Genomic DNA, 62,846 nt, shown 5'->3' on the forward strand with positions numbered 1-62,846 from the left:
CTTCGTCTTCTTTTCTTCTTCTCTCCTTCCAAATATGTTTTAGCTCTAAAGTAAATACAAATCCCTTTTATAGTTCTACCGTCACTCAAGCATTCACTTCATTTTGTTGTTCTAACATAATTACTTTTGTCTAGTATTTGCTTCTCTAAAAGTAATATATCTATTTGTTCTTCTTGCATCTTCAATAAATTTACTTTTCCACTTGTTATGAAACCAAAACTTTTTTAAATGACTTTTTCAGTATTTACAAAGATTGAAACTTTACAATAGTTTTATAGTTGCTTAATGGTTGTGAGAAAATTTCTTATAAGTTCTGCTAAAACTTTTATAAAAGGTTGAGTTTTTACCATAGCTTAATGCTTGCTTGATGGTTGTGAGAAACGTCTTTATAATTTCATCCACAATTTTTACAAATGGTTGAAACTTTATAATAGCTTAATGGTTTGGTATCTGGTTGAAAACGAGGCGATGCAGCTTTAAAACGAGGTGATGCAGCTTTAAATTTATTAACCATAATTTTGACTTTAAGTAGGGTATATGGTTGAAATTACTTTTCGATTTCTTCAGCAAAAGTAAAGTTGAAATACAGCTTAATAATTGAACCTATGGTTGAAAATAGCTTTTTTAAAAAATTCTGTTTAAACTTTTCAATTATAAATTTAAACACAGCTTGACGGTTAAACATATGGTCAAAATAGGTTGAGCAAAAACTCGCATTTTACATCTACTAAAAAGCACAAACCTTTATGCCTTCATGTAAACAAAAACTGACTACTTCGAAATCAAGCTTTCTGTGTGCATCAAATGTTACATACATTATAATTCATGCCGATGATTGTGTAAATCTAAAACGGCTATTTTTCATTACCACACAAATCAGCTAAAAAAGCTTTTGCAAAGAACATTATGAGGGATTCTTTATTTATTATTCTATGAAAGTTCGTCTTTTCAATTACTTTTTTACTTTAATATTATCAAAGATTTATCAAAGATCAAATATTATTAGAGAATATCCAAAAATTCTGTTAAAAAATTAAAATTCACAAATAGGAGAATCGCACGTTTCGCAAGAGTAACACGTTTTATAGCTTGTTTATGTCTTGCAACTTTTTTGCAACTCGATTACTAAAAGGTTACATTTAAAGAATTTATAACAGCTGAATGTCTTTTCTTAATTGCCATCACACAATCATCAGAGCTGTCTTTTTATGCCTCTGTTACTAAAAGTTTTTTTACGTATCGAAAGAAAGAAAAAGTACACAAAATGTGTGTATATATATATATATATATATATATATATATATATATATATATATATATCATATCATAAAAATATTTCTCATTGGTTTTTGAATGGGATAAGTTTTTGCTTTGATAGGATAAATCGCTTCCTAAGCTTTTTTTCCAGTTATTTTGGCAGTTTGTTCTTTACTCAGGTGATAAAAAAGTCTTTTTGCATAGCTTTCTGAAATAAGTTTAATCAGTGCAATTAAATGGTTATCAGTTATAGCTGAGTCAAACAAACGAGAAGTTTGTTCATTAAATATTTTTGAGTAATCAACTGACCTCAAAACAGCACTAGTAATGGCATTTTGAATTCCTATTTCATTTGGAAGGTTGCCATTTATTGAGGCAAGCAACCTTTGGAAACATCTTTCAGTTTCTTCGCATATGATAACAACTTTTTTGGTTTATTTAATTAAACCTCCTCTGTCTTTGAATTTTAAAAAACTGGTTTGTTCGAAATAATAATAAAGTACGAATGCATTCCGACATTTAATGCAGATGGTTTTTTGTAAATTCATGTATCATAGATTTTTTGATAAAATACATAAAAATGATAATGTTTGATACAAAATATATGTTATAAAAAAATTCCCTTAATAAGTCGTTTTAAATAACAAGTCAAAAACAATCGACTCAATCATTGAGAGCTGGAATATTACAAAGAATAATATATAAGTAAAATAATATATATTAAAAAATAAAATTTTGCATTTAATATTTTTATTAAATACTATATCCATTAATTACATTTAAGTTATTTAATAATCCTAGAAGGAACTCCTGAGTTGTGTGTACTCACAGCACTCAGCTAATAGTTCATGCAGCATGTACATATCTGGTATCTTGCTACAAAAATTGAAAATAGAAAATTTGTCAAAGTTGTAAGTAGACACCACTGCCGCTTACCATACAGTTATGTTATGAACCTTCTAGCACACTTCATTGTGTTATTAAGAACTAAAAGGTACATAAGTTATGTATATTTAATCGTAAATTGCACTTAAAAGTATATCGAATATTTTGTACTTTGATATTTAAATAATTTCTTTGTCTGATTTTTTTAGAAATCATTTAATTACTTCAAAATTTTTAAAACTTTATTTCATAGTGTAGTTTTTCTCTGAAAACTCGGCTTAATTATTTTCTTTCATATTTCTGTTAAAAGCCTTATAAAATGTACATCGGTAGCGATTCCACGGCTCAACGAAAAACATTTGACGTTTGACAAAAAACACGAAATTTTCATGAACTTTACTCTCTTATATCTTTTTGTATGCTTAAGCAAACACCTTGAGATTTTTTGAATCAATTAGTGTTACTCAACCTCTTTCCAGCCAAATATAGAAAGTACTATGGATTATATGGCTTCATTTAAATTTTATCCATATCTTAAGACCACTTTGAAGAAAAAAGCTTGAAGCGGGAACGTTTTTTTAAAACGAAGCTTTTGGAGGTTAGGATTCCTTAGTACCAAAACACATCCAATTTTTATAAAACTTTCCGTATATATTAAAAAAGGGATGAGGAATCTAATGGAATGTGGACACTTTTTAACTTTTATACATAAATTTTTAGTTCTTTACGTTTCGAAACTTCAAGGTTAATTTTTTTAAAAAAAAAAAGTTTTTTTTAAAAGAGTCCAGGTGGAAATTGCAAGTTTAGTCTTTCCTCTTTTTATAACAAGTATTTATTTATGTTTTCTTGAAGAATAGATTCTAAGGATTTGTATATAGAAATTATGTATATATATATCTATATTCCTTCGCATATTTTATGACGTTTATTGTTTTGATTTTCGCGACGTAAGAATTATTATGTTCTATTTCCAAGTTTTAACGTTGGGAGAAAAATTTTGATTTTTTCTAAAAGTAAAAATTGTTGAAAGTTTTAGCTTTAATTTTTAAAAAAATAAAAACTTTTGCTTTAAATAATTTATGTTTAAGCAAATTATTTGAAAAAATATTTATAAAATAATGCGTGTTTTAAAAGTTATTATTACTAACTAAAATTAATAACTCATTTTCTCCCAACATTTAAAATGGAAGATGGAACAAAATAATTCTTACCTCGCGTTTTGCGTAAAATAGATGAACTTGGGCAATTTATTTTTTTATAGTTGGTAAATCAATATGGAAAATTTCAAGTCAAACGTAATAACGATTCAAGAGTTATTCAAGAGTCAATATGACACCAAAACTAAGTAAATAATTAAAAACCTTCAGTCTGTAAAATAGACGATTCTGGGCAATCCCAACAGCATTAAATTTTTTTTTTGTTGGTATTTTGTTGTTTTATAGTTGTTGAATCAATATGGAAAATATCAAGTCAAATGTAATAACGGTTCAAAAGTTATTCAAAAGTCAATATGATCCAAAAATACTCTCTTTTTCGGTGCCATAACATTGCAAATTTTCCATACTTAAGCCCTATACCTTTCGTCAAAAAATCATCAGTTTTTGCACTACAAAAAATTCAATAACTTTAGATCCGCTTAACTTCAAAGGCCGAATGACCCCTCATTTTTTAAGTCAAATCAAGCTCTATACAATGATATAAACTATATATGTTTATTTGAACTATAAAAAAATCGTCTGGAATGGCTAACATCGGTCACCGCTGAGAGCTCAGATCGCCGCCGTCTTACGAGGCCAATTTAGGCTTCAATTTTTTTTTGAAAAAGACAATTGAAAACGCTCTCCAGTTATATTTTGAGATCAGTGGCTTCATTATTTATCATGTTTCGAATATAAGTACTAATTTATGACTCATTCGACTGATTTAATAAAAAGTGTATTTAATCATCTGCATTTCAAGTAAAAAGTAACAGCCATATTGTATAAATTATAGCGAGATATATTACAAAAATTGTGATTTTTTAAACCACTATCAATATGAAGTCGTCGAAAGTAACTTATAGTGCGAATGAAGCTTCTAAAATAATGCTTGAATGGTTAAACGAAGATCATAGTGAATCAGAAAGTGAGTCTGAAAGCAGTTCTAGCTCAGAAGATTTAGAAGCTGGTGTATCTGCTAATTGTGACAATGTTGATTCATGGGTACTTCTTGGAGAAGATTCAACGATAGTCCAACACATTCATTTTGATTTTGTCCTTGTAATAGACCTGGAGTCAATACAAGTCTCAATGAAAACTCAACTATTTTAGACTGTTTTAAAGAATTTTTTAGTGACAAAATTTAAGATGAATTAGTTAGATTTATGAATTCTTTTACCTCTTACAAAATGCAGATAGATAGTCCATGTTTAAGTTCATCTATATTTTCTTCTTGGTAAGTAACCCAAATTAACAAATATGATGTTGTTAAGTTTATCAGTGTCATGGTTGCAATGGGATTAGATAAAAGACCCTCAATTAAAGACTTTTGGTCACTAACTGATATATATCGCAGTCCTTGGTATAAATTTATGTTTCCTAGAAATAGATTTGAAGTTGCTCCAACTCAAGTAAGCCATGCAAAAGAAAAAATTGAACCATTTATGAAAAATCTTATTGCAAATTACCAAAAGCATTTTATCCATATGAAGATGTTTCTGTTGATAAAATGGTCATTAAATCTAAGGGTAGATGGAAAAATAAACAATACAACCCCAGAAAACCAAGCAAATACCATGTTAAAACATTTGGATTGTGTGACAGTGCTACTGGTTATGCCTTTAACATCCTTACGTGTTTTGGAAGCCATACATCTTGTAACTCTGACACAAAAGGAATGGGACAATCACAAAAAATCTTTGAATATTTACTTAAACCTCTTGGAAAGGGTCACCACACTTTTGCTGATAGATATTACATAACACACTCTTTGATCTATCTAATATCAAAATCATTTCACTGCACTGGAACCTTAGAAACAAATCACAGGAATTTTCCAGATAATATCAAGTTCCAAAAAGGTTGTAGAAACATCTACAAACAAACTATTATTGCAGTGAATCTGGAATTCTACTATAAATAAAAAAAGCTAAAAAACCAGTTGTAGTTTTTCTACTAAGTTTGCAAAAAATGTTGCTGCACTATCTTCTCGTCACAATGTAGTCAGAGAAGTACCAGAAATTATTCACAGGTACAATCTATCAATGAATGGTTGTGATCGTTTACACCAATCTGTTTCATATTACAGTAATCTAGATAGAAAGACAGTTCAGTGGTGGAAAAATTTTTTTAATTGGCTGATAGAAGTAACTAAAACTAACTCTTACATATATCTGTTAATTCGTCCAAATAACTCGAAAAGAACTACTCTAAAAAAATATAAAGAGAATCTTATTGAAGAACTAGTTAATACTTGTATTACCATGCTGCCTGATAATTCTACACTTTTAAAAAGAGTTTGACAAGTTTCAAATCCAGTCTTAGAAAGATTCAACAATACAAGACATTTGATTAATTATGTTGAAAGCAATAGAAATTGTTCAGTCTGTAGTACTCCTGTCCATAGAAAGCGCACAAATTTTATATGTTCTGGCTGCAGCAATGAACCTCATTTGCATCCTAAAGATTGTCTTTTGATTTACCATTCCATATAATTTTTTTTTTTTTTTATCATTGGAGCTGCTTGAGTATTTTTTTTTTTTTTTTTAAAGCCTATGTTACAAAATATTTGATTTTTTTCTTTTTAAATTTTCAAAATTCAGTTCTAAATAAATCTGGGTTTAGCTTTTTTCTGTTCTCAAAAGAAAAGTAAAACAATTTTTTGTTACTTATGATTGCATTGCCAATGTAAGTTGTTATGTCTTTTAAAATATTTTATTCTTAAAATATATAAAAGAATTTTGTTTTTGATTTAATTTTTTTTTATTTCAGTAAAAAACGTTTTTGAATTCCTTGAATTTTTCAGTATAAAATGCTGTGTATTTAACTTTTATATATTTAAGATCTTTTCTTTAGCTTTCTTTAAATATGTATAGTTTGTTGTGTTTTCAAAGAGATTTATCACTTGAATTTCTATAAGTTTTGAACAATGTGATCTTAACTTATTTTTTTTTTATTTAGAGCAGTCACAGCGAAAAGTTTTTTAAAAAATTGTGGTAGTGAAAGAGTCAAAAAATGATTAATTTGCACTTGATGAGCATTGGCAGACCACATCTTTCATTGCGATTTTACCAAAGTAAATGCGATTGGTTTAATAGACACGCATTTTGTCAAAATTCTCTATGCTTTCATCATCCATGCTTCCAAAATGAATAACGTTTTTTCTATTTCAAAATAGTGATGTAATTTTCTTGAAGCTTCTTCAATATCGAAAGGAGCGCCTTGAGAATTTTTTACGCCTTATCCTAATGACAGAGATAATCCTAATAGATGACAGAGATAATCCTAATAGATGACAGAGCTAAGCCATAGAAAATTGTATTTTGTATCTTGTACTTTGTGTTTTATTTTTCTACATTTAATTAACAACGCAAAAGCATTTCCTTGAGTTGTTTTTAACGTTAGTTTTATAGTTCTGCAAGTAATCCTGTTTATCCTGTTAATCCTCAGAGACTCAGGAAACACGGTTTATAAGGCATGATATTTCGATTGCACCTTATTTCCTTTTGATGGAATTTTCTTTTATCAAATTTAATTCTATTTCTCAAGAGCTTTAATAAGCTTTCACTTTAAAAAAAATTCCTAGTTTTAGATTTTGTTTAATTGAAAATCTATTTTATATATTATTCAGGAAAATTAACCGTGTTATAACGAAGAAATATAACGACACAATTAACGTTAAATATTCCCACGTGGATAGCCGTTACATTTAATTTTAAACTTTCGAAGCAAAAATCAATTTTTCGAATATTTTATCGATGATCTCCTAGATTAAGTCGATTAAGGTCGAGCTCGAAGTTAATATTTTATTTGAGTAGAAAAGAAAGAATTTTTTAGAAAGAAAAGAAAAAAAGTTGAAGAAAAGAAGAAAAGTTTATTTGAGAAAGAAGAGAAGACTCTTACTAAGCTCATAAACCCTCCAAATTTTTTTCATAAACCAAATTTTTTCACTTACAAAACATTAATCCTCCTATCATATATTTTTAATATTGGTTTTCCATTACAAGTTGAAAGATCTAGAAGAGTTAAATCATCTAATCTAGAAGAGAAAAACCATCTAATGTCATCGAACTCCTTCTCTGCTGCAAATTGACCATTATAATCTAATGAATAACAAGGTCATAAAATGCGTTAACGCAGCCCTTGTTTTAAAAAAATTAGGCTTAGGGTAAACACGTTTTTATATGAAACGCTGTTGGAATGTTATTGGTTTCAGAAAAAGAACTTTAAATTTATTTACATATTAAATGTTTTTTTCAAACCATTTATTTAATCACTTAATGGATATTTTCAAGCCATTTATTTAATCGCTTAATGGATATTTAATCGCTTGATATTTTGGCATCCTTTAATATCTGGATTTCTTTCTATTAGTAGCTTGAACTTTCATTTCATGGTCATTTTTAAATCGTTTTTCTAAAACACAAGGAATAGAGTTAACTGACCAACATCTGGCCACATCGTCCTTATTGTTCAAAAATAAATTTCTGGCCGCTGAGACTTAATTCTAGCCGCTTCTTACCTAATTCTAGCCATCGGTTTGACTTAGGCATAATTTCTTTCATAAATTTCATATTTTTACACAGAAAAAAATTCAACTGAAAGTAGAAACATGACATAAGCAAGAAACTAAAACAACAATATTCAAGTTAAAATAAAAACAACAAAATAAAAACAAAAGAATAAAAAAATTGTTAACAGTTTTTTTTTTTTTTTTCAGTTCGTAAATTTTATGTTTTTTTCTTCCTGTTTTTCTCTTTTTAGAAAAACATTTTCATTTTTTCAAAATAAAAAATGCAGTTTTCGTTTTTTTATTGATTTTAGTGGGATATTTTAAAACATCAGAATCTGGATTTCCAGGAATTTTATATATCTTAATTTATTTCCTGGAATTTTATTTATCTTAAATGATTTTTAAATGGAAATTTTTGATAGACACTTAAACCTGTTATTTCTATTTCGTTCATGGCACCATTTCCAGTATTAATATTACCTGAAGCTACATTTTTTACTGGGGATGCATCAGGAATAGTATATGTATAGTCAAAACACAATATTAAAAAATGCTTTGTTGCTAAAGATGTTGAAATAGAAGCCACCGTTTTGCCTTCGCTTTACAAAATAGTTAACAATTATAAACATAGAGAATGAAATGCAACATTTTATTCATCGATTTTATTCATCTGTTTATAAACCAAATGATGATAAGCGAATAACTAAAATCCATAGAAACTAATTAAAATTACTTGCTGAAATACATCTTTTAAATTAAATATTTCATAACGTGAAATGTTAAAAAATTAGGCGTCAATATGGTATCTCAAGTTTCAGTCTCCAGAACGCTGTTAAGAACCTTGGTTTGTTTCACTTAGAACTCTTATAAGGCTATGAATGAAAGCGAATGCTGATCAAACGATGCTTGAAGTTTACGGAAAGTTGCAGAGGGGGGAAGGGGGGAAGGAGTAAGGCTGATGAAATTACCTTTACACTTGATGGAGTTTCCTTGATGGTTCGTATTTGGTTGAATTTGCATACAAGATAAAAATTTATTTACAGAATCTACGTGAAAAAATAATTACCCATCATCATTTTCAGTATTGTATCTCGATGTATAATGTCGCTATATGCCAGCATACGCCGCTAATCTGAAGACGAATCGTCACCATTCTAGCGCATCACTTGCCAGTATGTATTATTTTTCAATTTAAAGAGCGCTTTCAAAAAAAAGTATTAATAGTAAAAACATTTTGAAACAACGTAATAAAAAAGATAAACGTCTCGCTTATCCAAGTTTTAAAACATAAAAAAGAAAATTCTATAGAATGAGTTGTCTTAAGATAGAAGCAACTGAATTCATGTGAAACTTTACTTTTCAGAAATTTAACTGAAAGTAGAAACATGACATAAGCAAGAAACTAGAACACCAATATTCAAGTTAAAGTAAAAACAACAAAATAAAAACAAAAGAATAAAAAATTTTTTAATTTTTTTTTTTTTTTTTTTTTACAGTTTGGAAGTTTAATGTTTTTTTCCTGGTTATATAAGTTTTGCCGTTTTTTTAGCTTTCTGACGTCACTGTGCGTCGTTTGCCAGACAAAAAAACAACTAAAAAACAAAAAACAAAAAAATCAAACTAAATAATGTTGAGTTTTTTTTAACCGTTGAGAGAATATTTTATCATAAGCCATTTTTTTATATTTATTATATCTCAATTTACGTTTTTAATTACTTTTAGCTTGAAATGATTTAAACAATAAAAAATCTCAAATGAGACGGGTTGATCAAATTAAAACCTTTTTGATAGAAACTCAAAAAGAGGCTGTCTTTTCAACAGAATTTTTTTCAAAAGAATTTTTTTCTGTTCAAAAAGCAACCCCTCTTTCTGTGAAAAAGCAAATGATGAAGAGCAGACCTTGTTTTTTTTAATAAGAAAAAATGAAAGTAAAAATAATTATTAACGTTTGTTTTCTTCATATATTTTCTTGCCAAATCAAAAAATCAATGAACTAAAAAATGTAAAATATCTATTTGTTTAAAAACAAGTCGATTGATGGTTGTTAAAGACAAAGTTTCTGCTTCTGTGGTATATGATCAAAAAAGATCAATATACTTTTGCGAAGAAACGTTGTTTATATAGAAAATAGTTTGATCAATGGCGAACGGATGATACCCGAGCATTTCGCATATTTCTTTTAGTTTTTCCTTGTCATTTCTTTTAATATTTCTCTTTATATAAAAAAATCCATCTTGATGTAAAAAAAAGATTAGTTTGCACTTGAACATTTGTATTAGAGAAATAACAATCGAGTTACGGTTTTTCAAATTCGTATATTTTTTGTTCGACTTTGAAAGCCGTCAGTTTGGCGACGTTTCTTAATTTAAACAAAGTTGAAATCCGTTAAACTTTGAAAAAAAGTTAATTACACGATGTCGAAATCCGTTCAACTTCGAAAAAAAATTAATTATACGGTTATGAAAGCCGTGAAAAGTTGTAGCTTTAATTTTTAATCGACATTGAAAACCTCTAAAAGTTGTTAAAACTTAATTAATTAATGTTTGGAGCCGCTAAAAGTTGTAAATCAAATTTTAAGGTTATGAAAATTAAAATATAAATATAAATTTATTTATTTATATAAATTTGTTTACATTTTATTTAACAAATTTGAAAACCTTATAACTTTGTGTATGTTGATTTATTATGATTTAAATATCGTAAAACACTAAACAAATATGCCAAAGAGTCATCGCTCACTGGTTTGGCAGTAGTTCCTGAAGGAATACAGGGGAGATAAGGCATATGGTGTGTGCAATATCTGCGAAAAGGATCTAAAAATGAATTCTGGGTCATTTTGAGAAAACGATTCCGAGACGCAGACCCTTAGTTCTATGTTAAAAACCCAGGGTTGTTTTGAAAGAAAGTTTACTCGGATGCGAAATTAGAATTTCTTTCAACAGCAATTTAACCTTTTTTTTTTAACAAATTTAATGTTGTTCAAACTTATCGCATTTTTTCTTAAAAGAACTTTATAAGATCATTTTTTTAAAAATACTTCAAAAAAACAAAATTTTTTACCGCAAAATCAAGTTTCACACGGGAAAAAATAAATTTGTTAGATAACTTTGCTTTTTTACGCACGTTCCAGACATGCGAATTGAGGTATTGGCATTTGGATCTTAAGATTATTTGTGTACACCAATAACTCTCACAATTTTTTTCTATATAAAATCTTTTTTTAAAAAGACACTTTTTTCAGGGCTAAAAATTTCAAAAAGAAAAATAGAGAATGGAACAGAGCTTTAACAATTCGAAATATCTTACTCCTTAGAGAATACTAAAATGAACATTTCCAGAGAGTTTTAAGCGATTCGCACGATTGCTTCAATAGAAATCATATTTTTAATGACAATATGTTTAGCAAAATTCAAAAACATAGAAAGATACAAAATAAGATTAAATAGTAAAAAAGAAAAGATCTCTACAGTTTCAAAAACTAAAAAAGCTTAGCAGACATGTTTTCAGTTTTTCAGCTTCCTTATCATAAAACCCTTTTCATTGGTGGCGCAAATTCTATCGTCAAACTTATGCAGTTAGCGAAGACTTAATTGTGCATTTTCTAATTCTGCATTTATTGCAGTGAATTAATCCGGTGAGGGAAATGAAAAACTTTTTAAAACATCAATAATTCGATTTTACTTCATAATTTTTCCAACAAAAAAACTCGGAAATTTCTGACATGTTTCAAAAGTTACCAGTTGCAAAAAGTACAATAAAGTTCCCAGATCAAACAAAGTGCCATTCTTTTTGTTAGGGCAATTTTGTATGAAAATTATGGAGAAGCAACTATGACCGTTTATAACTTCCTGAATCATTAAACAAAAGTTTTTTATAAAACTGAAATCATCAATAACAACCTATGGAATTTATTTTTGCATTAATTTTTCTTACCTGTTTTTTTGTACAAGGATTCACTTCTTCTGCGATGTCACTGTGCTTTATTATTGTATTTTTCGTAATAATTCATGCCTTGATAGTTTTTTTTTCCTCCTTCTAACATTGGACCTACTAGCCATTTTAATGTTTATATTTTTAGAGAATCCAAGTCTTTTTAGTAAGAAAAAATAATTTTTTTCCACTCATACAGACTTTCAAGCTATTTAACAAATTAAACACCGTTTAACGACGTTTTTTTAACTTAAACTTGAGAATATGATAAAGTAAGACTTCATTGAAAACATGTTTTAGCTTGTAACTTATCAATTGAAGTCCGCATTAATCAAAGAATTATGTTTTGCGTTGCTAAGGTCTTTGCTATGAAACTTTTTCTTAAAAAGGTTATTTATTCCAAAATCAAAATCAGTTTTGAGAAACAACTATTTATTGTATTATTCTTTAATAAATTACCAATCAAATGATCATAATATCAAAAAATAATTTTTTTTTGCAGATTTTTAGAAAATAATTGGTGGTGTTCCGCTTTAACAACGGACATTCTTCTTAATTTAGTTCATATTCATTTTATTTTCTACATGGAAACCATGTCCACTTTCCTGCGTTTGATAACTTTTGTTTTATGTGGTTGTTACATGCAAAAAAATTTAAGTAACGTCACTTACACCGCGTTTCCTTAAAATAAAACTAAATGATCATACCAGAATCAATTCAAAATTTCCTAATTTATGAAATTACAGTTTTTTGCGAAGGTTTGACATGACAGTAGAAAAGTTAAAACTTTTTGCAACTGACGTCAGAGAATGGATTTTGATGTTCGAAACCTTTTTTGTCAAAAAATTCAAGGCGTTAAATTTTAGTAAAATTTTAGTATATTAGATAAGCATCGGCGTTTGGCTTTTATTTGTTAATAACGAATCAAAAGGATAAAGTAAATTATTAAGTAGGTCGAGAAGATATTTATGCATCATTTTTAAACCTTAATTTGTAATAAATTTAAATTGATGACCTAACTGATGTATATTCTTTTTAAACTAAATTAATTAAAAAAAAAAATCTTTTAACTTAAAATGTGATCACAAAAGAGAAAACGTATTTAAAACAGATTTTAGAAACACTTTCTTTTAATCAAATACCCGATTACAGAATCAGATACCCTATTACAGAATCAGACACCCGATTACAGAATCAGATACCCGATTACAGAATCAGATACCCGATTGTAGTTCATGATTATGATTTCCAACTTTTGAATCAAAAGATTTATAGATTGAGAAGCGACGTGACTTTAAGAGTTTGTTTTTCAAAATTCAAAAGGAATTTTGCGACAAGTGGTAAATTGTTTTGTACATTTGTAGTTTATGTATGAACAACATGACCATGCACTTTTTTCCATTTGAAGACAAAGAATTCACGACACATTGTTACTTTTATGAATACAGCAAATAAATTACGTCCGCACTTTTTTTTATGTAACAGTAATTAGAGGTTTCTCAAGAAAGCTGAGCAAATTTGAAAGGATTACGTAAAAGTTTCTTTCTAAATTAAACTTAATTACGTAAATAAAACATGAATCACTTTTAACATTAACTGCTCATCATTACAATATAAATGCTGTATGTTTGAATTTACGATAAATATGAACTAAAGATGTGATTGCCATACTTATCGTATGTCCAATGAATGATCCATTTATGGCATTTTACTGTGAAAACAAAAATATTGTATCTACAATGCACAGTGGGCCAGAATGCACTTTTACTGGACAAAGTTCGTAACTAATTTAATATTAGAGCTATATTCACTAAAATTAGTATGAGTACTTATATGATGTCTGCGCTTTTTAAGAAGGTAATATTTTTTATTTCGTTGCTATGGATACCTTTATTTTGCTTAGCAACAACCTACTTTTGTTATCTGCAGATATTTTATAAGTGCTATATTCACTAAATTTGGCATGAGTACCAATATGAGATCACACTTCTTACAAAAGTGATAATTTTTTTAATTTAGTTGTTATGGATACTTATATTGTTTAGTTACCGGATACTTTCCTTAGTTACAAAGTGGTAAATTGATATTTGAATATTTTATCGGATTTTTGACCCACCTATATTGAATAAAAATTGAGTATTTCGGTAAATAATGTTTTAGGAATAATAAAAGCAAAAAATAGTGCAAGAAAACATTGTCAATTTTAAATTACATCAAAAAATTATAAAACAATAATATCGTTTGAAGATTGTTTAAGTAATTGTAAAACATCTGAAGGAAATGCTTTATGATTTGTTTGGTGTAATGTTGATTTACGCAGTGATGAAATAACAGGATCACTGGAAACTAGGAGTCTATTGATAAGATCAGTATTTGTTGCTTTTCTGGATGTTTTTCAGCTGAAATTTTCGCGATAAGATTTAAAGTCTTTATTTCTAGCCTCTTGAGCTTCCTCTGACATAAGTCCAATGGGTAATGTAAGGATTTAATTATGTCATGTCCATGTATCAATACTTTGTGAACTGATTGAGCCATGTAATACCATGGATAAAGGGACACATAAAGTCTAAAAGTGTCAAAACAATAATCCTTGAACTTTAAGCAGTCTATTTCATATCCTGAAGAGAGCGTTACCAAGATAATGTAAAATCTGAATATGAAATAAATAAAATCTGGATAGGAAATAAACAAGGAAAATGTACGAAGAGCTTTAAATTCATGTATAACCGATCCTTCTATGAAAAATATCAAAAGTGATTTTAAAAAGACCGAAATTTTTCCATTCGATACCTATAGCGTTGACTACATAAAAACTGTTCAAAGATTCACTCTGCCAATAGCAATTGAACTCTCTAACTACTTATTTAGAGCAGAACTTTTCAAATTTGACTTTATCAGCTCCTTTTCACATAATCTTTAGTCGTGCATTAATTCAAGTATTTTAGAGCAGTTCAAAAGCAGTTGACGATCATTAAGGTTGAAAAAGTGATCTTGAATACCTGCAGCTATATCATTTTTGAAAAAGAGTTTTATCCAAGACAAGAAAAACCATAAATTTATCTGATATCGTACAACATAATAATGAAAATTGGTCACCAACCCATATTTTAGAAACTTACAACAGATCACCGTTAATCACCGAGCCGTAATCCAGCAAATGTGCAAATTATAGCCGATGTTGATTATAATATTACAGCGGTAACAGAAATCGTCAATCTCATTGAAAACGTTTTAAAATGGCCAAAACAACCAGTCCAAGCTCAAAATAGAACGTTTACCATTGGTGCGACATCTCAAACGTAGCAGCAAATTCAAAACAAATGTACAAATAAATTAATCTTTCAATTGGAACCACGAATACATTAAAAATCAGACACAAAAGCAGATTTTAAGACAAACGATAAGTGTCAACACTATGTTCGATAAGTGTGAAACACATACAATAAGACAAGAAAACCGCGTTTCAAAAATTTGATCAAAATAAGATGATTAAAGTTTCAGGGGGAGAACAATTTTAAACAAACCCTTAAAATATTATATTTGTGGTTGTAAAAATTCATTTCCAATGCTTTTGCACTTTTTTTAGTAATCTAACATAATATAACTTTCGCTAAACTCGTGGTGCGCAAACGAACCTACGGTTTAATTTTCCAAAAAATTTGGGGTATTTGACGTGAATTACCTAAGCGTTATTTTACAGTTAAATATCACTTCAAATACATTAAAAACTGTTACTTTAACAGAAAAATGAAGATAAAGCCCATGTTACATTTTGAAATACTATTTAAATGTATAACTTCAGCAAACTCCGATGAATAGATTGTGTAATTCCAGTTCTTGAAGAAAGTTTTCAAAACAAAACATTGACTATTTGCGTGAACTTTTCTTTCTTGATTTTATAAATTTTCTTCTGTTTAAATGCAAAAGCGAAAGAAATCCGATTGATGTTGATATAGGGAAATTATTTCAGTGGTTGTAGTTTCATTTCAGTGGTTGTAGTTTAAATCGGTTATTCGTTGAAGTGTTATATGTCAATTTTTGACACGGTTTTTACATTCGATCGTTCGATCGATTTTCGATTATTGCTACACATCACACAAAGGGTTGAATTCTCCGTCAACATTCTGTTGTCACATCACTCGTAATATGGCTTCTTTTTCGTTCCGTAAAAAACGAAAAACTAAGTTTTTGATAGGTTCGTTACTTCTGGAAACTTGACGCATGATTGCAGTTTTAAAATCGTTATGTGCTCCTTTATTTACACCACGTGTAATAGTGTGTCTAAAAAAAATAATATTATATCTAAAGTTTGATAACTTAAATATGAAAACATTAAGTGCAAAGTTAAGTATTAAAATAAAAAATTTATGAACGAATTTAACTTCGCTAAAAAAAATGGTAAGGGTAGAGTCGAAAAGGCGACTTTTTCTTGGGGACGTTTCTACCATGAAAACCCTGTGAGAAAAGACGCTTGAGTACCTGTTAAATAGTATTCAAAAGCAATTTTTTAAAACATACTTCATATTTTCTTCGGGAAAGGAAAGCTCCAAAGGAACAGTTTCTAACGAGTACAGATAAGCAAACTCTTCAAGAATATCAATTTCTACTCAAACGTCAAGCGAAATTTTTATAAAAATGAGATTTAACAGACAAACCAAAGAAAAAACAAAAACAAATTATCATGCGGTATATTTGATCTTATTTCAATGAATGGACCGAATTAATTGCAGTAGAAATTATTAATTTTTTAGCTTCTCTAGAGGATAAAAAGTTAATGAATAAAAGTGTTTTCAAGAAAGGTTTGGTCAGAGATAACGTCATCGTAAGGTTTCATTTTTATAAATTCCAACGCTAAAAGTAACGTTGCTTGTTAAAAGTTTTTTGTAAGATTTACACATGATTAAAAAAAGGCAAAACAATCTAGCTGAGTACGATGATCGAATCTTACGATTCAGTCAATTCTGAATCAATCAAATGTGAATTATCTAAGTTTAATTTACTTCAATTTTTTAATTCATTTAATTATATTTTTAATTTATCTATCTTTAAATTATGTAAAAATAAAAAAGAAATGAAAATAAGATGAAAAGATACGCGTGACGTAGGTAAAAAACAGAGGGTACTTAAAGCCCTTTTCGTTCGTTTGTATAAGCCTGAGCAGATATAAGAAACTATCTTCGTTCTTCGACCACATCAACTGCGATAGAACAATCAAGTGTCCAATTACCATATCGCGATGCTCATCATCACCGTATAATCGAGCCTATAAGATAATCGAGCCTATAAGAAATTTCATTATACCAACAGCAAGAGAAACTTGTTTAAACTTAAAATTTTCAGCATAAAATTACAGTAACATAAACATCAATTATTTATGTTAAGCAGTTACCTTGAGTGATGCCGATATAATCTGAACAGCATAAGTAAGAATGTCATTCGGGCTACTAGAAAGCAACAGCAAACTTCTACCTGAAACAAATAAGATTTCGATGATCTCGTTTAATCCTTTGACTGCAACGACAAAATACAGGTCGCTAAAATTTTCCAAAATTTTTGCTCAGGCAAAAACATTTAAGGAATTTTTTTTTTTTGTTCCCCAGCGTTGTATCCCCGATTTAAATTTTTTGAACGTTCGAATGCCGCTTTAAAAAGCGCCAAAATGTTATGTGTTTGGTTGTTAAGTTTTAGTTGTTTAATAAATTAACGTTAGTTCTAGATATGTTTTAAATAACTAATTAAATTATTTCAAAGCTTAGCTATTGATACAACGCTAAAACTTGTATGCTGAACCCAAGTAATAATTAATAATGATAATAATATATGAATATGAATATATATATATATATATATATATATATATATATATATATATATATATATATATATATATATATATATATATATATATATATATACACACACACATAGAGAGAGAGAGAGTTAATGTTTAAACTGCATGCAACATAACTTTAAAGTCTTAGGCTTAAATAGTTAAATGGTTTTTTAAAATACAACATGTGTAGTTTTAGTGTTATGAATACTCAAAGACCATAACAATTATTTGTTTAAAAATAATATTGCAATAAAATAATATTTGTAACATTTCAATAAAAAAATATTGAAAATATTGCAATACTTAATACTTAGATCAAACCTTCTGGGTTTGAGTATGCTTTGTCATCCAAATGCACATCTTCAAATGCTGAGAGATTCAGTTGATCAACAGTCTGAAGCACAGTTTCACATGCCATCTGAAAGAAGCAAAAGTTTGAAGCAATCAAACACTTTTTTAAATTCCATGATTTAAGATTTATACTCAGTAATTTGCAAATACCAGTAAGATGTTTGTATGGGAAGAGTTAGTTATGTCTCTTTTGTTGATAATTTGTTTACAATATTTGATGATGTGCTATTAGAAAGATTACGCTAACACATTAAGATTCTTGATACTTTTGCCTAATCTATTGCTCATCCTTTAAGATCAAATAGCAAATTTGCTTCAGAAGCTTTTTTTTGTCAAAATGAAACTGAAGATTTTATGACATATAGAATAACTTTGAAAAAATCGCAACTGCAAAGGCTAAAGTACTAAATGTTGGAGTGTCTACTGGATGTTCTACAAATTCATTGAATTTACCTTGAAATTACACTGTTATAAACACACACACAAATAAGAATAAAAGCATACAGCTTGTTTACCTTATGATAACCTGAAGAGAAAAGGGCAGATGAAAGCTGGAGAGTTTTTTTCAATGATAGCTGGAGAAAAGTTATAAAAATAAGATATAAAAAAAGTTATCAAAAGTTTGTAAAAATGAAAATATCCATAATTATAAGAATGCTATCACAGTGTAAGATTTAAACAACTATAATACCTGATGCTTTAATGCTTCAATAACCTTTGCATGCTTTCCCTACCAAACAAAAAAGCATTTTGAATGAAAAACTTTTATTACAAAATTTAATTAGAAAGAAAATTATTTTATTATTGTTATTTAAATTATCATCAACATTACACTGCATTACTTTAGTAGTATAACTGAGTTTTTATCATTGTTATTATTGTTGTTATTATTAGCAACCATTAAAATTATATAGTGGCGTGCAAAAGTTTAATGATTTTTTTGAGTTTTTAAAGCATAAATTTTCAAACTTTCTCAAATCAGCTGAAGTTTTTACCAAATGTTCTTTATATTAATTTAATTTATAGTACAAACCACAAATGTTAATTACAACGGTTAACTAAAATTAATTTTTTTTTTAAAAAAAGGCTTCTGCGCAAAAGTTTAGAAACAGTATCATCCTGCAACTAAATCAAGTTTTATTAAAGGCCAAATATTTGTGAAAGTTAATAATTCAATTTCTTCAAGAAATTTTAAAAGCAGTGTAGTAAAACTAATTGTCAATTTAGTATAGTATACTAATTGTCAGTGTAGTATAACAAATTGTCAAAATATTTGTCAATTTGTTAAATTCAACTACTTAGTGATACTTAGAGAAAAAAAAGAGAAAAGCAAAAGAAAGTTTCAAATGAAATAAAGAAATATTTGTAAAAGCTTTGGAAAAAAATGTCTTACAGAGAGATTTCTAAACTTTATGATGTTTCAAAACCAGGAATAAGCATTAACATCAAGAGATTTCAAGAAATTTTGTCATTATATTTTCATCAAGAGGTTTCATCAGTGCAAAACCATTGAAAACAAACCTTGCACTGGAAGTCCTATAGTTACAACTGAAAAAGATTCAACCCAAAATATTAGTTACCGACTGTTAAACATGGTGGAGGTTTTGTTGTCACAATATGGCCCATTTTCAAAATGACCCATTTATCGCATAGAAGGTTGGACCTGAAAGTTTATTTAGACATAATGAAGAATGTTGCCACATGCAAACGATAAAATTGAATTAGTATAAAGAACATTTGTTAAAAAATTTCAGCTGATTTGAGAAAGTTTGTAAGAAGTTATGATTTAAAACTGAAAAAAATTTGATGTTTCTAAACTTCTGCACGGTACTGCATATATACTTGTATATATACTGTATATATACTTGAAAGAGTAGTGCATCAATTTCAAATGTGTCAGTCCATCTCCAACTATTCATCTTCCAATCTAAAAAGATTTGCTCATACTCTAAAAAGAAAACAAACAAAAAAACCCCTTACAACAAAACCAAAAAAAAAGAAAATATAGTAATAATAAGAAAATATAGTAATAATAAGAATAGTAATACAGATCATAAAAATAAAACCTGCATTGAAAACTGCTTTGAGAAAATTTTGTGTATCAATAGCTACTTGCAGATACTCCCCAATGCTTTCATTTATGTGACCCATCAAGTCTAACACCATTTTAAAAAAAACAAACCACATTCATGTCAACTCATCATAATAATAATTAATATCATAATTAATATTAAGCAAATGTTAAAAAACAAAACAATGATTAGCATTTACAAAAGTAAGAAATAAAAAGTATGAAATAAAATTCAAATAAAGACCAGCACACCAAAATTATCATGAATAATCTTAATAACAAATAACAATAAATTATTATAAACTTGCAACTTTATTCTAAAGAAAAAGTTCGAAAATTAATGAAGTCACCATCTTTTATGTGATGGAGTGTCATAGCAATCAATTTAACAACATACCTGGATGAATGACAATAGTAACATCTTCACTTGAAGAATAATGATCTGAATAGCTCTGAAATATTTTTGAACTTTGAATGTAAAACCCCGATAAAGAAGCCGTGAAAATATTTATATAACAGGTTACAAAAAAAATCAAGACAAAAATAAATGTAAAACTTCATAACATATCAATAAAAAATTCATCGAGCTAAAAAAAGATATTTATCTAAAAAAAATAAGATTTATATAAACTTTGTTCTGTAAACACAGTCTACACTTGTGAAAGCAGCTGCACCTAACTTAGAAATGCAACTCATCTCTATTTTCTTTAATGAATCCTCTGTTCATTAAGTTTCTGAGGAAATGCTCTTATCACTAAGCTAAATTTGGTTGATCAATTTTTACAATGAAACAACTACAAGACAACAAGACACTTGAGCTGTTTCTCCACAATGAACTTATTATCTCCACAATGAACAATACTCAATACAATGAACAATACAATGAGATTTAAATACTGAAAACAAATTTTATGAACACGAATAAAGTGAACACTTGAAATTACATTTGAAGGCATAAATTTTACGGATTAAGCACTTAAAGTGCCTGTCTTTTTTTTTTACTTTCAAAACCCTTGGTAATACTAATTGAAAGATAAACTCTTTACCACCAAATAATATACTATAGAAAGAAATAATAAAAACTGAAGAACTGAAAATGAAAATGAAAGATATCAACGTCTCCTTAATTAAAGTCAACGATCCTATTTGCAGGCAAAACTTTGTTTGTTTGGATAAAAGCACAAATGATTGATTTTAAGTGATATATATTCAATATAATTGTTAGCAATATATTATCTATGTAATGTCTCTCACAATAAAGTAATTTTCTTCAGTTCCTCATATTGAGTAGATAAGTCAGATTAAAAGGAAATCTCAAAAACTTTGATTGAACTTTTGACTTTTTTTAAATTTCTTTTAAGCATGGCTTCCAGTCTAAAAAGCATGGCTTATTACTTTTTGAAAAAGTAAAATAAGCAATTTTGTGATTTTGAAATTTGTTTAAAAAAAAGAGAATTTTAACTTTAAAATAAAAATTTTAACTTAAAGATAAAAAAATAGATTTTTCTTTTTTCAAAAAGAAAATTAAAAACTCTTCAATACATAAAAAAAATAATATATAAATTTAATATAAAGACTAACAAGTAATTAAAGTTAGGAGAGAATTAACTTACAGCTGAATCTTCTGACTTTTTCTTTTTTTTCGGTGTCCTAAACACAAAATTTTGAAAACATTTCTGTCCTACAAACCTAGCCATAAGTTCTTAGGGTAAATATAAATGTTGAGCTGATTCAGGCCAGTTTTATACACAGAAAACTTGAAGTACGCATACCTTATGCCAGTTTTTTCTGTAGCTTCTTTACGAGTCATATGATCAATATTATCAACCAAAATACTTTCAACTGCACTTGGAGATAAAGCTATAACAAGAGAGAAAAGTGTTTCATGATAAGAAAGGATATCACTTGATTACAAGAGAGGATATTATTTGATAACAGGAGAGGATATCAGTGAATAACAAGAGAGGTATCAGTTGATAACAAGAGAGAATATCAGTTGATAGCAAGAGAGGATATCAATTGATGATAATAGTGATTACGTTAATGATGACTCTGGGGGATAATTAAATTCTTTTTTTTTAATAATTTAAATTTAGTTTAAAACTTGACTGTTTTAAAGAATATGAAAAATTTTAACAAAGAATATTTATCAATGACATTTTATTATGTTACCAATTATTAAAGTCATACATTTTTCATTAGACTTTAGAATAATGGAACAGTATTCAAGCATTGCAAAGATATGCAGTTGTAACACTGCATAGAACAATCCCAAAGGGTTTCTTGTTTCTCTAGCTTTACTTAATGTTTTCCAGCGACTTTTCAAAGGTCTAAAAAAAAAAAAAAAAAGCATGGTTTTATGAAATAAACAAAATTCTTATTTTATTGGTTGCACTCAAATGCCCCAAAATCTGTGTTTTTATTATAGAAATTACCAATAATAAAAAATAGTCAAATCAAATCTGTTTTAGTAAACTTAATTTTTTTAAATTATACAAAAAGTATAACTTTTTAAATAAAATGTTTAAAACTTAATTTAAAAATCAATTTTTATTTTGTTTTTAGTGTTAAGTTTTAAATTTTTATTTAAATGAGTAGTTTTAGATTATACGAAAAAATAAATTTCATTAATTTATGTTAATTTATATTAATTTCATTAATTTATGTTAACTTATATTAATATCATTAACACCAAGATTTAGCTGCAGTTTTATAAGGATTACAAAAGTATATTTGAGTTTAAAATGAAATGACACAATAATTTATCAAATTTATGAAAGCAGATTTCAAAACATGAACAAACTTTAGATTTTAATTTTTTTAAAGGTTGATCTCTCTTTACAAAAAGAAACACATATTCCAAATAAAATTTAAATGTAAAAAAAATTAAACTGTTGAGATGTTTCAACGTTTATATCAAAAGTGTAAATGTAGTGATATGCCTATTTTTGGAGGGATCAATTTTATCTTTGAACTTTAGCACATTGCTCCAACCAAGTTTTACAGCAAAACATACAAAACTTTCATGTAACAAGCTCCAACTAGATATAGATTCATCAATGTCAAAATCCTCTTTAAGAGTAGCATCAGTAGCGCAAGGAAGAAGAGAAGATTTCCTGATAGCATATGCAACAAAGAACTCCATTGTCATATTTAAATAATTGATCATTTGATCTTCGCTTACAAGAAGACTATCAGCCTAAACGCAGAAGACAAGAAAATAATTCACTGTCCTCACAGTAAAAAACTGTGCATTTTGTTTTAAATTTTTAAATTTGTATACATCTCATGAGGTACCATTTTATTTTAGGTGAAAAAAAAAAATTCTATCAAAGGTGAAAATGAAGAATCAAAACTGTTGAATCGATGAAACTAGATACCTGATATTTTATAGATTTACTTTGCAGAACTTGTGTGTTTGGGCTCTTTATTATTAAAGGCAGAACTTCACACACTGAAAAATACACACCAAAAAAACAACATGACTTACATAGCAATTGAGTAATTATTTTTGTTTAATCACATCATTTTATCAAATACTTTTACATACACATTACCAAGTATTATGATATTAATGTTGAAAACAGGTTATGATTCTTAACTATTGTACCCACCAATCATCTTTCTGTAAGTATTCAGTGGTGAATCAGCACATTCTTTGTCTTCAAAGTTTTTTAAAGTTGAAATAAGCTTTTCCTGTTTTTAGAAAAAAGACTTAATAAAATCAAATCATAAAATCTGTTACATAAAAATAACAAACCTGTTACACCAGCCATATAATATTTCCATTTACAGTTTTATTCACTTGCATCAACACCACTTTCAGATAATTCCAAGCAAACAAACTCACTAGAGCAACAAGCTATGTGTTGGCTTTCTTTTGGAATAATTTAAACATCATTTTAGCCAATTTCATGAGTTTTCAATGAGTTTTCAATGAGTTTTCACACATTAAAGTACAACTTAAATGCACTTGTAGATTTTATGTTATACTTTTTAAATTAGTGAAACTTGAAAAGGTTTTATAGCAATAAAATGTGACATTTGAACTTTTTTCTGTGTGGTTATTGCTGCATTTTGTTAAATCCATTTTTTTTTCCAGAAATAAAAATGACACTCAGCTCACTCAGAAAATGAAGAGATGTGTTGCTATGGTGATGCTTTAGAGGATATTCTAACGCCAAGAAAATTGTTTAATAACAAAGTTTTTTCTCTCCCGATGATGTGCTTAGTTTTTTTGGCCAAAGATCATTGCGAAGTATTATTCTCTTGTAAATCATTTTATATTCAAAATAATCGTATTTTCAGATAAACGTTAGAATGTTTTTTGTTTTTATAATTTCATTTTTGTGTAAACAAATAATAAAACAGTTTTTAATAAATAAAACTTTCAGCTAAAACCAGGCAAACAAAGTAAAAGGTAGAAAAAGAAAAATTCAAACAAAACATGAAAACCTGTCTCTATGGTGGTGTTATGAAAGAGTTATGAGAGTGTTATGACGGTGTTATGACGGTGTTATGACAGTGCTTTATGACAGTGTTATACTTCAAAACAAAACTTTTTTGGTCAAAAAATTAAAATTACTTTCAAAGACTTAAACTAACAAAAAGGTTTCAAAAAAGTTTTTGACCAGAAATGTTTTTGACCAGAAGTGTGAACTTTTATCATTTTAGTTATTATTTCTTTTGACTAAAATATAAACTAAAGATAAACATACAATAGACCATTTTAAAATATTTACAAAAAAAGATTCAAAACATCTTTAAATATAAACTAAAGATAAACATTCAATAGACCATTTTAAAATATTTACAAAAAAAGATTCAAAACATCTTTAAATAAAAATTAGGCAAAAAAATGAAATAAAATTATCAATATCATTATAAACAATGTAATTCTGATACAAGAATTGAATAATAACTAACAATGACTGGTAATTACTTATCATTTCAAATTCCGTAAGGAAATCTGTTTTACAACTTTAGCAATTACATAATTAAGTAGAATAACAAGAACAAAAAATCTCACTGCCTGATCCTTTATTGCTCCTTTGAAACGTTTTAAAACAAGGAGAGATATGCGACATTTATCAATTAAGTCTTCTTGGTGGTCTAAAAAATAAACTTACAATCAAAGCAATTTCCCAAGGATAAGAAATATTTAGATCGTTAAAAAAAAATTTAAACTTTTTTTGGAAAGTTAGTTTTAATTCAATAATGTAGACTTTTATTCAAAACAAAACATGTAGAAAAAAAAAAAAAAACATACTTGCGTACTTTAACAGCAGCTCTCTTTGATGCATTACAGAAAGTGAATCAAACATTTCTGAAAAGGATTCATACATACATACATACATACATACATACATACATACATACATACATACATACATACATACATACATACATATTCATACATACATAATGTAAATTATACCTTTTAGAAACTTATTTTCAGGCTGTGTCTTAGTAACATCTTGTGAATAAAAAATCCTTGACAACTCCTCCCACAACACAGGCTCTTTTGAAAAAGTTGTTAACCTAAGCAAATAAGAAAGTTACAACAATACAAATAATTTATGAACATATTAAGGGTGACAATAAAATTGTTTGATTTTCATAAGATCACAGCTGCTTTGAGAGCTTGCTGCTAATTAAAATACACTAAAGCTATTTGTTTCCTGGTTAAATGTTGTAATATGCAAGTGTTGTTTTTTTACTTCATGCTTATTAAGAAAGCTCATAAAAAGATTTAATTTTCACAACTCACAGCTTGTTCTATTTGAGTCAACTTCTGTTAAATTTAAAGGTTCTTAATTTTTATTAAGAGGTCACACGACGAGGAGGTCAAGTCATATTGATACTTCTACACTTTGAACAGTTTTTACAATTTTTTAAACAGTTCTTTAGAATTTGCATTCAATAAAATGCACAGGTATTTAATTTTAAATTAAAAAAAAACTCCAAGGATTAAAAAAAACTCCGAAAATCATAAAATAGGAATCAAACAGAAAATCTCAGTGTAAAAGTGGAAGAAATCGAGAATAACAAACTGTAGTAAAATATATGAAGAAACTTTTGCTCCATATGTTCTGACCATTCCACTGACTTTAAACTGAGCATTCCATTTATCTAGAGCTGTCAGGAAGGCTTGGTTTTACACCTGTTCAGCAACCAATTTGTTTACTTTTTGGTAGCATTTAATCACCAAATCAGCACATCACACAAAATCAGCAATTCAATCAGCAGTATTGATTAATATCTGGTAACATTTTAACAATCCAGTGTGATTTGATGATACATTTGTTGATATTTGCACCAAGTTCTGGTTAATAGTTTTTAAAGCAAGAATGTTAGATGGAGCTTTATGAAAAAGTCATGGTATTTCATCACTTAGTTACAACAGAATTTGTGGCACCTCTATAAAAGTTCTGCAAACTAAACTTTTTTCTCATCAAAATTTTTCTTTATAGTGAAATATTTAAAAAGCAGGAAACAGAAAAAAATTTAAAATTTTTAGTTTTATGAAAATGAATTTCATTGGAAATTCAGATTGTAAGAGATCTTTAGTAACTTCAGTTAATATTTTTACACAGCAACAATAAAAACATTACCTACAGTAAGGGCATAAAACAAATTATTTGAAAAAAACAACTGAGAAAGCTTAAGTTTTTACATACCATAGAATAATTTACACATCATAGAATAATTTTCATATTTACATACATATCATAGAATAATTTTCCACAAACTTGAACATTTCCAGCTTCTCTTTCCATCAGAAACTCTTCATACTAAAAAATTACACAATATCAATGTAAAAAATATTTAAACATACATTATTTAGATCAAAATATATTTTATATATTATATTTTATATAATATACTTTATATATTATATTTTATATATTATATTACATCAAATAGAGTATAAAATAAACATTCATTCTGTAATCTCTTATAATCTCATCTGCTAATTCTCTTATAAAAAACAAATTTTAAATACCCAAGCCAACTAAAATATATAATGTAACTATGTTTCCTGCAGCATCAAATATTTCACGCCTAAAAATCTGGTTTTAAAGATTTAAAAAATTTTTGTTGATGAGACAAATCTTAATAACCTTTAAAACCCAGGGTCATTTTGAAAGAAAAGAATGGAACCGAAATGAATTTGAAAGAACTCGGATGGAAGATCTTGTTTTTAAAGACATTTCAAAAATCCCATAACTTGGTGCAAAAAAAAAAAATTTTGAAAATCATATTTTATTTAAAATCATAAAATCCACTGACAAATGATTTAAAATCAAAAAAATTGTTGCAATATTAATCAAAGAGACATCAGCTCAGGACTATTGAAAAAAGAGTATCAGTAGCCAGTTATCATTTAATAGAAGGTATCTGCATCTGTATAGAATTGTTGACAGGTGAAACTACTGTTATGCCGCTGTAACCATAGTCATCTTAGCTGACAGCTGGTGTTTCTAGCCTGTCTTCTTGTTCAGATGCCATGTTCAATTATTTTTTAACATAGTTGCTGAAATAAACAACACCTGAGTTACCCTTTACAAGAAGTTGGCTCAACCCACTTCAATTTAAAACCTGGGTGTGACACTGCAGCCAGCACTACTTTAACTCTACTTTCAGTGATGTTCAAAATAAAAAACTGCCCTAGCCTTTTTCCAAACTGTCACATGCATTCTGTTTGCGTTTTTTGTGCTTATTACTTCAACTGAATACACTTAAGCAACAGCATACAAAAGTAACAATCTTTGTCACCTTGCAACTGATCTAGTGTCACAGCTAATGATTCCATTATGGTTTCGTATTCCATCAAAAAATCAATTTCATTTCTGGTTTTTTACTTGAAAATTGCAGTACATCTGCTAACAGGTTTATCAGGTTTATCTTATCTGAGCTCTGGGCCATCTTCATGTACGCAGAAAAAGCCTTAGGAAAGTTACATACATTGTCAGCAACTGTAATGAAAATTTTGCAAACATCAGCTGTTGTGCAGACAGCATCTGCTAGGTAAAGTTCCTCATGCATTTTAGGCATCAATTGATCTTCTGTCAGATAAGAATTTTCATGGCATTACTTTAGCTTTCAAGAGTTGGCCCCCTGTGCCACAAATGCATACATTTCAATTAATGGTACAGGGAATCAATAAAGTAGTCTACAATCCAAAAGCTGCCTCTCTGATTCAGCTGTGACTTCATGGATATGATAAACAGCTTAGTCTGAATTGCACTTTTACTTTTAAGGTCACTAAAATTGTATTTATTCTTTTGTTTGTTATTGTTGCCAGACTTCTCTTTTTTGTATGTCTCCAGTGGTCTGTGTTCTTTTTTTAATTATTTACTTAATCAAATTGAATATTAAAAAAATACTATTCTTTCTACCTTTACTTTTACTCTAAAACTCCAATATTATATTTAAGAGAAAGATAAATAATAATATTACTAGCCTTCAAATGCCACATAATATTGCTAATTCTGGCTCCTGATAACTCATTGTTGATGGAATTGACATATTTAGCAATAATGTTATTGTCTTTTACTTGAATTATTTTTTAAAATTTCCATAAAAAATAACTGGTAAACTTTTATTATCAGCCATCTTGCAATATAAATTAAATGCAAACAATACAAATAATAAAGATATAAGCAAAATATACTAGATAAATAATAGCTGTAGTAAAATTAATAGGAAGTTTCAAAGTTTAGTGAAAATAATATAAATATGACTTTAAGGCTTCAAAAACACTAAATCATCCAAACTATGATTTCAAATAAAAATCAAAAATCACAGTTCATGATTTAAATCACATGATTTTTAATCTTATCGAACACTGGCAACCACAAATGATAATTAAAAAATGTTTTTCATTTCAGTACATGGTTTGATTTTGTTTATAAAAGTAGCTTTCTTTGTTTCCTTTATAAAATTAATATTGAGCTTTAATTTTGTCTCAGAAAAAATATAAAGAAACTTATACAACAGAAAATTTTCACTAAAAAATGTCAATGATTCACTAAAAAATGTCATCGATTCACTAAAAAATAAGGAGTTATCTGCAAAACAAGCTGATGAAAAATTGAAGAGGATTGATTATGTAAATGACTTGGCTTTTGAAAATATTGACCTTCAATTATGAATGAAAGATGAAAATTAGGGATTTATGAGTTATGATTCCATTAATGATTCCATTATTGGATTATCACAAATTGGAAACATATCAAGCTAATTAAAAGTGAAATTACAAAATATTGGGAACTTTAAAATTAATACTAAAAAATCTACTAAAAAAATAATAGTAAACCACATATGGACACAAAGCAAAGCAAGCTTTTTATCAAATTCTAGAGTGTTTTAGCAAAAAAGTCAGCAACATAACATTATTATAGCCTCAGTAGTTTTTTCGTAGTTGGTGTACAAAAATTGAAAATTAGTATGACTACTTGAAACAATATCTTGTTATTCATTTTTATATTTTCATTTCTTTTCAATCCTTAATTTCTATTTACAACTTTATCTTTATTTTTTATTTACTTTATTATTATTTTGTTTACAAACCTGTATGGAAAAGTCAGCAGGAAACAATGTTTTAGCAGTGAGAAGCCAAGCTTTAGCAGCAAAAATGTCTTTGTCAATAACACATTGCTGAGCGGCATTCACAAGCCATGACGCAGAATGTGATTTTCCTTTGACCATTTTAGATTATAACATTTTTCTTTTTAGTACATTATTTATAATCGTATAATTTTCTGTACCTATACTATTAAAAAAAATGTAAAAATGTTAATGCTCATGTTTTATGTTACTTTTAATGAAAAAAAAAAAAACACAAACAATTATAGGTAAAAACATAAGTTTTAGAACCCCCTCAACTTGTATACCTATCTTTAACATTTATAAAATACATTTTATGTTTTATTTGGTTTAAACCTATATTTCCATATCAATAAATATGTACAATTTATAACAAAAATTAAACTTAATTTTATCTTCAGAGTAAAGTATTAGTTATAAGTTCAATGTTTACATTCAATAATTGTAAATGTTGTAAAACCTTAATGCCAACTGCATATACTATCAAAATGGACTGTGTGTGTACTTTTTCCATATGTATCTAATGCCTGTTCACCTTTTACATTCCACTTTGAACTCCAGAAAGACCAAGTTGCTTATCCACAGGTGGTCCTATTTCCATAAAAACAGACATAAGTCTGTGATTTACTGCAATCATTTTATCTGCACAATTATTTACACATGATTCTTCTTCTTGTGCAAGTGTCTTATGACTCATATCAACCACACATGATTCAAAACAGTTCTGAGCTATTCGATTATAAAGCCCTATAAACTCTCGATAGTTCTGCAAAGCCATTGCCTCCATTCTAGCCATCTAATTTAATTAAAAATTACAACATTACAACATTTTAACTTATCATATTTTTAAAAACAAGATCTTAAATAATGAGAAAGATAATATATGCAAGTTAAACTAACCAATGTTATTACATATTTATTTTTACCTCAACACCATCACAAAAACATTATTTTAATATATAAACAATATAAAACATTTATGTATATCAATAACAGAAAAAATAAACTCATCTGCTCATAATTGTTACCCTAAATATCTTAAGACAAGCATTTAGGATAGTAGGCTATAGGTACTTGCTATACTTATGCAGTTTTAAACTTTTAACCATTAAATCTATAATATTTTAAACTCTAAAAATTCACTTAATTATTTAAAATTTATACACTGGATTTTTTACGGAAATAGCTACTTAAGTTAATGACAAGTCTGATTTGAACCTAGCTAGACTAATTGATCTATTAAAATTTGATTCAGAGTTTGTTCAAGGGCACATACTTTTAAACTTTTTTTGGAATTACTTGCAGGGGACTTTTTAAATAGCCTTTTTAAATTGGCAAGTAAATATTGTGTGGATTCATGTCATGATAAAACAAGAAAACGTCGCAAAAAAAGTTATCTTAGAAACTTTAAAAGTTATTTTTACTTTGTGACCTCTTCAAAAGAACAGAAAATATTCAGTAAATGATTGCTAGTCATAATTTAATGATCAGACGCTCAGACAAAATGATATGGGTCACCATAAAAAAATTGCAACAAGCTGCGATAAAAATATTTTTCTATATTGATGAATGAAAAATAAATGAAATATATTAATTCAATTAAATGGAAAAAAAAAAAGAAAAAAACAACAACAATGGAAGCGGCATATCAAGTTCATTAACTTTAGTTTTTTTTGTTAGGTACGTATGGTCCACGTGCCCTTCTTTATTGAGGCAAGTCCAGATTTTAGTTAGCTATCACAATTCACTGTGAGTCAGAAAGGTAAAAAAACGGCAAAAAATTATACAACCATAAATATGTAATAAATCAATATTAGTATTCTTGGGTCAGAAAATTTAAATTTGTTATTAGAAAAAAACTTTACGCGTACCTCAGACGCATTAATGTACGCGTACGCGTTTTAGTGTTGTTTAAGCGTGCAAATAATGATTTAAATAAAAAATTAGGGTTACTTGATCCCAAATACCATACAATATCACGTATACAACATATATCACGTATTTTTTTAATTAATTATACGTGTATCTAAGTCATGTACCACACACGCGTATGCTTGATAGAGTCTTTTACTCGCTCAAAAATTAATATAAATAAAAAAATTTGGGTTCCTCAAACCAAAACGCGCGCATATACTAATTAAAATAAAAAGATTTTGATTTAAAAATCAAAATACCGTATTTTCTTATCTTTCTTTTTTATGACCAAAACAAAAAAAGAAAAAACTATTATTAGCAAAAACAATTTATTAGGTCATTAAAGAAGACGAAACATTAGGGCTAAGTGTTTTCCATTTTCAGATTGGTAGGTTTTGAAACTAATGCGGTTAATGAAACGAACATTTTCAGGGTTTGTCTTCTGCTACTTCTAACTTTACCTCAAACTCGACCAGACAATTTATTTCAGCTTTAAGATGTTCATCTTCATTTCTGATCAACTTTTTCGTTTCCTTTTGATACTAGAGATGTAGGGTCTACAATAATGTGTACTAAAGGACTACTTGTTCAACCATACTGTTTACTTCATGATGATTAATTTAAGAGGAACAATAGCTGTCTTAAAAAGAATTAGCTTGTTAACTTGGGCCTCGCCATTATTTGTATCAGTATATTTTTGTTTATACACCCTTTGGAGACACCATCAAACCCCCTATAAAATGATGTACGCTTTCAAACTTTCCCCCACTCTCATCAAATATTCTCATAGAGTTTTGTCATTCAGTAAAGTTAGTATCCTTGTCAAAGTATGGTTAAATATACTCTGTAGAGGAGTTGAAGCAGATATTTCTGTTAGAACCTTGAGGATAAAAGTTCTGTCTTTCATTCTTAATTTCATGAACTGAAGGATAAATATCTGCATTCTGTATTATGGATGAATTTCTGATAATTTGGTACTGTTCATCGGAAAGATCAAACATAATTTTTAAGCTCAAGCCATCTTCAACATTCATTTTAATTGAAAAAATAACCTCCATGCTTTTAACTTTTCCAGGATTTGAAGCATTTTTTTTATGGTAAAAACAAAATCTTTCTTGGTAGGATCTCCAGAGGCTTTTCTTATTGACACTAATACCAATACTTCAACAGGATGCTCAGCCAACTTGGTAACGTTAAAAAACATAATCTTTAATATTTAAGTGAGTAAACTACTTTTTGAATTGGTTTGAATACCATTGATTTATTACTAAGATCTTTTTCTTCTCTCACATAGATATTCCCCCTCCTTTTTCTTTCTACCTGGACCTGCTGCAATGTCTTTTTTGTTAACTATTATTTCTTCATCCAACCAAGTTCGCTCATGTTCCAGAAGTCTTGAGAAGGTCCTTGAATGTTCAGCTATTTAGATTTGAATTTACATTTAAATATTGATCGAATTTTTATGAGATTTATGATTTTAGGTTTATCATTATTTTCATGGTCTCGACCCCCCTAATCTACAAAACTCAAGTCCGTTATGTAAACTATCAAGTAAACGCCTCAAGTAAATTATGATAATTAATTCCTAACTCTTCTTTTCATGATAAAAATATATGCAATGAACTGTTATTCGTTTATTTTGTACGCAAGTTTTATTTTTTAAACGTTTAATTTAGGCTGTAAGCCGACAAATCATGCAATTTATGGTTTTTAAAAATTAACATAACTTGTTTGAGCATGAGTTTTTGAATGCTGCGTTTTGAGTGATAACAAATTAGCTCTGTAGTGCTAATGTAGTGTGAAAAATGTGAAAAATCTTTGGAATGGCAATCTAAAATCAAAATGCAATGTTAAAAAATATTGTTTATAGTTACCAAATATCTTAAGCATATACCTTCAAATTGCACTTTTTAACGCGATTGAAGTTCAAAAAAACTGGGGGTTCGCCAGTTTTTTTTGAACTTCAATCGCGATTCCTAATGGGTTGAAAACGAAATATGATTTACTTCCCCAGAATCCGATATTTATTGATTCCAGAGTTATTAATAAACTTCTAGATTACGATTTTCAAAGTATTTCACTATATTAGGGAGTTCGTTGACTCTTAAATGATTAAACTAAACGAGGGTTTTCTTAACTAACGTCCCCAAAGATTTTTAGCAAAAGCAAGTCTTTCCGCGCTATATTGGGGAGTATGATCCAATCAAAATTTTATACAAAATTAAACATTCAGTTCACGCTTGTTTATCTAATGATGAGTTCATCTTATGATGAGTTGGGCAGATTAAAAACGATTATGATCTAGTTTTACTTAAATTTTACAGTGGTAAGCTATGGTACTTTCATCAAGAGTGTGGTACTTTATTGGTATGGTATGGTTATGCTAATGTAGTACTTTTATCAAAAAAAACCTTTGGCGGAATTGAGCTGTTAACAAAAGTCGCCAACAAAGGCGGAGTTGTTTGCTACATGAGCGTCGATCGCTCATGTAACAAATAACTCCGCCTTCGTCGGCGACTTTTGTTAACAGTCAATCAGAAAAAATTTCAGAATCAGAAAATTTTTTTGCTAAATTCAGATAAAATTTTTATTAAAATCAGATGAAACTTTTGCGTATTTTTGTCTGGATTCACGTTTTCAATTAGAAAATATAAGGTTTCTCTTTTTCCCGCAGATATTTTATCTGAATCTTTATCACCTTAAAAATATTCAAAGATGTTTAAAAGTTTTTTTCAATCACATACAGCGCTGAACGTTGCAAAGTTCTTGAAAAGGCGCCATTACATTAACTGAAATGAAATGAAGTGATGGCTTTCGTTAAGAGGAGAATTTTTGCTCATAAAAGTTGTCTAATGAAAGTTGATAATAGAAAAGTTGACTTAGAAATGGCAGCCATGATACATCTTAAGGCGCCTTTTCCTAAGTGCTTTAGGTCCAGAGAACTCGCTCCTTGCCACAACTCATAGATCCGAATCTGTGCACACATCATAGAAACATTTATATTGTTAAGAATTAATATATCATACCAGAAAAAGACAAGCTCTTGAAAGAAAAGAATTTTAAAGGAAAAGCTTGTTAAAGCCTGTAAAAGCCTGTTAATGAAAAAGCCTGCTAATGGCTTGCTGAATCATATTTTAATGGACGACAGCAATAAAACAATAGATTTTAAAGTAAAACAATAGATTATAAATCTTTTAGTCTGCAATGAAACTGGTGTTAGCCCGTTAATAGTGGTGAAGCCACCATTAGTCCGACGTATATCAGAACTAAAATGTTTTTCGCTACTCATCGCTTGCGTATTGTTTGCAGATAACAGGTCTGTTGTATTCCTGTTGTATTCCTGTTGTATTCCTGTTGTATTCCTGTTGTATTCCTGTTGTATTTTAGTTTAAATGATTTTCGAGGGTAAACCCCAAATATTGACATGGCAAAAATTTGGACTATTTAACTTAGTCGTCTCAGGATCTCAGTTTGTCTTCAAACAAAACAAGCGATTTCCAATTTACTCGCTGTCATGTTGAGTTTAACTTAAAATAGATTAAGAAAATATAAGTTGATAAAAATGCCTGAACTTGAAGAGCATTAAAACTCTATTGATAATAGTTTTAAGTTGTAACTCTTTGCAAATGCCCCACCGACGTATGCCAAATATAATTGATTAATTTCGCCAATAAAAATAAATCTAAGTAATTTTACTGTAAAAGATACCAAATAAAAGATTTAAAAGATTTAAAAAAGATTTAAAAGATTCGTCTACAGCATCAAAGTATAAAAGAAAATAACTTCATTATCATAAAATCATAAAAGTGGTGTGGTATACAAAAAATGGTTCTTTTCTGATTTTTATTTTGAGATATTTACTTATTTTAAACAATTTCATAGCGTTTTTAAAGATTTAGACGAACGCATGTCGTGTTTAAGGATTTAGACGAACGTATGTCGTGTTTGACTTCCTTTTTAATATCAGGGTAGCAACAAGTTCATTTGCTATGGGTGCTAGCCCGACACTATAATGTATTCCTTTAAGTGGTCTTCTGTATAAAAGAGAAAGGAAGTTTGGAAGGGGGTAATAGGGTAGCTTGCTTTAGATATTATAAACAAAACCTTAACCACAGGAACAAAACTAATATCAAATCTCTTGCAACGTATTTTTTTACAATGGATGATGAAACTCTAAAAACAATCATGAAAGTACATGACAACTTGCTCAATGTCAACGCTCTTACACTCGCCACTCAACGCTCTTACACTCGCCACTCGCGTTGCTGCTTTTCTGAGCTCGCTTCACCTGCTCTCCTAAATCGCCTCGCTCGATATCAACACAATTGGTGTCCCAATGTCGCACCATCAAATCCCACCGATAGTGTATTACCTATCATTGCACGCACTTCTTCGCTGCACGCTCAATTTCATCGTTAACCCGACATCTGCTCCCGCAATATTGATGATATCAGCGCTGAAAAAGGTATGCAAAGCTGAAATCTCTATTGTATCATTAGACTTAGTAGAAGCTTTAAAAGCAAATAGGTATTCAAACAACCAGTGACATTAAAATATTTGTTTCAAACATTACAGATGATTTATTTTGAATGTTACTTTTGAAATGAGAGCTGCTGATTTTATGATAGCTGCCAATTGGTTGAAATGTAATGCAGCAAAGAGTATCAATGTACCAGCATGCAACGCAAGCATTAAATCTGAAAGCATAAAATCTGATCAGCTGAACCAATTAGAACGCGCATTGCATTTTTATATTTTACTTTTCAACGCGAAAGCAAATAAGTTCATGGGAAAGGTAATTTGTAATATAAATTTTGAAATTTTTGAAAAAACAAAAGTAAATCAAAGTTGCATTATTCTTTTTTATCATGTGTCCTCCATACAGGAGATCAGCGGAAGCTTTTTTATATTGTCATAGAAGGAACAAAAGCATGCTTGGATATCTAAATGCATGTTTGGATGATATCTAATTTTTGATATACATAAAAATAAAGGGCAGGCATTCTTTGAGGTATTGTATTTTTATTCTTAATAGATTTTCAGAAATATTATAAATAATTCTAATAAATATACTCTTTGGTTGATGAACACCTTGATTTACACACAATTCAAATATTCTTGAATAGAGCTCCAGGCCATTAATTCATAAAGCTGCGGCCATACTTGGTCGCAATTGATGGATAGCTTTTATTGTTTACTTTTCATGAAGTAAGTAAATTTTTTAATCAGAAAATAAGTTCATTTACTTTTTGGCTTTAAAAATAGTTTAGAGTTAGGGCAAACGGACCTTTTAATTGCTACGTCTTATTGAGAGCCAATTTTTAGCCTTGTATCTACCACATTTTAAAATTGGGACAACGAGTAGTTGTTTGGGACAACGAGTAGTTGTTTTAATTTTTATGTTTTACTTAATCTATCTTTAGTAATAATTTCCAAAAATTATTAAATTAATTTACTCAAATTTTATTGAGATTTTTTTGTTGTTGTGGTGAAATTTGTGTCATAAAAAAACGTGCCTTATTTAAAATGCAAGCTTACACCGATTGCAATTTTAACTCATTATGAGTCACATATTTTTATTTAAAAAACGACGTGCCATAAGGAAATGACTCGTCGTATCTATATCATCGTTCTTATTTAAAAACAAGAAAAAAATAACTAAAACCAAAAATGCATGTTCATTAAATATGAGAATGCTGTACCACCATCTATTGCTGATGGTACAGTGTTTCCGCATTTAACAACTAAATCTAGTGCTACAACACAAAACTACGAGATCTATTCGTTCATCAACGGCAAAAATTGGAGCGCCTACCAGACTGGATAGATTAAACAAGAGGTTGAATATCTTTGGCTCGCAAAGGCTTTTTTTACCAACATTGGTAACAATAGAGTTGACGGGTTCTCAAAACTCAAGATAATTCTAAATTGAATATATTGTCGTTATGGAGACGGTTTAAATCTCCAATCACAAATTTAAAAAAACTACCAACTTTGTAATGAAGGATTTAAATTACAATGCGAAAAATCGTTTAACGAATCGTTAAATCGTTTAGGTTACGTTTAACTACTCCATACGTAATTATTATGTTTAGTTATCAGATTGTTAACCCACTAAATAATCAGTGTCAAACAAAACCATTGTGAATCAGTCGTCGATTGAATCCATTTTGAATCAATCATTAAATGAATCGGCCGTTTGTCTTGTAATTAATGAAAAGATTACTGATACAAAAAATACAAAGCGAGTGACTGAATTGGCTCCGGTTATTGATGATAACAGTAATGGTTTGACCAAATATTCATGTTGTCATGTTGACATGACAACATGGAAGTAATATTTTTAACAGACTTTTGCTTTTAATTGTAATCATTTGTCATCTCATGGCTGCTTTAAGAATATAAATATGAAAATTCAGGTTTTCGATTTTTTTTTGTTATATTAAGCAATTAGAAAAGTTACTGTCATAAGTTTAAGACAAGCTCTTGAAGCCAAACTGAAATTTGATCCATTTTCTCAAAAGATATTTTTATTGCCAGAAAAGTTGGTTTAGTCAAAAAAAAGTTCATACGAGAAGACTTGCTAAGTTCATACGAGAAGACTTGCTAAGTTCATACGAGAAGACTTGCTAAGTTCATACGAGAAGACTTGATCAACAAGAGAAGACTTGACCAACAAGAGCAGACTTGCTAAGGAAGTATGATTATCTCTGTGAAATGCTGGACCTCTGGTCGAAACTTTGTTGTAATGCCTCTCACCAAGCGGATTTTGTTATTAAAGTACAAGATAAACAGGAAAATAACTAGCCAGCAGTTTTTGGGTTCAGTGGAGCAGCATAGTATCAGTGCTACAACCATTTTGTCAGGCGTCATCTCGTCCAGTCAAGACTCGCCGCTCACTGATTGAGGAAGAAGTCTTTATTGATCACTAAGTAAAGACCTAAACGTCTCCAGATGTTCATGGAACACCAAAATAGGACTGCTGCTCATTAGAGCAATTAAAGTCATTAGGTAAATTGAATGACTAAGTCTGTTTTAAATCCTTTTATCGGATAATTACACTTTTTTGATATTTTTACCTCATACGGTTTTTATTGTCATTTTTTCTTTCTTTTTGGTCAGCGAGCAAGAAATTCTAAATCAATTAGATTGCGCCTGACTCAACCGCTAGAAACCTTAATATCATGCTGCTCCATTTTTTTTTTTTAAATCTGCTTAACTTTTTGCTTATTGCTCAGCGATGTTTTTCTTGCACTCCACCATCGAAATTTGTTTGGTATAGGGAAATGTAACTAAGTTTCTGACTGGAGGTCCAGCGTTTTTGAAGCACTGTCAGTCTCAAATCAAGCTTTCTCTTGGACGTTATTAGCTGCTTTCTGACTGAGACCAACTTTCTTGGCAATCTCCCTTTGAGAGAATTCATAATGATTTAGTAGGGCTCCATTGTGTCTTCTCGGACTTGGGTCAGTGACTTTGACTATTGATGAGCATCAAAAAATGCTAAGTACACAAAAAACTGTCCCACAGTAGAAAAATAACAGTAGAAAAATGATAATAAACGTCATTCGAATGGTGTATCTTCAGACAACCTGCACATTTGTACAAAAGATAAAAAACCAGACAAACCAGACAAACCAGGCAAACCAGACAAACAAACTTAAAATCATAAAACTTTTGATAAACTCTGGTTAAAATCGCAAAACTTTTGTAATTTTTTACAAATAAAAATAAACACTATTTATATATATTAAACATATTTATATATATTAAACATATTTATATGTATGTTGTTGACTTTATCTAAATATAATAAAAAAACAAAAAAAGATATTAGTAACTAAATTTATGAATAAAAAGAATTAGTGATGTAGTCTATAGAATTGTAAAGGGTTGGTCTGAATTGTATGTTGATAGACCTTTACAACCTCGATGTAGGCACGTTACATACAAAAAGAACAAACTGGAATAAGAGTAAATCATTTAGCTTCAAACACAATTATTTAAAGAAATATTTTAATTTTTTTAATTTTATTTTATTGAGAATTTTTTATATAATATAAATTTTTAAAGTTGAGAAAAAATATTTAAAAAAATGATTTTTATGGGAAAAAAGAACAGATTACTTTTCTCCTTTTGATGAAATTTTGGGGACAAGTTATATTTTGATAACAATTAAAATTTTGTTATTAAGAAAATTAGGCTAAATCAATTATTAATAAAAATAAACTTATTAGATAGTAAATATTAAAAACACAAACGATTAATTAGTAAAATTTGAGTTGTTTCATGGTCAAAAGCCGGTCTCCGGTATTTTTTCATGCAGAGAAGTTCTTCACCAATTTTGTATTTTTTTAAATAAACGCAGTCTACACCCCCCCCCCCCCGCCCCTTAGACTTTCAACTAGATACTTCAAATTTATATCACATGTAGTTTTTAAGTTGGCAATTCTTCTTCCCAATCCCAGAAATCGGTTCGGTACGCTCGCGTGCCACTCCAGCTGAAAACGCATTATTTGCTTAAACTTTAAAATTTGGGTGGATTTTGGTTCATTGAAAGTTTCCTCCTTCAAGGCCACCCTAAATCGTTACATGATCTCCACCATGTTACATGATCTCCACCATGTTTTGACGTTTAAAAAGTTCACACATTCCCCGACCTTTCTTCGAATATATTGGCTCGTTTTATCACAAAATGAACTCTCTGGCGCACCGTTTTCATTTTGAAAGCATGAAGTTGTTAGCGTTTGTTATAAAATTTATATTTTATTTGGTCACATAACTTAAATATGTTTTCTTAAAAGCTCCGGTCTTTTTGTTTTCTCTATTTGTAAAAATTTATTTCTTTGTTCATGGCATTGTTTTTTTAATAACTCATGATCTAAAGCAGATTCTAACAATTGGTTCATCAAAATCTTATGAAAACATTACCATATGTAACAATGTAACAATCTTGACTGGATTTCCATTCAACAGTTAATGTTTGATTTAAGGCTTAAGAGGGCTTCTCTCTCTCCTACAATTTCATAAAGATGATAAACAAGAGTTTCATATACGTTTTGCTTTGATTTGCAGGTTTTAATAACGGGAGAGAACGTTTTGACACAAAGTGTAACTTGACCCAATTTAATGCATTGCAAAATAGTCCAGCAGCTAAATTGCTTGCTGTTGTTAACTTCGTTATAACTGTTTGAAACGCATTGCAGGGTGTCCTAAAAAACAATTTTTAGGACGCAACATGATGCTAGCAGTTTTTTTTGCGCTACTTTTTGGATGCAATGCACAGCAGAATGCAACCGATTTTCTTAAAGAATACAATGAGAAGTCAAAAATAATTGAATATAACTATGCCGAAGCATCTTTTATAAAGGCCACCAACATCACTGATTATAACACAAAGCAAGCTGAAGCTGCCTCTATTGAATACAGTAAAATTATGAAAGAAATCCGTCAAAATGCTTCAAAAATCGACCTTAAGAACGCTGACGCTGACACAAAAAGACAGTTTGAAATGCTCCTTACCAATATGGAGCCAAATAATACTGAAATAATGGAGAACATCACTGTAATTGCAGGAGAGATGGAGAATATTTACAGTACCGCTACTATTCCTAACAACCAATCTATTATTAAAACGATAATTTCCAAAAACGATAGGCTTAGCCTTGATGAGCATCTTAAAAAAATAATTGCAGAATCGCGAGACTCAGAAGAGCTGCTCTACGTCTGGGAAGAATGGCGTAAAAGCGTTGGACCACCGCTTCGCAACTTATACACGGAATTTGTAAGACTTAACAATATCGGAGCTAGGGAGAACGGATACAAAGATGCGGGAGATTATAAAAGAAAGGTTTATGAAATCGATGGCTTGGAAGAAGTTGTGGAAAATTTTTGGGAAGAGCTCAAACCGTTTTACCAAGAGGTGCATGCATATGTGAGGTATAAGCTGGCTGCTCGGTATCCAAAGTTAGTCAAAGATGGAGAGCCGATTCCAGCCCATCTGTTGGGTGATATGTGGGCACAGTCTTGGGCAAACGTATTTGATTTAGTCATACCTTATCCAGGTAAATATGTTTAAATAGTGCTGTAGAAAAGTAATATATTTCCGTAAATTTTTCATTTACTTCCGTTCAGTTTTGAACTATCTATGCATACTTGTGAATGTTTTCATAGATGTGTAAAACTTCTAAGTCACCCAGATTGTTAAAGTCACTCCACTTGATTATTCTTAAGATTTATACTTTCTGTAAACTCATTTAACAAATGGATGCATCGAAATTGAACTCGATTTTATTTGCTTTAAATGATAAGTTTTCTGGTCGTATAATGAATAAGTTAAAAAAAGATAACTGATTTGGAAAGCCCGTTGAGTTTGAAAACATTTGACAACTTAGGTCCAACACCATAGCTGTATTACCAACTTTATTTACTATTTATGTTAATGTTAGTTGCTAATTAGGTTTTAATTGAACATGTATGAGACTGTGTTGCGAATAATTTAAAAAAAGTTCTTTTATCATAGAATTAAAAAATATTCAAGTGATGTAATGACTGATTAATCATTACAATTAGTTTTTGATTCTATCGATTAAAAGTCAAAATAGGGAAATATCTAGAAATATCTCATACACCAAATTCATTAACTTCACGTAACAAAAGCGGAGACACGCGATGAAATTCAATACGTTTGAAAAACGTGTGATTGCTGATCTGTTGTTGTATTGCACATCGTCTATAATATTTAATTCAACACGTCAATCTGCTATTGACTAATCAAATAAAATGTTTTTCAAACTACAATTTATTTTTAGTTATGGTTTTTAGTGTTTTATCGTATTTTTTTTGGACATTTTACAAGTTAGATCTGAGTTGAATAAGATTCAATCGGGTTGAGTTAAATCAACATATTTTTAAACCGTCAAATAACAATACGAAAATGTCGACCTACAATAATATTATCAAGTTTCAATTTCCTTCATATATTTTCGATTTCACATTCTGTCAAATTTTCATTTCGAACGACAACTTTAACAAATACACTTAGCCAATTATTAACAAATTGTTACTTTGGTTGAAAACAAAATATGTAGATAAACGTTTGCAATAAAATGAGTAGGTCATAATAAGTGACGATGTAAGTTTTACATGAAAAAAGTTATCGGTTGAAACCTGAACTATGTTAACAATTTAATTTAAAAGTAGGTTTTAATACTGTTGACCGATTCTTTAAGCATTTTGTCCAGTAAACTATTTTTTATCCCTCAGATTTGCAATTCTGAATAAAACATTAGTGTAACCTGACCAACTAAATGTTATTTAAGCGGCCATAAAGCACTAGTTATAAGTATTTTTCAACTCAAAAGTGTCATCCTCTTCTTCCAGAATAGAGTGAGTTTATGAATTTCGTATACATTTCAACCGTTATTTGTTTCTTGACTTACAAAAGTAACAACTTAATGTGTGGATATGTTGAACACCGTCAACAAGTTAGTAAATATGTGAACTCCTTGTTCAGACATCTAGCACAGGAGTGAAAGGTATGCATAATATTTTGGATAAAAAAATACATAAGTTTTCCATATTATGGTCAATAAAAGTTAAGGATTAATATGGAAAACATACTTAACTAGAAAAAAAATTTTTAGAAAAATAACATTTAGTAAAGTAGATTTGCAAGTTGAAGCCATCAATGGTAATTCAAATCTCTCTTAGCCTTTATTATATAGCAAACTTATAGTTTATACTCTCACTAAATAATAATTTTGAACTGGAATCAGTATTTAAGGTTTTTTTTTTTGTGAGTTGTAACACATAAGCATGAGAAACTTGAGGGTAACATGGTTATTATTGCTTTAAAAGTCTTCTGAGTTTACAATGGCTTTTGTCTGCAATTAAAATTTTCTTATTGTTTTTCCCTAAATTGTTACATTTTCAAAATTTACAATCATATCTGCATCATTTTATTTTAGGTGAACCTAGCCTTGATGTTACCAGTGAGTTAAAGAAACAGAAATATGATCATACTAAAATGTTCAAAAAAGCAGAAACATTTTTTACTTCCCTTGGTTGGCCATCATTGCCAAATAGTTTTTGGGATAAATCAATGTTTGTGAAACCAAATAACCGCAATGTAACGTGTCATGCTTCTGCATGGGACTTTTCAATTATTAAAGATGGAAGTAAAGATGTTAGGCAAGTCTTTATGTCTTAGATTCTTACAATTATAGCATATTCTGTATATATAGTATATTATCATCTGATTATCAACTAAAAAGAGCACTGGATTTATGACTTGTGGAAGCAATTAGTAAGATGTAAATGAAGATTATATATAGCACTTTTTTGTATATGTAATGCTTAAACTAGGTGAAAGGTTGCACTTGGAAAATTTTTTTTGTTAAAATGAGGATGATTTTCCTTAATTTCCAAAATCACCTTCTTTTGTGCTGAAGACAAAACTTGTTGAAATACACTTTTTTTTTTTTTGTAAACTTACATTTTTGCACAAACATTTTTATTGAAAAAGAGATTAAACCAGATGTTGCACTTATGACTCATAATAGGAGGTAAACTAGGAATGTACATAAAAGCTTTTTTATACTTTGGGGTAGAGTTTTGAAATATGCTTTCAAAAAACGTAACTCTTTAAAACTCAAATCACAAATCTATAGAGCTGCAGTTGTATGAAATTTGTTTTCGACTGGATACAAAAAAAAAAAGATTTGAACAAATTGTTAATTTGAACAAATGAGAATGGCATTTAAATAAAGCCAAACTGTTGTCTTGGTATAAGCCAAAATAAATCTGTTGTAATGTTGCCATAGTTGGGAATTACCAAAAAGGTCACAAAACCTTGTGCCATCAAAAGCCTCCATCAGACAAAATGGTGGCATCAGACAAACCACTTTTCTTTTTTATTTAAACTTGTAAATTGTATTAAGTTGCATGTTTTATTATTATGTTTAATTATTGTAATTTTTTTATTTATGTTTTATTATGTTTATATTTATTATTATGCCATTATTATGTTTTATTTTATTATTATGCCATTATTATTATTATGCTCATCAGAAAGTTTTATGTGTTGTTCAGAAATGTTATTTGGATTTTTTTTTTTTTGTGTGTGTTAATTGATGAGAAGTTATTATTATCAAAAATAAAAAAAAATGATTAAGGTACAATTCATTAGTTCTCTTAAACCAATTTGTTATATTGTGAATTGGAGGATCGGTTGAGTTGGATTAGTTGAGGATGAGTATGATACTGACTTTAGATTTACTTGTAGATTTTGTATACTTTTACTGATTCTAAAAATATCTTTTTTTGCTGGATTTGTTAACAAGATTGTTGGGATGTTTTGAAAGTTTTCTTTGTTTAAAAAACGGATGATTCATGTATACTAAACCCATAGCGCAATAATAAACTGCAAAAGTTGTTTTTTTGATCTTTGACTTTGCTGCAACAGTGCAATGGCTGCATCATAATTGCATTCAGATAATTGATCAACTAGTTACAAACAATATTTTTTCTGACATAATTATAACATCTATTTTTATTAACTACACCAATTAGAAAGGAAAATAGCTTTAAAGAGACAAAATGAAGACATCACCAAAATATTACCTTTACTTTTGTACATTTTTCTCTAATGTAGCTAAGTCAGTAGACTTTCTAATTCAAACCTTTTCTTAACTTTGCTTTTAATTATCCAGTGGGTTTAATTTTATAAAAAAAGATTAAAGGAAAATCATGTGGCATTGTAAGTCCTAATGTAACCATCGTACCTCCTAGCCTTTCTGATGTGCATAGTTTAATGTCAAACTAAAGCTTAGAGATTAATCACCAGCTTTAACATTGGCGCAAAAATTATGGATTGGTTGGAAAGGTGAAAATTCCAAATGATTTGAGCCATGTAATGATGCAGAAGATGTGGCATTCAAGTACAATATAATCATAAGTTTAGTTACTCAATATAGTTAAGTCATTTTAAGAGAAATCACTATAAAACTCTGTATGATTTATCTAGGCCTGGATGTTAAGCTGTTCTCCGTATGGTCCATCTTGATTTTTTTGCGATAGCAAATCAATTGAATTAAAATGATAAAATTTAGGTCTATAACAATTTGTGTTTTTAACTAAGTTTAGTATTACTCCACTAAATCACATTAAACTACCAGATGGAAAAGATCAGTCTATCTTTGGTTTTGGTTTTAAAAATGGTTCTCAAAAAGTTTTTACTTTGAAAGAAAAGATTTTATAGGGCGTGTTCAACAAATAATAACAACTAATAAATTTCTTTCTTCCTAACTTAAAGTTAAAGAAGAAACTCATTCTAATAAATCAATCAAAGAATCTGCAAATTCCTCTTAGACAGATATTATCCGATCTGATCAACACAATAAAAGCCATTTTAACCATTTTTAATTAGCCATTAATTAAGCCATTTTTTAAGCCATTAATTAAGCCATTTTTAATTTTAAAAAGTTGACAAAAATCAAATGAAATTTAGGATATTTCTTTAAAAAAAAAATTCAACTTAAATCACACTGAGAGTGAGTTGCAACTGATTATTGACAAATATTTACTTTGGAAGCTGTAAAATACTCTATATTTAAATAATCTAATATTATATTTAATATAATAATCTAAAAGTTATTTATTTATTACTTATTTTATATTTAATTACATTTTATCTTTATTATTATTATTTATTTTATATTTAAATAATAACATTTAAATAATCATTTAATAGTTGTACAACTGTTGATCATCATGAATAATTGCATCAAAATCTAACTAAACATATTTGTTGTGGCCCTGAGAAAGCAATCAAAGCAGTTTTGTTCTTTTAGCAGCAAGAATCATCTTTTGATAGATCTTTTAAGTAACTGATGCACTAATTAGCCAAGACTAAGTTAAAGTTTATGATAATTATTTACTTTACTAAATAGAAAAAGTACTTTTTAAATCAGTAGCTGATTTTAATGAATACACCCTGTCTTGTGTTAGCCTGAAAGCATAAACCAACCACAAGTTTATTTCTGAAGTTCAAATGCAAAATAGGGTTGTTTAGTGTTCCTGGTAGTAAACATTTTCACCAGCCTGTGATGACATAGAACTTTTGTGAGGTAATAACAAAGTTTTCTGTAAGTGGTAAGAGAGTACTGATAATTAGCTGGGTTAAAATTGCTTAAGAATTAAACTTTTTAATCTTTGATGTCTGTTAAACTCGTGAGGACGCAATGTAAACAAGTCTTAATGTGCATCAAACTGCTCTGTCAAAGTCTACGCTTGACAGAGGTTTTTCCTCTGTCAAGCGTAGACTTTGACATCATTTAATTTTTAATAATCATTTAAAAATCCAAAGGTTTTTAACGTTTTGTGAATGAACAGAAAGAAAGTTGCTTAATTTAATTTTATACTTAATTAGATAATTGATAAAAAGGTGTGTGATGTAAACTTTTAGAAAACCAGATACCTAATCACTGCTAAGGGAACCAAAGATTGTTTGGCTTACAAATAAATGAATAATTTTTTCTGTAACAAAAACAGTTTCAATGTATATACTGCTTATTTATTTTTTTAAATTTTTTTTTAATAAATAAAAGTTTATATTTGTATAAACATTAAAATGAGATAATTATATGCAGAGTGAAAATGTGCACTGAAGTAACACAAGATGATTTCAATACCATCCATCATGAGCTTGGTCACATTTACTACTACTTATTGTACTGGTATCAACCTGCTTTATATAGAACAGGAGCAAATCCTGGTTTCCATGAAGCAGTAGGTGACACATTGGTTCTCTCAGTTCAAACACCTGACCATTTAAAAGAAATTGGAATACTAAGCAATGTATCAAGCTCAGAAAGTATGAATTATTTTAAAGTAATTTTTTTTGCTGTTTATGCTTCCTGCTCAATCTTTTTCTTTTTTATCTCCAAAAATTGCTCACCAATTTCATGATTAAACTCAAGTATTCCGCCCTAATAATCATTTGCAGCATTTACTTTTGTGTAGTTTTAGTAGTTTATTATTTTTTATGAACTATTGATATTATTTCCTTTTTTTTTTTTTTTTTTTTTTTCTGTAAATTAAATCTCTATTTTGATTTCTTGTAAAAAAAATTAATGCAGTTCCTTTCATAAATAATGCTTCAAATATTACAATATGGATTAAATGAAGCCATAAAAATTTGCTTCTTTGAAATATTTGAAATGATGCTTTTTAGATGCAGATATTAATTTTCTTCTTAAAACTGCAATGGAAAGAATTGCCTTTTTACCTTTTGGTTATCTCATGGATAAATGGATGTGGGGGGTTTATGGGGGAGAAATAAAGCCATCAGAATATAACAAAAAATGGTGGGAATTGAGGCTAAAATACCAAGGTGTTACACCTTTAAGCGTTCGTGGTGAAGAGTTTTTTGATCCTGGGGCAAAGTATCATATTCCTGCAGACACATCGTATATCAGGTAACTTCTTTTGTTTTTAAAGTTTAAGTAAAGTTGTTGTTTTTATGTTTGTTTATTTTTTAATTTTTAGCTTTAACAAGTTTAAGTAGAGTTATTTTATAATTGTTTACCTCGTCTATGATTGGTCAAAATTTGTCAGAATTGGTTTTTTAAAAAAAAAATAGTAGTTTTGATTCTTTTATAGATATTTCTTTGCTCACATTCTTCAGTTTACATTTCATAAACATGCTTGCATAGCAGCAAACAATACAAAACCTCTCCACAAGTGCTCAATATACAAATCTAAAGAGGCAGGCAGAGCTTTCGGGTAGATATATTTGCAATTTATTTTTAGCATAAAAGTTACATAAACTATAAAATATCTGTAAACTGTTTGTCAATTGTTAACTAACGTAAAGTGTCTTTTGAAAGTAAATCTTGTCTTTTATGAGTAAAGCTTTTACCTCCCTCTAATTTTGATGGGCCTTTGTTTTTTTGACTGTCTATTTTTTTTTTTTTTTTTGTTTTATTTTAGGGATGTGTTGGCACTAGGAAAAAGCAAGACATGGCAAGTTGCTTTAAAACAGTTGACAGGATCTGAGAAGCTTTTTGCTGATGCGATCAAAGAGTACTTCCTTCCGTTACAAAAATGGTTAGAGTCAGAAAGAATTAAAAACAAATACACCCTCGGCTGGGAAGGTGAAACACCTTCCACAGCACCTCCCACAGCACCTCCAAAAACACCTCACAACAACACCTCCAACATTACTCAACAATCTACCATAATATTACTTGTAGTTTTATTGTCTCAGTTTTTTATTTCAAAATTTTGTTAGTTGATGCCTGCTGTTTTTGTATTTAAAAAAAGCATCAACATTTTATATTAAAGAATAAAATTCTTATAAAAAGTTTCCCTCTAATTTTTATGTTGGATATTTTTGATCCGAGATTGAAAAGCATTGAAAATCCAATTTTCATCATTAGGTACCGTTTCTCATTTCTAGTAAATGTCCCTTGTTGTAAAAAGCGTTCAAAGCAAGTTGTCTGAAAATGCTGGCAAAGTTCAAATAAATAGATTGATTGCTGGTTTTTACTATCGATGATGTTTGAATGATTTTGATCCGTTTTTAGTTGCGGGTTTTACATTTTCAAGGTTCTCCGGCTTCTCCGGCTAAACTGGTATTGAAACGTTTCTTGTCGCAAATTCCGTTGTGACGACGACGCGACATAATAGAATTTTCGACAAATTAAACTTGATTAAAGAAGAGCTACTAAAAAATCCGAAATAGTCGTAAAGGAGCTCAAAATGAATCAGAGAGCAATAAGTTTACATTATGATTGTTTTGATGGAAGACCTCAAGAGGTTGTTGTTTACTTCGTCTCAAAGCATGGCTTGTTTTTATAGAGAATTCAATCAGACGCGATGCCAAAAGAAAAAAAAGGTAATAAATTGAATTTTAACTATCCAGAAAATAAAAATGGACAGCGTCTTGTTTTCACGTCAATCACTCTGTCTCTAGCACAACATTTAAACGATGAATCGTAAGTTAGAAATTTATGCAACTCAAGAAATTGACTGGTAACAGGGCTCCGCTCCGTGAGCCAATTACTTGGGGCCTCAGTAACAAAATTTATTAAATATGGCGGCCAGAGTCGGTTAATGAAAGTTAGGGGCCCCCCTACTTCAGATGTAACTGAAGACCTCAAAACCGCGATAAAAAATAATATTTTTTCTCAAAACTATGTTGTAGCTGAAAAGGAGAACGGAACTCGCAAACAAAAGCGAAAAGTGGATAAATGGGAGGTGAACATTTGAAAAGCAAGACATTTAAAAGAGGAAGCTCATGTGAGCTTTGTTAGTCGTAAAAAAAAATCCTAAAACGAATTCATTCAACTCGCATATAACGAGAACCTTTGCAAAAGAATAAAGTTTAATCAAGTGAGACTATTAAGTGCGGAGGTCGACAGTTGGTTTGACATCACATTGAAATATTTGAAGATGATCTTTTAATGTTAAATAAAAAAACACTGATCAAAATGTGCTGCTCTTTGGTCTTAAAAACATAATTGGCTTCTTGTTATAAACTGAAGCAGAGCAACCTTAATGATTTATTGTGTAAGGTGAGTCCATGGAAAAGAAATTTCACCAGTAAATGAGAAATGGAAGAGAGCCTCCAGTTTTGAAAACATGTTTTTTCATGATATTTTATTTCAATCTCATGACATAAGTTTTTAATTTTAACATTATTTCAATTAAACATAACGTGCTGTGAAATTTCTAAATATTCCAATCTGATAAAATACTTGCAGACGTTTTGCAATTGTTGAAAATCACATTTCTAAGTTCGGGAAATATGATTTTAATGTAGTCAAATCTTTTTTTGCTCTTTATACAAAAGTCCATAAAACGGATCAGCGTATATATGTTTTGACCAGCATATGAACCATAGAATCCACTCATCTAACATCTTTGCTTAAGTGGTTTATGAAAAAATTAAAATCATTGATTTTACCTCATCACCCCACTTTTTAATTCCCTTTTCATCAAAGCAAATCAAAAATAAACTTAAAAATTGAAATATTTTAAAAATGGAAGTCAGAGATGTGAAAATTTGGTTTATGTTTTAAATGGTATTTTTTTGGATTCATTAAAATACTTTACTAAAATACTTTACACCTTAAAATACTTTACTTCCTAATATTTCAAATATTAATGATGTAGATTTAAGAGAATTAAGAAACCCCCTCAACAATTTGTCTTTACTTATGTACTTAAAACAAGCCACAAGAGTGGAGACAAGAATAGTTGGTATGATTTTATATATGTAGTTCAGGCTAAAAATTGAAAAATCACTATGCTCAGTACGTAATTCCAAAAAATCTACGTACTGAGCATAGTGATTTTTCTTGTAAATGCAAAAAAGCCATAATACTCAGGAGGTTAATACACTTTTTTACTCAGGGGGAAAACTGGGAAAACGTAGGGAATGTTTGGAAAAACTCAAGGAAATCACTATACACATTATTTCATTATACACTTTCATAATAATCAGGAAAAGTCATTTCCTTTGAACAGAAGAATTGTTTAATGTAACCAGTAAGAAAATAAATTAACATAATAACTTGCGTTGCCAGTATAAATTATTATTAACTTAAAAAACTGTATGCAATTGAATACAAAGAAGAAAATAAAAAAAAGCATTTTAAAACTCTGATATTTAGATTTTTTTTATATCATAATGTCATTTTAAATTTATACAATGTTAGCAATCTCTTCATACTTCGATTTTCTTTCTTTTTTCGATGGAGATGTATTTCACAGATCGCACCGCAGCAGCAAATTCCTGAACAACACCCAGTTACCCCAGCTATGTACTTAATAACTGCGACATCACAAAATGTTTTAGTTATATGAAGCGGATTAACACATGCTGCTATACTGCCAGCAAGGCAAAGTGCCGCACAAACCGAAGCACCCCATTTGCCTAAAAAGTCTGCGCAGCCAAACGTACACAAACAACAAAGCTTAACGACGTCCATTTGTTTGTTTTATCCTAAAATTAAATTTATGATTTATAATTATATTAATATTTTATATTAATATAATTTATAAAAATATTAATTCACACTTCAATATTTAGATGGATATTTCAATATTTAGATGCATATTTATAATTAGATGCATATTTCAATATTTAGATGCATATTTATAATTAGATACATATTTCAATATTTAGATGCATATTTTAATATTTAGATGCATATTTCAATATTTAGATGCATATTTTAATAATTAGATGCGTATCTTAATAATGTACTAGTCATCAAATTCTTGAAAGCAAAAAAATATTCAAACTATGCATTATTTATTTGTATTTGTAGAAACTGGACTTAGCAGTGGACGTCTTTAGGGAAAGAGGAAATACTTCAAAGTAAACTAGAGAAATTAAACCAAAGAAACAGGTATGGAACAGGTGTCCAAAAGTTACCACTACACAAAAGACAATAATAAATTGATTATCGCAATTTGTAGGATTTGAACGATTACACTAAATTAAGATGACAAATGCTCCACAAGTTTGCTAAAATGTAAGCTACCCAGAACAAAAAGTTCTTCAGTATCTTCTGTAGCATATCTACAGATCTTTGAAATTCTATCGGAGTCTTAGAGAACGTCTTTAAGATTTCATAAAGACTTTGCGTCCTGAAAAAACCTTGCAAAACTTTTTATTCTTGGTAGGTAGCTCGCCTGAGTCATTAATAGTTATGAAAAAAAACCTGCATGGTTAAATTTTGAAAACAAAAAAATAGTCTCAGTACACAACACTATTTTTTATATCATCATCATCATCATCATCATCATCATCATCATCATCATCATCATCATCATCATCATCATCATCATCATCATCATCATCATCATCATCATCATCATCATCATCATCATCATCATCATCATCATCATCATCATTATTATTATTGTTATTATTGTTACTATCATTATTATTATTATTATTATTATTATTATTATTATTATTATTATTATTATTATTATTATTATTATTATTATTATTATTATTATTATTATTATTATTATTATTATTATTATTATTATTATTATTATTATTATTATTATTATTATTATTATTATTATTATTATTATTATTATTATTATTATTATTATTATTATTATTATTATTATTATTATTATTATTATTATTATTATTATTATTATTATTATTATTATTATTATTATTATTATTATTATTATTATTATTATTATTATTATTATTATTATTATTATTATTATTATTATTATTATTATTATTATTATTATTATTATTATTATGTGCTTGAGTGGTTACAAGGTTATAAACAGCAGCTTGTTTCAATTTGAATTAGCTTCCTCACAGTATTGGCATTTCTTTGAAATCTGTTTTTTTTCTCGGAATTATATTGAATTTTATAACGGGATAATATAATACGTAATACGGGACGTAATACGGGACGTCCACTCTTAAAAATATCTAATCCTAGTTTCAAAACTTTTAACACACGCACACAAAAGAAACGCAAATAAAGCCAAGTTGAATTTATTTAAGAGAGATCGTGAATTCAACTTTTAATTCTCCAGCGCCTCTAATTCTTTTTACAAAACGTAAACTCTTGTTTAAGCATCCATGTAAGTTAACTTTTGTTTTGATAGACATTGTGTCAATAAACCTACAAAATGTGTTTTGGCTATTTTTTCCTTATTTTTCTTAAAACTAAATGAAGTATTTTTTATTTCCTTAAAAAGCGTTTTATGTTAAATTATTATCTTTTTAAATTATTACTTTATATAATTATATAAATATTTCCGCATAATTATTAATCACGCTCAATTATTCGATGTTTTTTTTTAGGATAAATGTAATAGAGTAATTCCTGATCAAAAAAACAAGGGAGTTGCATCCTACCTCACTAAAAAACAAGGATTGCATCCTACCTCCTAGTTGCATCCTAGTCGCTGAAATTTGCCTCAAATGTTTTGAGACATTTAGGAAAGACTGTTAACTCTTTTCATATAATTTGAATATGATTTATATTGCATCTTAAGCGCAATGAACTTCACTTCATCTCCATCCTTTATATAATATTCTTCCAACGTTGAATTAGATCTGAAGATGCACTTACCATTAGTTTTGATTTATTTTCTACAAAATCATTTCTAAAATAATATATTTCGCTTTAACATCACCATTGTATTAAATACGGGTTTCCATGAGTTTTGAGCTAAAATAAATAAGTAAATATAAAATGATAAGTAAAACACGCCAACATTATTACTTCTTTTTCATTATTAGGACTTCCATAATTAACTAATGAACTGTGTCACATTAGTAAGTTTCTAAAAATAGTTCATAAGTACAGATTTCATTGGATAGCCAATGTTGGATTCTAGATGTCCACATCATTTGCTAGAGCAAAATAACCAGCTATCAAGCAGGACTTTGCTACTATTTAGCCAAAGACGACTTGAAAAAAATTAATGATATATTTTCGAAATCTTTTTTGTTTTTGTACATTTTACATGTAATTTGCTTTCATAAAATAAAAAATTTGAATGTAAAGCCCTAAATGTCTTCTTTAAAAATGCGCTTTTATACCTTTTAAGTATGATTTCTAACTTGATCGATCTCAACTAAACGTGAGGCTAACATGAGACTAAACACGAGAATAAACGTGAGGCTAAAACAAGATTAGTCCTCAGAATAGGCATAAATTCAACCTTAAAGAAAATGTAAGTAGAATATTTCTTTTTTCAGGTTTTATGTTGATTTGAGAGATAAGAAACTACAACTTTCAGATACATCTTAAACTACATATGCATACAGCGTAACACCACAATTACAAATACCTCATCAGCGTAATAGTAAACGTTAACAGTTTATCTCTTGTCCCCTTTCATTTTTGAATTGACCAAACTTCAAGAACCTATAAATTATGAACGGGTAGGAACTCGAAGGAAAAAAGATACAGCCTTTCCTAATAAATATTTCTAAACATTTTATTTTACATTTTATCTCTAAACGTTTTTGTGGCAAATTTCAGGTGATGTAGATTACAGAATTTTGTTTTTTTGCGTTATTTCACATGGAATCACTCAACAATGTGTTCTGGGTAATATTGTTTGCTTTTAAAACTTAATCAAACAGTTTTTAACGTAACTATTGATGATAAAAATGTTGGCTGGCTACCTATCCTAGTTTTAAAATGTCTATAGGAACACTATATGAATTTTTATATTAAAACTCACCAAGACTCTAATAGAATCTAAAAAATCAATAAAAATTCTATTGGAATTTAAAAGAACTCTTGCCAAGGTAGCGTATTTTTCAGCCAACTAGCAGACTATTAATTATTTTAATGTAATGTATCAGTTAAAGTTCCGTAAACTCTTAGAGGCAATTTTTTAAAATGCTTTTTTTTTTGCAGTGGACACCTGTTCCCCATTATTTTTTGGTTTAACTTCTCTAATTAACTTTGAAGTCTTCTCTCTTTCCCTAAAGGCGTCTATTGCTCATATATATATATATATATATATATATATATATATATATATATATATATATATATATATATATATATATATATATATAATGAAACAAAACATATAACAAAAATATATAAATTATATATAATTTATATACAACATTAAAATATGGATAAAATTGATACTACCAGTTACAAATATTTACATTTATATTTAACTTTTTTAAAATAATATTTATATATAGAGATTAAGTAAAAAAGTATGATGGGGGTAACTGGAAGGTGTTGTATTGCTTGGTTTTGTGCAGCTGCATGGTTTTCTGGTAGCATTTCAGCGTGTGTTAATCCGCTCAATATTGGTGCAGTAATTGCTAGAATCACAGCTGGAGTAACTGCATATTTTTCAGGTATTTGCTGCATGCTTGGGATCAACCTGTGTAGACGCGAACAAGGATCCTATCAAGGAGTATAAAAAAACCTAAACTTAAGGACAATGTGTTTAACTGCATATATTTTTAGAAATTCCAAACAACTTATTCTGTAACTCAACTTATTGTCAAACTATTTTCAAAGTTATTACGCTAGACAATTGACCAAGGAAAACAATTTTTCCTGATTATTATGAAGTTTTTGTAATATCTGGAGTATATCAGATGTTTCCTGACTTTTTCTGGTGTTCCTTAGTGTAACTTTATTTCTTTACATTTACGATACAAAAATTTTTTTGAATTTTACTTTTAGTTTCGGTTTATTTTATCATGTTTCCGGCTTATTTATCATTTTTCCGGCTTATTTATCATTTTTCCGACTTATTTATCATTTTTCCGGCTTAATTAAATGTGCACACAAAGAAGCTTCATCAAAACTATATTTTAAAAGGAAAAGTAATGTAATTATGACAAGAGCTATAGTGAGGATCCTCTGCATTCTTCTAAAGAGAAACTACTCAAAGTATGGGTATGAACACGTTTTAGATCTTCCAAAAAATTAAAATCTGCTCCATTTATATTCATTTTGCCTGAAAAATCTACAAAGGTCTTAGATACAAACGTTAATATTTAAAATATTGCACGTTATAGCAGTAGAAGCCTCTCAATCATATTCAGCATCGAGATCCGACAAGCTTTCCAGTCTCTCAAAAGTTGCAGCTCTTTTTATGTTCTAGGACTACGTATTGTTGCAACATCTCGTTCGTGCAATCACTATTACACGAACTTTCTTTATCACGGAATCAATTTTCGGGACTAGAACTGGTTCCTCTTTATCAGGCACAATTGGGACACAATTATGGCAAAACTATCCTTCAAGCGCTCTTCATCTTTTTGTTTGAAATCCACATTGCCACTTTAAATAACCTTTCAAAAGCGTCACCCGCTGATGGTGAGTATTGTCTTTAAGATTGGCTGAAGGAACCAAAGTTGAAATTGACTAGTTTTTTTGTTGCATTTTTTTACAGGTTTACAGTTTTTTGTTTTGATTTATGAAAAAGACTTTTGTGAGAGAAAGATTTCCTAAGTATTAATTGTAGGAGAGAAATGGCCGCTAAAGGGTTGCGGCAATATTGAAAAACTTTAAAAGTATGTAAATAACTTTTGGTAATGTAAAACCTTTATGCATTTTGTAAACTCGTTTTAAAAGAGAGGTTATGAGTAGATTATGATGTACAGTTGTTTGTCGGCATCAAATGATTTACATAAACTTTTTCAAAGTTATATATATATATATATATATATATATATATATATATATATATATATATATATATATATATATATATATATATATATATATATATATCTGAAGACCACATCAAGCACCTTTAGCGCATACTTACTGGTACGCCAGTCCACTTTTTCGTGTGATAGGAAAAGCTGCAATTTGATCATTACGTCACATATCATATGACACTAAGTTCATTACTGAAATTTGTAAACGATGATTGGCTTATTTATGTTCTCAATCTGGAGAAGTTAAGGCCAAACGTGTGACTCTCTTTTGTATATGGGAGTAAGAGCAGCTGACACGTCGTCTGCGATCTTATCAACCAGTGGCTCAGCTTCTACACTGTCCGACAAAAAAAAAGCTTTGGTAAACTCTCAAAAAATTACAACAAAAAAGAATGACAATCAAATATTCTTTACACTATATATATATTTTAATACTATTTCAGGAAGAAATAATTCGTTTCAATAAAATTTCAAGTGCATCTTTAATATTCTAGAAATATCTTTGGGCAAACTACAACCACATGTTTACGTCATTTTATTATTTGTCAATTAGAGCTAGACATGTCGAATTCCGGACAAACTTTTGGCGAGTTTTGAAAAAAAAAATTTTTTGTGAGCGAAAACGTAATCCTAAATTATTTTTCTTGCTTCAATTGTCGTTTTTTCTATCAAAGCACCCAAGTCGAACAATGCGCCAGACAACTCAAAAAAAGATAAGAAAACAACTCACTGAGTTTGAAAAGGGCCAAATTGTGGCATGGTATGAAAGTGGATACACTGACCATGAAATTGGAAAAAAATTGAATCGATGGTGCACTACAAATTCGAAGATTTCTGTTCAAGTATTATTTGACGGGAAGTTTTAAACGCAAAGAAGGGAGCGGAAGAAGGCGTAAAACAACTGCCAGAGAGGACAGATTAATCATAAGAGAGGTTTGAAAGAATAGAAAGATAACAGCGGCTGAAACAAAGAGAAATTTTAAATTGGATGTTGACGAACGGACGGTTCTTCGAAGGATCCATTCAGTTGGGAAATTTAAATCTTACTGGAGAGTTAAAAAACCATTTATTTCTGAAAGTAACCGGAAAAAAAGACTTCAATGGGCAAAGCAATATCAGAATTGGACAATCGAACAATGGAAAAATGTTTTATGGAGTGATGAGTCACCATTTTGTTTGCGCTTCAGTGGACGGTCGCGTGTTTGGCGGTTACATAATGAACGTTACGATCCATTAGTAACACAGCCAACAGTAAAGCACGATAAAAAAGTGAAAGTATGGGGATGTTTTACTTCATCGGTTGTTGGTCGTTTGTATAAAACTCCTGGTATTATGGACAGAAAAATGTAAAATCAAATCTTAATTCATCAACTGATACCTAGTGCAAATGAGCTCTTTAAAGATAAAAGTTGGGTCTTTCAGCAAGATAATGACCCGAAACATACGGCAAACAATGTGAAAAATTATTTGATCATATTCCATGATCGTATACTGGATCATGGAATCAAGACAAGAGCTCCAAAAAATGAAGAAGAGTTATTTCAACTTCTTCAAAATCAATGGAAGAACATTTCTGGGGAATTCTTACAATCACTTGTTGAGAGTATGCCTCGTCGGTTCAAGGCAGTGATCAAAAGCCGTGGCTTCACCACAAAGTATTAGTTTGGTCTATTTCGTTATTTCAATAAAAGTTCTCAAATTTTCGTCATTTTTTCTTGTTTTTTTTCTATCTAAGAATCAGTGCACCAAATAAAAATTTTTTGTTTATTTTTTTCTATATCAGTTGCAGAAATTTAGTTGAGTTCTCTTGCATGTCTATCTAAGCTTTTTTTTTGTCGGACACTGAGCTGTATATATATGAAGACAACATCAACCACCTTTAGCGCTTACTTATTGGTACGCCGGTCCACTTTTTCGTGTGATAAGAAGAGTTGCAACTTGATCATTGGTTATTATCATATGGTACAAAGTTCAATATTGACGTTTATATAGGATGATTGGCCTATTGTATACATTCTTATTGGTTGAAAAAATTATAAACATACATGAAAAATTACAAGCACGAAAAATCTTGAAACAAATTAAAAAATCTTGATCCCAATTAAAAATGTAGCTTTTTTCGAATTGAATCTTTCTTCTTGCAGGCCACTCCATTTGTCTCGATGACTTATTGTGTTAGGTGAGTCCACGGAAAATAAATTTCAGCAGTGAAAGAGAAATGGAAAAGTGCTTCCTCTGTTTTTAAACTTCTCATGTTTTTTCATCATGTTTTACTTCAATCTCTTAACATTAATTTTTAATTTTAACATAAATTAAGCATAAATTTAATATAAATTTTAACATAAATTAAACATAAATTTAATATAAATTTTAATCTAAATTAAACATAAACTCGTGTAAAATTTCTAAATACTTCAATCTGATGAAATACTTTCATGTGTTTTGCAATTGATGTAAATCACATTTCTAAGTTTTGGAAATGATTTTAATTTTTTCAAATCTTTATTTGCTGTTTATAAGAAAATCCATAAAACGGATCAGGGTATATATGTTTTGACTAGCATATGTATTACTCCACTTAACTAACATCTTCCTTAAGTAATTTATGAAAAAAATTAAAATCATTGATATTACCTCATTTTCCCCCTGTTTTCAATCTCCCTTTTCACCACAGCATAATAAAATACATCATTACTAGAGATCATTACTAAAAAGTATGAAATGTATGTAGTTTTAGGCTAAAAATACGTAAAAAATCCACTTACTAAGTATAATAATTTTTCTTGTAAATGCAAGAAAAACCATTATACTAAGGGAAAACCGGAAAACTTAGTACTAAGAAAGTTGTGTATCGTAACAACTAAGCAAAAGGTTTAACGTAATAAGTTGCCTTACTGTATAAGTTATTACTAATTTCAAAAATTGTATGGCAATTTAATACAGAGAAGAAAATATTCTAAAATCTTTACATTTAGAGTTTTTATACCAAAGTATAATTTTATATTTATTATACTTTTTGAATCTCCTCATACGATTCTTCGCTCGAATATTGAATGCACCCACCGCAGCAGCAAAGTGCTGAACAACACCCAGTTGCCCCAGCTATTATATTAGCAACTGTTACACTAATATTAAGCGGATTAACACAAGCTGAAATACTTGAAGCAAGACATAAAGCCGCACAACACCAAGAAGGGCCTGTTCCTATTTCGAATGATGTCGCTAACGTCAACAATGACGTTAAATGACATAACAAACAATGACGTTAGCGACAAAAAGGCATTCATTTTTTTTTAAACTAATCTCTAAATACAAAAGTTATTTTAAAAACGTTAAATACAAACATCATTATTTGTAACTGATAGTATAAATTTTATTCATATTTTAATGTTGTATGAGTTGTTAAACTGCTTTTTTTGTTTCAATTTCAAAATCTTGAAAGCAAAAAATTCTCATTACATATTATTTACTTGTATTTGCATAAACTGAGACTGAGCAATTGAAGTCTTTAGGAAAGAGAGAATGATTTGCATAAACTGGCCAGAGCAGTGAATGTTTTATGGGAAAGCGAGTTACCTACCCAAGACAATTTGTACATCATTTGCCAGCATAAAATAGTGAATCGTTCAAATCCTTTAAACTGCTAGAGCAATTTTTTAAAAATGTTTTTATTTTTGTTGTGGACACTTGTTCCACACTTATTCTTTGGTTTAACTTCTCCAGTTTGCCTTGATATCTTATCCCTGAATCTTTATCATTAATAGTTATGAAAAAAAACCTGCGTGGTTAAACTTTGAAAATAAAATGGATTATAAAACTAAATATTTCACTTATAATCATGTAGATATATTTGGTTTTTTTTTCTAGTGACGTCATCATTTTACTTTTTTAATTTGATAGTTAAGCTTGTTATAAGCAGGGCTGTGGAGTCGGAGTCGGAGTCGTGGAGTCGGAGTCGGAGTCGGAGCTCATTTTGGCTGGAGTCGGAGTCGGAGTCGGAGTCGGAAAAATTGTACCGACTCCGACTCCGGTTTAAAAAAAAATCTTTCAAAGTTTCATAATTTTCATAAGGATTTTATAGATGTTACAAAACTACAAGTCCCAGGATGGTCTGAAAGCTGTAGGATATCCAGACACAATGGAGAATTGTAGTTTGCAACAACTGGAGGACAAGGAGTTTGACATGTTATTTTTAGGCCTTTAAAACAGTGATAAGCAATAGGGTATTTTGCTGCTTATCACTTAGAATCATATATCACCTCCCTTGCGCTCTCCTCTACCTTCCCTTAAACTATATAACTTCATGATCCTCTAACTCCCGACTTAAATTGTCTAGCACTGTGCATAATATTCTTAGTAGAAAGCTAGGCGTGCCACCACCAAGCAACAAAGAGTTGCTCCACAAACAGAAAGACTGTAAGTATTCAATTAACTTTGTTTCTCTGGAGAGAGAGAGAGAGAGTATTAGAAAATTAGTGATTGAAGAAGCTGTTAAACAAAGAGAAGAACTAAATGAATGTCTCAAGGGACGCTTTGTGTTTCTTAACAGAGTGAGCTATTTTCCAATCAATGTTTAATTCTTATTTGAAAAAAATGAAGCAGTTACCAAGACCTTGGCAGTAAAAGACGCCAAAACTAATCACACCAGCGAATTTCTCCAGGTCTTAGTAGAAAAGATTCTTAGAGAATATGAACTTAAAGAAGAACAAGCTCTTTCATGTTTGAAATATTGTCCAACTGACATAATTTCAAACATGATTTTGACAAATTCATAATGTTATTAGCGACTGCATAAGAGTTTATTGCATAACAAGAGTTCAGAAAAGTTGTTTGTTCAGAAATTGTTTTCTTATAAATATTGTTTAAAGCACTAAGTGGTTGGATTATTTGTATCATAGTGATGAAATAGCCAATGTTAACATTTTACTACAGTTATTTGTTGTTACAAACAAATAACTGTAGTAAAACAAACAACTATTTGTTGTTACAAATTGGTTACTTATGAAGGAGTCGGAGTCGGAGTCGGAATAGCAGCTTACCGACTCCACAGCCCTGGTTATAAGTGTAAACTTTTTTAAAAGTGAAGAAAAAAAAAAAAAAAAAAAAAGTCTAAATTAAGTTCTTCTAAAAAATTGACAAGTTGTCAGAAATGTTCATTTTTTCAAAATGGTTTTGAAACAAATATTAGAAGCACCTAAGGTAAAGGAAACTGGTTATTTTTTAGATTTTTTAAATTACTAGTATAAGCATTTGAAAACCAACGTTTATGAACTAAGCATATATTTTAATGTCCAATGAGAGATTTTTACTTTTGTGTCTTTACCCTTCAGGTGGGATCTCTTTTCCAGAGTAGACAACCAACTCCTGTAACAAACAAACAAACATGAAAGCTTTTTTCATGTACCAACTACTTAAATAAGTTTTTAAACCCTAAAATTATTTTGAAGCTTCAACTTAAAGAAAAAAAGTGCAAGATTTATTTAATAAATTATTGTCCATTTCTAACTAACTTTGTGGTAATTAATTTTTTCATAATTAAATTTAATTGGGTAAAATAGCGAGCTGCAAGCGGTAATTTTTATTCGAGACAAGACGATCCTAAAAGATTTTTCCCAAATAGCGATAAAAATTGAGTGTATAACAGTTGTGTGTGTGTGTGTGTTTGTCTATATATATATATATATATATATATATATATATATATATATATATATATATATATATATATATATATATATATATATATATATATATATCATTGTGTTGCATTTCGTGAACGCCATACAGCTAGATATTTAACTTTAGGCCATCGCAGGCCAAAATATATATATCATTTATAATTATATATATTATTTATAATTATATATATTATTTATAATTATATATATTATTTATAATCATATATATTATTTATAATTATATATATTATTTATAATCATATATATTATTTATAATTATATATATTATTTATAATTATATATTTTATTTATAATTATATATTTTGGCCATTTTCTTCTTGAAACATTTTCTGTGCTGAAATTAAATCAATAAAAGAGATCTCTATTTGG

General features: G+C 29.0%; 3 protein-coding genes and 1 long non-coding RNA gene across 5 annotated transcripts; 2 read left to right on the forward strand and 2 right to left on the reverse strand.

Annotated features, from left to right (window-relative positions):
* Positions 1-15,422: 15,422 nt before the first annotated feature.
* LOC149876745 (integrator complex subunit 10-like) lies at positions 15,423-29,816 on the reverse strand. Its single transcript, XM_090075002.1, has 21 exons — positions 29,613-29,816; positions 26,763-26,830; positions 25,474-25,577; positions 25,306-25,362; positions 25,066-25,148; positions 23,651-23,732; positions 23,417-23,490; positions 22,979-23,235; positions 22,227-22,366; positions 21,809-21,896; positions 21,650-21,686; positions 20,434-20,488; positions 20,032-20,121; positions 19,831-19,913; positions 18,657-18,695; positions 18,481-18,540; positions 17,936-18,032; positions 17,171-17,250; positions 16,876-17,044; positions 16,300-16,384; positions 15,423-16,062 (listed from the first exon to the last, which is right to left on the reverse strand). Exons 1-21 carry the CDS (start codon positions 29,748-29,750, stop codon positions 15,912-15,914), a joined length of 2,037 nt encoding a protein of 678 aa, XP_089931128.1. The 5' UTR covers positions 29,751-29,816; the 3' UTR covers positions 15,423-15,911.
* A 211-nt stretch (positions 29,817-30,027) lies between these two features.
* Positions 30,028-30,501, reverse strand: LOC145191603 (mitochondrial import inner membrane translocase subunit Tim10 B-like). Its single transcript, XM_080068729.2, has one exon. It carries the CDS (start codon positions 30,442-30,444, stop codon positions 30,187-30,189), a length of 258 nt encoding a protein of 85 aa, XP_079924855.2. The 5' UTR covers positions 30,445-30,501; the 3' UTR covers positions 30,028-30,186.
* A 5,946-nt stretch (positions 30,502-36,447) lies between these two features.
* On the forward strand, positions 36,448-48,924 carry LOC145191500 (angiotensin-converting enzyme-like). 2 transcript variants are annotated; one of them, XM_090074977.1, is made up of 7 exons: positions 36,448-36,573; positions 40,635-41,623; positions 43,529-43,751; positions 47,210-47,433; positions 47,794-48,037; positions 48,222-48,344; positions 48,552-48,924. In XM_090074977.1, the coding sequence occupies exons 2-7, from the start codon at positions 40,798-40,800 to the stop codon at positions 48,850-48,852; spliced, it is 1,941 nt and encodes a 646-aa protein (XP_089931103.1). In that variant the 5' UTR covers positions 36,448-36,573; positions 40,635-40,797; the 3' UTR covers positions 48,853-48,924. The 2 variants fall into 2 exon arrangements, with proteins under 2 accessions (XP_089931103.1, XP_089931105.1); XM_090074979.1 differs by lacking the exon at positions 36,448-36,573 and adding an exon at positions 36,682-36,770.
* A 4,143-nt stretch (positions 48,925-53,067) lies between these two features.
* LOC149876746 (uncharacterized) lies at positions 53,068-55,770 on the forward strand. The gene is made up of 2 exons (XR_016448584.1): positions 53,068-53,198; positions 55,297-55,770. It is a non-coding gene; the product is annotated as an uncharacterized LOC149876746 (long non-coding RNA).
* The last annotated feature ends 7,076 nt before the right edge of the window (positions 55,771-62,846 follow it).

This window comes from Hydra viridissima, unplaced genomic scaffold (genome assembly GCF_058129835.1).
Source record: "Hydra viridissima isolate aposymbiotic clone 2 unplaced genomic scaffold, HvirCarnegie_v1 scaffold_18, whole genome shotgun sequence".
Lineage (NCBI taxonomy): Eukaryota > Metazoa > Cnidaria > Hydrozoa > Anthoathecata > Hydridae > Hydra > Hydra viridissima.

Coding starts and splice junctions, on each gene's coding strand:
- LOC149876745 (XM_090075002.1), bottom strand. CDS start 29,750: ATGGTCAAAGGAAAATCACATTCTGCGTCATGGCTTGTGAATGCCGCT. Junction 23,491..23,650: donor TACTTACAGAAAGATGATTG/GTGGGTACAATA, acceptor TGTATTTTTCAG/TGTGTGAAGTTCTGCCTTTA. Junction 18,696..19,830: donor TTGATGCACTACTCTTTCAA/GTATATATACAG, acceptor TTTGTTTGGTAG/GGAAAGCATGCAAAGGTTAT.
- LOC145191603 (XM_080068729.2), bottom strand. CDS start 30,444: ATGGCTAGAATGGAGGCAATGGCTTTGCAGAACTATCGAGAGTTTATA.
- LOC145191500 (XM_090074977.1), top strand. CDS start 40,798: ATGATGCTAGCAGTTTTTTTTGCGCTACTTTTTGGATGCAATGCACAG. Junction 41,624..43,528: donor TTTAGTCATACCTTATCCAG/GTAAATATGTTT, acceptor ATTTTATTTTAG/GTGAACCTAGCCTTGATGTT. Junction 48,345..48,551: donor GAGGCAGGCAGAGCTTTCGG/GTAGATATATTT, acceptor GTTTTATTTTAG/GGATGTGTTGGCACTAGGAA.